At 47.2% G+C, this 60,948-nt stretch overlaps 2 protein-coding genes across 2 annotated transcripts in view; one reads left to right on the plus strand and one right to left on the minus strand.

The window, feature by feature from the left end:
• MIGA1 (mitoguardin 1) overlaps nt 1–75 on the minus strand; it is a 9,212-nt gene extending 9,137 nt beyond the window's left edge. Inside the window, exon 1 of the mRNA XM_044302224.1 lies at nt 33–75. The gene's annotated coding sequence lies outside the window, so the exon portion shown is untranslated. The remainder of the gene's footprint in view (nt 1–32) is intronic.
• A 12,505-nt stretch (nt 76–12,580) lies between these two features.
• USP33 (ubiquitin specific peptidase 33) lies at nt 12,581–51,666 on the plus strand. The gene is made up of 24 exons (XM_044300758.1): nt 12,581–12,679; nt 21,180–21,283; nt 23,009–23,062; nt 23,143–23,205; nt 26,258–26,395; nt 26,504–26,606; nt 28,882–28,951; nt 31,029–31,142; nt 31,369–31,447; nt 33,419–33,833; nt 33,915–34,043; nt 34,137–34,249; nt 36,296–36,468; nt 36,563–36,633; nt 37,969–38,002; nt 38,865–38,910; nt 39,665–39,845; nt 40,900–41,026; nt 42,274–42,443; nt 42,822–42,903; nt 45,721–45,829; nt 47,216–47,318; nt 48,383–48,451; nt 49,928–51,666. Exons 2-24 carry the CDS (start codon nt 21,203–21,205, stop codon nt 50,077–50,079), a joined length of 2,676 nt encoding a protein of 891 aa, XP_044156693.1. The 5' UTR covers nt 12,581–12,679; nt 21,180–21,202; the 3' UTR covers nt 50,080–51,666.
• The last annotated feature ends 9,282 nt before the right edge of the window (nt 51,667–60,948 follow it).

Here is a 60,948-nt window from a genome sequence, read left to right on the forward strand (position 1 = left end):
GTCTCTGGCTGCGCCCAGTATGGATCACTTACCTGTCTCACACTGGCTGCCTTCCCAGCACAGATGGATCCTGAGGAGGAGGAGGAGGAGGAGGAGGAGCGGGGACTGCTTCCGGGGAAGAGGCCGGTTACAATGTAGCAGAGAGGAGATGCTGAGATCCACGAGGGGACAATGGGGTGACTGGTGGTCAGTGAGGGGACAATGGGGTGACTGGTGGGCAGTAAGGGGACAATGGGGTGACTGGTGGGCAGTGAGGGGACAATGGGGTGACTGGTGGGCAGTGAGGGGACAATGGGGTGACTGGTGGACAGTGAGGGGACAATGGAGTGACTGGTGGGCAGTGAGGGACAATAGGGTGACTGGTGGATAGTGAAGGGACAATGGGGTGACTGGTGGATAGTGAAGGGACAATGGGGTGACTGGTGGGCAGTGAGGGACAATGGGTTGACTGGTGGGCAGTGAGGGACAATGGGGTGACTGGTGGTCAGTGAGGGGACAATGGTGTGACTGGTGGGCAGCGAGGGGACAATGTGGTGACTGGTGGGCAGAGAGGGTGCTATAGGGTGACTGGTGGGCAGCGAGGGTGCTATAGGGTGACTGGTGGGAAGTGAGGGGGCTGTAGGGTGACTGGTGGACAGCGAGGGGACAATGGGGTGACTGGTGGTCAGTGAGGGGACAATGGGGTGACTGGTGGTCAGTGAGGGGACAATGGGGTGACTGGTGGTCAGTGAGGGGACAATGGGGTGACTGGTGGGCAGTGAGGGGACAATGGGGTGACTGGTGGGCAGTGAGGGACAATGGGTTGACTGGTGGGCAGTGAGGGACAATGGGGTGACTGGTGGACAGCGAGGGGACAATGGGGTGACTGGTGGGCAGCGAGGGGATAATGTGGTGACTGGTGGGCAGTGAGGGGACAATGTGGTGACTGGTGGGCAGTGAGGGGACAATGTGGTGACTGGTGGGCAGTGAGGGGACAATGTGGTGACTGGTGGGCAGCGAGGATGCTATAGGGTGACTGGTGGGAAGTGAGGGGGCTGTAGGGTGACTGGTGGACAGCGAGGGGACAATGGGGTGACTGGTGGGCAGCGAGGGTGCGATAGGGTGACTGGTGGGAAGTGAGGGGGCTATACGGTGACTGGTGGGTGGCAAGAGGGCTACCTGGTGATTGGTGGGCAATGAAAAGCACTATGCCCTGTGGGGCGGACAGTGAGGAGAGCCGTGCCCTGGTATCGGGAGTCTCCATACAGGCCTATCTCCCTAGTATCCCTGTTTTGGAGGGACAGTCCCTGATTTTGACCCCAAACCCTCATCCCTCATTGTTCCCGAAGGTTGGTCTCAACCATTGCATTATTAGGAAAGACATATGGGGTCATTTATCAAACTGGTGTAAAGTAGAACTGGCCTAGTTGCCCATAACAACCAATCAGATTCCACCTTTCATTTTGGACAGCTCATTTGGAAAATGAAAGGTGGAATCTGATTGGTTGCTATGGGCAACTAGGCCAGTTCTACTTTACACCAGTTTGATAAATGACCCCATAGTATTTTGCAGTGTTTTTCCTGCATTTTGTTTTTACACTGCAGTCAGATATTGGCTGTAAGGGCCCATTCGCACGACCGTATGTACGGATCCGCACCTGTTTTGCGGAAGGTCTGCGGATCCATTCATTTCTATGGGCCTTCAAATGATGCGGACAGACACTGCGGCTCCACAAAAATAAACTTCAATGTTCAATACTTGTCCGCAGAAAACGTTCCGTGGACCCATACAAGTCTATGGGTCCACAAAAATGCGGATTACAACGGAAATGTTTTCCATATGTAATCCGCCTTTTTGTGGAAGAACGGTTCCACTTTTGTGCGGATCCGCAAAGCAGTACAGTCATGTGAATGGGCCCTAAGGCAGCAGGGAAATAGTAAATGTGCTGCAAACAGTGCAATTTTGTTAATTTCGTGTTTTTACATTATGCAGTAACGTGCTGTGTTTTCAGGAAATTTTTTTCAGAGATTTCTATAAAAATAAAGTAAAACACGTATAACCAAAAAAAAGACCGAAACAAAACTGTGATGGAAATCTTGGTGTCTGTTCATATGGCCGAAAATCCACGTCCGAAAAATCCAACCATGTGTTTTATGCGGAATGAATCTGTGGCAGAAATCTGTGGCGGACCTCAGCATTTCTACGTCGCGTAGCGTTTCTTAATGCCGACTGCAGCGGGTGAAATCCGCTGTGGAAATTGGCACAGTAGGTCAATTTTATGTTACGTTTTTTATTTCTTTTGCTGCTCCCAAATCCGCAGATCTTCTGTCCTGTCTGGCTGTTCCAGCTCCTTGGGTCCCTGGCTCCATTCTGCAATCTTTGGGTCCTAACCTGACGGATGGACGGGGTGGTCATGTGCGCCTCTGCAGCCAATGCTGCCCCCAACTGGCATGTCAGTACTTGATTGGCCGCAGCGGTGGACATGACTATGTCCATCTGGAGGTTTAGGTCTCATGTACGTCAAAGTGTGGTCAACAAGGCACGGGCACCCAGGGGCGGATTAAAGGGAGTCTGTCATCAACATTTCACCTTTGTAACCCTTCCCATAGCTTTCTAGCATCCTTACAGTTAATAAAAACGTTACCTTTCCAATCAATCCTGGACTTATAAAACCGGCAAAAAACATCTTTGTAGCATATGCAAATGCGGGCTCGCAAGTGCCCAGGGGCGGCGTTACCCTCGTAGGTGCCCTGCTAGCTCAGCCTTTTCTTTGCTTCCCCCCGCCCGCCCATCCCTTCCCTCTGTCCGCCTAACTACTAACTTCTTGTTTCGCTGACATCCCATGCCTGCGCACTCAGTCCGTCGGCCGGCACATGCGCACTGCGATGCCCATTCCTTGTACGGCATCACAGTAATTAATGCGCATGCGCTGGCTTCGCGCCGTTAGCCGGCGCATGTGCATTAATTACTGTGATGCCGTACAAGGAATGGGCATCGCAGTGCGCATGCGCCGGCCGACGGACTGAGTGCGCAGGCGCGGGCTGAGCTAGCAGGGCATCTACGAGGGTAACACCGCCCCTGGGCACTTGCGAGCCCGCATTTGCATATGCTACAAAGATGTTTTTTGCCGGTTTTATAAGTCCAGGATTGATCAGAAAGGTAACGTTTTTATTACCGTAACTGTAAGGATGCTAGAAAGCTATGGGAAGGGTTACAAAGGTTAAATGTTGATGACAGACCCCCTTTGGGTCCATTCACACGTCCGTTATTTATTTCCTGATCTGTTCCGCAAAAAAGGAAAAGATCAGGAAAGAAACAACGGACGTGTGAATGGACCCTTTAAGTGCATGATAGGCCCGGGGCTGTCTAGGTGCAGCTCTGTCCCATCTGAGTGATTGGGTCTGAGCTGCAGTACCAAGCACAGTGCTATCAAATGGACAGCGCTGTGTTTGGTAACGAGCAAAGAGTCTGCGGTGCTCGCTGGAACATCGCGGTCTCCTCAAACAGCTGATTGGCGGGGGGTGCCAGGAGTCGGACCCCCACCATCTCATAACTCTCTGAGTACAAATGTCATAGATGTTACCTGCAGTCCTATGTAACACCCCACATAACTCAGTGAACTATTGTGTTATGTGGGGTGTTACATAGGACTGCATGGAACATCTACTACATTATCTGCACACAGAAAGTTATCACTGTTATCTGGGCTGTTACATAGGACTGCAGGTGACAAATTAAAATTTTAGTCGCCAAATTTAAAATACATATGATTATGATAAAAAGAAGACTTGGAGGAGAGGATGAGACGCAGGTCACAGTACTGAGCCAGCTCTACATGTAGGGGAATACAGCACCACATACCTGTTACATCCAGTGACATCTCCTGTCATGTAGACCTTCTCTTTCCGCTTCTCCTCCGTTTGACCCGGACCGCCATGACAAATTCTTTCAGCCACATCTCGTCTCTTCAGAGTTTGTTACACAGACAAGTTAGATTTCTCATAATTGGGATCATTTATCAAACTGGTGTAAAGTAGAACTGGCTTAGGTGCCCATAGCAGCCAATCAGATTCCACCTTTCATTTTCCAATAGAGCTGTGAAAAATTAAAGGTGAAATCTGTTGCTATGGGTAACTAACCCAGTTCTACTTTACACCAGTTTGATAAATTACCCCAAAGGTCCCTATAGTGTCTACAGCAATTATAATGTCCCCTACAGTGCCCCCAGTAATAATAACACCCTATATTGTGCTCCAGGTAATAATCCCTGTATAGTGTCCCCAAAAATAATGTCCCCCTAATAGAAACGCCCCCACACTGCCCCATATAGTAATTTCCCCCACACTACCCCATATAGTAATTTCCCCCACACTGCCCCATATAGTAATTTCCCCCACACTGACCCATATAGTAATTTCCCCACACTGCCCCATATAGTAATTTCCCCCACACTGCCCCATATAGTAATTTCCCCCACACTGCCCCATACAGTAATTTCTCCCACACTGCCCCATATAGTAATTTCCCCACACTGCCCCATATAGTAATTTCTCCCACACTGCCCCATATAGTAATTTCCCCCACACTGCCCCATATAGTAATTTCCCCCACACTGCCCCATACAGTAATTTCCCCCACACTGCCCCATACAGTAATTTCCCCCACACTGCCCCATATAGTAATTTCCCCCACACTGCCCCATATAGTAATTTCCCCCACACTGCCCCATACAGTAATTTCCCCCACACTGCCCCATATAGTAATTTCCCCCACACTGCCCCATATAGTAATTTCCCCCACACTGCCCCATATAGTAATTTCCCCCACACTGCCCCATATAGTAATTTCCCCCACACTGCCCCATATAGTAATTTCCCCCACACTGCCCCATATAGTAATTTCCCCCACACTGCCCCATATAGTAATTTCCCCCACACTGCCCCATATAGTAATTTCCCCCACACTGCCCCATATAGTAATTTCCCCCACACTGCCCCATATAGTAATTTCCCCCACACTGCCCATATAGTAATTTCCCCCACACTGCCCCATATAGTAATTTCCCCACACTGCCCCATATAGTAATTTCCCCCACACTGCCCCATATAGTAATTTCCCCCACACTGCCCCATATAGTAATTTCCCCCACACTGCCCATATAGTAATTTCCCCCACACTGCCCCATATAGTAATTTCCCCCACACTGCCCCATATAGTAATTTCCCCCACACTGCCCCATATAGTAATTTCCCCCACACTGCCCCATATAGTAATTTCCCCCACACTGCCCCATATAGTAATTTCCCCCACACTGCCCCATATAGTAATTTCCCCCACACTGCCCCATATAGTAATTTCCCCCACACTGCCCCCATATAGTAATTTCCCCCACACTGCCCCATATAGTAATTTCCCCCACACTGCCCCATATAGTAATTTCCCCCACACTGCCCCCATATAGTAATTTCCCCCACACTGCCCCCATATAGTAATTTCCCCCCACACTTGCCCCATATAGTAATTTCCCCCACACTGCCCCATATAGTAATTTCCCCCACACTGCCCATATAGTAATTTCCCCCACACTGCCCCATATAGTAATTTCCCCCACACTGCCCCATATAGTAATTTCCCCCACACTGCCCCCATATAGTAATTTCCCCCACACTGCCCCATATAGTAATTTCCCCCACACTGCCCCATATAGTAATTTCCCCCACTACTGCCCCCTATAGTAATTTCCCCCACACTGCCCCCATATAGTAATTTCCCCCACACTGCCCCATATAGTAATTTCCCCCACACTGCCCCATATAGTAATTTCCCCCACACTGCCCCATATAGTAATTTCCCCCACACTGCCCCATATAGTAATTTCCCCCACACTGCCCCATATAGTAATTTCCCCCCACACCTGCTCCATATAGTAATTTCCCCCACACTGCCCCATATAGTAATTTCCCCACACTGCCCCCATATAGTAATTTCCCCCACACTGCCCCCATATTAGTAATTTCCCCCACACTGCCACATATAGTAATTCCCCCACACTGCCCCATATAGTAATTTCCCCCACACTGCCCCCATATAGTAATTTCCCCCACACTGCCCCATATAGTAATTTCCCCCCCCACTGCCCCCATATAGTAATTTCCCCCACACTGACACCATATAGTAATTTCCCCCACACTGCCCCATATAGTAATTTCCCCCCACACTGACCCATATAGTAATTTCCCCCACACTGCCCCAATATAGTAATTTCCCCCACACTGCCCCATATAGTAATTTCCCCCACACTGCCCTATATAGTAATTTCCCCCACACTGCCCCCCATATAGTAATTTCCCCCACACTGCCCCCATATAGTAATTTCCCCCACACTGCCCCATATAGTAATTTCCCCCACACTGCCCCATATAGTAATTTCCCCCACACTGCCCCCATCTAGTAATTTCCCCTCACCACCAGACCCCATCTCATAGTAATTTCCCCCACACTGCCCCATATAGTAATTTTCCCCCCCCACTGCCCCATATAGTAATTTCCCCCACACTGCCCCATATAGTAATTTCCCCCACACTGCCCCATATAGTAATTTCCCCCACACTGCCCCATATAGTAATTTCCCCCACACTGCCCCATATAGTAATTTCCCCCACACTGCCCCCATATAGTAATTTCCCCCACACTGCCCCATATAGTAATTTCCCCCACACTGCCCCATATAGTAATTTCCCCCACACTGCCCCATATAGTAATTTCCCCCACACTGCCCCCATATAGTAATTTCCCCCACACTGCCCCCATATAGTAATTTCCCCCACACTGCCCCCATATAGTAATTTCCCCCACACTGCCCCATATAGTAATTTCCCCCACACTGCCCCATATAGTAATTTCCCCCACACTGCCCCATATAGTAATTTCCCCCACACTGCCCCATATAGTAATTTCCCCACACTGCCCCATATAGTAATTTCCCCCACACTGCCCCATATAGTAATTTCCCCCACACTGCCCCATATAGTAATTTCCCCCACACTGCCCCATATAGTAATTTCCCCCACACTGCCCCCATATAGTAATTTCCCCCACACTGCCCCATATAGTAATTTCCCCCACACTGCCCCATATAGTAATTTCCCCCACACTGCCCCATATAGTAATTTCCCCCACACTGCCCCATATAGTAATTTCCCCCACACTGACTCTATATAGTAATTTCCCCCACACTGCCCCATATAGTAATTTCCCCACACTGCCCCATATAGTAATTTCCCCCCACACTGCCCCCATAGTAATTTCCCCCACACTGCCCCATATAGTAATTTCCCCCCACACTGCCCCCATATAGTAATTTCCCCCCACACTGCCCCATATAGTAATTTCCCCCACACTGCCCCATATAGTAATTTCCCCCACACTGCCCATATAGTAATTTCCCCACACTGCCCCCATATAGTAATTTCCCCACACTGCCCATATAGTAATTTCCCCCACACTGCCCCCATATAGTAATTTCCCCCACACTGCCCCCATATAGTAATTTCCCCCACACTGCCCCATATAGTAATTTCCCCCACACTGCCCCATATAGTAATTTTCCCCCACACTGCCCCATATAGTAATTTCCCCCACACTGCCCCATATAGTAATTTCCCCCACACTGCCCCATATAGTAATTTCCCCCACACTGCCCCATATAGTAATTTCCCCCACACTGCCCCATATAGTAATTTCCCCCACACTGCCCCATATAGTAATTTCCCCCCACACTGCCCCATATAGTAATTTCCCCCACACTGCCCCATATAGTAATTTCCCCCACACTGCCCCATATAGTAATTTCCCCCACACTGCCCCATATAGTAATTTCCCCCACACTGCCCCATATAGTAATTTCCCCCACACTGCCCCATATAGTAATTTCCCCCCACACTGCCCCATATAGTAATTTCCCCCACACTGCCCCATATAGTAATTTCCCCCACACTGCCCCATATAGTAATTTCCCCCACACTGCCCCATATAGTAATTTCCCCCACACTGCCCCATATAGTAATTTCCCCCACACTGCCCCATATAGTAATTTCCCCCACACTGCCCCATATAGTAATTTCCCCACACTGCCCCATATAGTAATTTCCCCCACACTGCCCCCATATAGTAATTTCCCCCACACACACTGCCCCATATAGTAATTCCCCCACACTGCCCCCATATAGTAATTTCCCCCACCACTGCCCCCATATAGTAATTTCCCCCACACTGCCCCCAATATAGTAATTTTCCCCCACACTGCCCCCATATAGTAATTTCCCCCACACTGCCCCATATAGTAATTTCCCCACACCTGCCCCATATAGTAATTTCCCCCACACTGCCTCCATATAGTAATTCCCCCACACTGCCCCCCATATAGTAATTTCCGCCCACACTGCCCCAATTAGTAATTTCCCCCACACTGCCCCCATATAGTAATTTTCCCCCACACTGCCCCCATATAGTAATTTCCCCCCACACTGCCCCCATATAGTAATTCCCCCACACTGCCCATATAGTAATTTCCCCCACACTGCCCCATAGAGTAATTTTCCCCCACACTGCCCCCATATAGTTAATTTCCCCCCACTGCCCCATATAGTAATTTCCCCCACACTGCCTCTATATAGTAATTTCCCCACACTGCCCCATATAGTAATTTCCCCCACACTGCCCCATATAGTAATTTCCCCCACACTGCCCCATATAGTAATTTCCCCCACACTGGCCCCATATAGTAATTTCCCCACACTGCCCCATATAGTAATTTCCCCCACACTGCTCCCATATAGTAATTTCCCCACACTGCCCCCATATAGTAATTTCCCCCACACTGCCCCATATAGTAATTTCCCCCACACTGCCCATATAGTAATTTCCCCCACACTGCCCCATATAGTAATTTCCCCCACACTGCCCCATATAGTAATTTCCCCACACTGCCCCCATATAGTAATTTTCCCCACACTGCCCCATATAGTAATTTCCCCCACACTGCCCCATATAGTAATTTCCCCCACACTGCCCCATATAGTAATTTCCCCCACACTGCCCCATATAGTAATTTCCCCCACACTGCCCCATATAGTAATTTCCCCCACACTGCCCCCATATAGTAATTTCCCCCACACTGCCCCTATAGTAATTTCCCCCACACTGCCCCCATATAGTAATTTCCCCCACACTGCCCCATATAGTAATTTCCCCCACACTGCCCCATATAGTAATTTCCCCCACACTGCCCCATATAGTAATTTCCCCCACCACTGCCCCATATAGTAATTTTCCCCCACACTGCCCCATATAGTAATTTCCCCCACACTGCCCCATATAGTAATTTCCCCCACACTGCCCCATTACATTAATTCTCCCTCACAATGCCCCATACTAGTCATTCTCCCCACACTTGCCCCCCATATAGTAATTTCCCACACACTGCCCAATCTAGTAATTTCCCCCACCACTGCCCCATATAGTAATTTCCCACCAACACTGTCCCCATACCTAGTAATTTTCCCCACACTGCCCCATACTAGTAATTTCCCCCACACTGCCCTCATCTAGTAATTCCCCCCACAATGCCCTCTCTCAGTAATTTCCCCACACTGACTCTACTATAGTAATTTCCCCCACACTGCCCCATATAGTAATTTCCCCCACAATGACCCTTATAGTAATTGCCCCCACACTGCCCTCTATATAGTAATTTCCCCCACACTGCCCCCCTATTAGTAATTTCCCCCACACTGCCCATATAGTAATTTCCCCCACATGACTCTATATAGTAATTTCCACCACACTGACTCTATATAGTAATTTCCCCCACACTGCCCCATATAGTAATTTCCCCCCACACTGCCCCATATAGTAATTTCCCCCACACTGCCCCATATAGTAATTTTCCCCCACACTGCCCCATATAGTAATTTCCCCCACACTGCCCCATATAGTAATTTCCCCCACACTGCCCCATATAGTAATTTCCTCCCACACTGCCCCATATAGTAATTTCCCCCCACACTGCCCCATATAGTAATTTCCTCCCACACTGCTCCATATAGTAATTCCCCCCACACTGCCCCATGTAGTAATTCCCCCCACAAAGTAATTTGCCCCCCACACTGCCCCATTAGATAATTTGCCCCCACACTGCCGTTCATTAAGTAATTTGCCCCCCCACACTGCCCCCATCAAGTAATAACCCCCCACACTGCCCCCATTAGATAATTTGCCCCGACACTGCCATCCATTAAGTAATTTGCCCCCCCCCCACTGCCCTCACAGTATTAATTCCCCCCATGGTAGTAATTTGCCCCCACAGTATTAATTTCTCCACACTGCCCTAACAGTATTAATTCCCCCCCTGGTAGTAATTTGCCCCCACAGTATTAATTTTCCCCACACTAGTCATTTGCCCCCACGTAGTAGTTTGCCCCCCACTGTCCCTTCAGTGATGTCCCCCAAAATTGGCAAACAAGAAATAAAAAAAATAAAAGCTAATACTTACCTGTGTCCCAGCCGGCGCTCACTCGCTGATGGTGCAGGCGCGCTGCGCACACACGTCAGTGTGCTGTGTCCGGGCACAGGCGCGGTGCGATGTCATCATGCCCGCCTGCGCCGGGATTTTACTACTGCATAGGCTTTAGGCCTACTAGACCTGAAGCCTATGGCGGTGGTCGGCGGCGGGGCAGGGAACTATGTGCTCCTGTGCCCTGCCGTAGTTTGTGGGCGTTTGGGTTGGCATTGGGCCCCCCAGCGATGCAGGGGCTACAAACCCAAACGCCCCAATTATAATCCGCCACTGCGGGCACTGACCGTAGGGCCGCTGTATGCGGACGCAGAATCCATTCACTTGAATGTTGTCTACGGTTTGCACCGCAAAAAAGTAGTGCATGCATGCAGAGTCACGGACAGAAAACCGTGGAAGCACCATGGTAGTGCTACCGTGCCTCCGTACAGCACCTTCCAGATTGCGGGCGCATTCAAGTGAAAGGGTCCGCGTCCGTGATACAGTGTGCACATGGCCGGTGCCTGTATATTGCGGAACCACTCTTTGCAAGCAACAATACGGGAATCAGCCGACAAAGATCGCGTGCATGAGCCTTTATACAGAGCCCGGGAGCAGGTAAGGCCAGGTTCACATGTCCGTTATTTCCATCCGGCTACATTCAAACAACAGAATTTCTGGGTCCACATCTGTTTCGCAATCTTGCGGAACGTGTCGGACCCATTCATTTCAATGGGGGCGGACAGCACACCGTGTGCTGTCCAAATCCGTAGTTCCGTTCTGCGGAAAAAAAATAGAACATGTCCTAGTCTTGTCCGCAATTGCAAACAAGAATAGGCATATTCTATGATAGCGGCGGTATGTACGGTCCGCAAATTGCGGAATGCAGATGGGCCGGTATCCGTGTTTTGCTGATCCGCAAAACACCACGGTCGTGTGAATGTAGCCTTAGGCCCCTTACAGATGAGCGTGTGCGGATGCGTTGCAAATGCTTTCAGTGAAAAATGCGCTGATCTATGTGAAGGCTTCACTACTAAGGTCCCATTCACGTGACGGTACGGTCACTGTGCCCGGGCTGCAAACAGCGTGTCCGCCATACACGGGCACCGACTGTGTGAAATCCGTGCCTTTGACTTGAATGGGTACGGCGGCCATACGTGTGAATGGGCCCTTGGGCTGGACAACCCCTTTAAAAGCCACACAGTTGGATTCTGCTGCATACTTCGGCACTGCTGTGGGTGAAATCCGCTGCGGCAATCCACACAACAGCGCAATTTTTGCTGCAAATCAGTTTGCTGCTTCAAACGTGCTGCGGACTTGATCCCATCCACTTAGGTTACATGCAGTTTGCAGTGCGCTTTACGTATATGTGCGATCCCTGCTCCTGACCTAAGGCTGAACATATACAGTAGTGAATGCAAGTAAGGCCTCATGCACACCAACGTTGTTGTGTTCCGTGATCCGTTTCCGTTTTCGTGTGTCTTCCTTTATTTTTGGAGGATCACCAGACATGAAGGAAAGTAAAAAAAGTGTAAGTCAAGTTTGCCATGCAAATGAAAGAAAAAAAGCGGACGCGGATGACAATCTTGTGTGCCTCCGAGTTTTTTCACGGACTCATTGACTTGAATGGGTCCACGAACCGTTTTCCGTAAAAAAAAAAATATAGGACAGGTTATATTTTTTTGACGGACTGGAACCATGGATCACGGACGCGGATGACAAACGATGCATTAGCCGAGTTTTCAACAGACCCATTGAAAGTCAATGGGTCTGCAGAAAATCACGAAAAAACAAAACAACGGTCGTGTGCATGGTGATATTTTTCACTGCGAGATGACGTTCCAGCCTTCCCTTTAGAGCAGTACTCTCCAACCTGCTGCAAAACTAAAACCACCAACATGCCCAATGCTGGGAGTTGTAGTTTTGCAGGAGCTGGAGGAGACCACAGCTGTAGGGATCCCTCCTGGAGCTGATGATGGCTCTAGCTGTAGTCCTGCCCAGTGCCCTGCAGTGCTGCAGCTGGCCGCCAGGTGGCGCTGTGTCGCGGCCCTGCCCCGGAAGCCGCCGCAGCGAGAAAGAGACTCCGGGAGAGGAAGACTGTGACTCGGGCCCAGGGGCCACAGACATCGGACACAGGCCCGGGGCAGGTGAGTGCACGGCCGGGGGCCACCGGGCTGTCCGGTCACTGCAGGGGGATGGTGTGTGCCATGGTAGCACGTATATATTGTATTACACGCCCACGTATAGCTGTAGGTGATAGATCTCAATGCAGACGTGCATGCAGGAATCATGTGCGGTATATAATACAGGGCACCCTCTATATACAGGTATAATGTGCGGTATATAATACAGTGCACCCTCTATATACAGGTATAATGTGCGGTATATAATACAGTGCACCCTCTATATACAGGTATAATGTGCGGTATATAATACAGGGCACCCTCTATATACAGGTATAATGTGCGGTATATAATACAGGGCACCCTCTATATACTGTATACAGGTATATGTGCGGTATATAATACAGGGCACCCTCTATATACAGGTATAATGTGCGGTATATAATACAGGGCACCCTCTATATACAGGTATAATGTGCGGTATATAATACAGGGCACCCTCTATATACAGGTATAATGTGCGGTATATAATACAGGGCACCCTCTATATACAGTATAATGTGCGGTATATAATACAGGGCACCCTCTATATACAGGTATAATGTGCGGTATATAATACAGGGCACCCTCTAATATACAATGTGGGTATACAGGGTAAATTATAATGTGCGGTATATAATACAGGGCACCCTCTATATACAGGTATAATGTGCGGTATATAATACAGGGCAACCTCTATATACAGGTATAATGTGCGGTATATAATACAGGGCACCCTCTATATACAGGTATAATGTGCGGTATATAATACAGGGCACCCTCTATATACTGTATACAGGTATAATGTGCGGTATATAATACAGGGCACCCTCTATATACAGGTATAATGTGCGGTATATAATACAGGGCACCCTCTATATACAGGTATAATGTGCGGTATATAATACAGGGCACCCTCTATATACTGTATACAGGTATAATGTGCGTTATATAATACAGGGCAACCTCTATATACAGGTATAATGTGCGGTATATAATACAGGGCACCCTCTATATACAGGTATAATGTGCGGTATATAATACAGTGCACCCTCTATATACAGGTATAATGTGCGGTATATAATACAGGGCACCCTCTATATACAGGTATAATGTGCGGTATATAATACAGGGCACCCTCTATATACTGTATACAGGTATAATGTGCGGTATATAATACAGGGCACCCTCTATATACAGGTATAATGTGCGGTATATAATACAGGGCACCCTCTATATACAGGTATAATGTGCGGTATATAATACAGGGCACCCTCTATATACAGGTATAATGTGCGGTATATAATACAGGGCACCCTCTATATACTGTATACAGGTATAATGTGCGGTATATAATACAGGGCACCCTCTATATACAGGTATAATGTGCGGTATATAATACAGGGCACCCTCTATATACAGGTATAATGTGCGGTATATAATACAGGGCAACCTCTATATACAGGTATAATGTGCGGTATATAATACAGGGCACCTCTATATACAGGTATAATGTGCTGGTATATAATACAGGGCACCCTCATATACGGTATAATGTGCGGTATATAATACAGGGCACCCTCTATATACTGTATACAGGTATAATGTGCGGTATATAATACAGGGCACCCTCTATATACAGGTATAATGTGCGGTATATAATACAGGGCACCCTCTATATACAGGTATAATGTGCGGTATATAATACAGGGCACCCTCTATATACTGTATACAGGTATAATGTGCGTTATATAATACAGGGCAACCTCTATATACAGGTATAATGTGCGGTATATAATACAGGGCACCCTCTATATACAGGTATAATGTGCGGTATATAATACAGTGCACCCTCTATATACAGGTATAATGTGCGGTATATAATACAGGGCACCCTCTATATACAGGTATAATGTGCGGTATATAATACAGGGCACCCTCTATATACTGTATACAGGTATAATGTGCGGTATATAATACAGGGCACCCTCTATATACAGGTATAATGTGCGGTATATAATACAGGGCACCCTCTATATACAGGTATAATGTGCGGTATATAATACAGGGCACCCTCTATATACAGGTATAATGTGCGGTATATAATACAGGGCACCCTCTATATACAGGTATAATGTGCGGTATATAATACAGTGCACCCTCTATATACAGGTATAATGTGCGGTATATAATACAGGGCACCCTCTATATACAGGTATAATGTGCGGTATATAATACAGGGCACCCTCTATATCAGTGTTTCCCAACCAGTGTGCCTCCAGCTGTTACAAAACTACAACTCCCAGCATGCCTGCACAGCCAAATGCTGTCCGGGCATGCTGGGAGTTGTAGTTTTGCAACAGCTGGAGGCACACTGGTTGGGAAACACTGCTCTATATACAGGCATAATGTGCGGTATATAATACAGGGCACCCTCTATATACAGGTATAATGTGTGGTATATAATACAGGGCACCCTCTATATACAGGTATAATGTGCGGTATATAATACAGGGCAACCTCTATATACAGGTATAATGTGCTGTATATAATACAGGGCACCCTCTATATACTGTATACAGGTATAATGTGCGGTATATAATACAGTGCACCCTCTATATACAGGTATAATGTGCGGTATATAATACAGGGCACCCTCTATATACAGGCATAATGTGCGGTATATAATACAGGGCACCCTCTATATACAGGCATAATGTGCGGTATATAATACAGGGCACCCTCTATATACAGGTATAATGTGCGGTATATAATACAGTGCACCCTCTATATACAGGTATAATGTGCGGTATATAATACAGGGCACCCTCTATATACAGGTATAATGTGTGGTATATAATACAGGGCACCCTCTATATACAGGTATAATGTGTGGTATATAATACAGTGCACCCTCTATATACAGGTATAATGTGCGGTATATAATACAGGGCACCCTCTATATACAGTATACAGGTATAATGTGCGGTATATAATACAGTGCACCCTCTATATACTGTATACAGGTTTAATGTGCGGTATATAATACAGTGCACCCTCTATATACTGTATACAGGAATAATGTGCGGTATATAATACAGTGCACCCTCTGTATAATGTGCGGTATATAATACAGTGCACCCTCTGTATACAGGTATAATGTGCGGTATATAATACAGTGCACCCTCTATATACTGTATATAGGTATAATGTGCGGTATATAATACAGTGCACCCTCTATATACTGTATACAGGTATAATGTGCGGTATATAATACAGTGCACCCTCTATATACTGTATACAGGTATAATGTGCGGTATATAATACAGGGCACCCTCTATATACTGTATACAGGAATAATGTGCGGTATATAATACAGTGCACCCTCTATATACTGTATACAGGTATAATGTGCGGTATATAATACAGGGCACCCTCTATATACTGTATACAGGTATAATGTGTGGTATATAATACAGTGCGATGATTGCCACAGGGTCCCCCCCCCCCAGTATTAATCATTGGTGGTAGTGGCCACAGGGTCCCCCTCCCCCTCCTATCATTGGTGGCAGTGGGCAGTTCCGATCGGAGTCCCAGCAGTGTAATGCTGGGGCTCTGATTGGTTACCATGGCAGCCAGGAGTCTACTGGCTGCCATGGTATGTTAGTGAGCAGCATTATACTCACGTGCGCCATGGCCGCCGGGCGCTCCTTCTTCTGTCTGTGCGGCGCATTGCTAATGCTATAAGCATTAGCAATGCGCCGCACAGACCTATCAGAAGAAGGAGCGCCCGGCGGCCACGGCGCACGTGAGTATAATGCTGCTCACTAACATACCATGGCAGCCAGGACTTCAGTAGACTCCTGGCTGCCATGGTAACCGATCAGAGCCCCAGCATTACACTGCTGGGACTCCGATCGGAACTGCCCACTGCCACCAATGATGGGGGGATGACCCTGTGGCCTCCAATGATTAATACTGGGGAGGGAGGGGGGTGCACTGCCCACTGCAGAGACTGAAGAACATTCCCGGCACCTGCCCTCTGAGAGGACGCTGTGATCCGCCCAATTAACACCTCAGGTGGCACACCTGAGGGGTTAATTGCGCGGATCACAGCGTCCTCTCAGGTCAGGTGCCGGGAATGCGAGTCACGGAATTCTTTACCCCATGCCGGCCGAACTGCTAAGAGCGCCGCTGCAAGCGGCCAGCAGGTATCGGGGACATTTGCACGAGTACAAGTACTCTGCAAATGTCCAGTATCGGTTCCTGCTGGGGCGGGCGGCCGCGGACGCAGATTTAGAAGTGGCCATATCACTGTTTTTTTTTAATACTATGGTATATCGTGATACCGGTATATCGCCCAACCCTAGTGCACATGAAAGTTTTGCTAATTTATTGAAAAAATAAATAAAAAAATCTTGCATTGACATAAGTATTCACACCCTTTATCCAGGATTTAGCTGGAGCCCTTTTGGCAGTGATCCCAGTCTTCTTGGGGATGATGTTTACCTTGATTTGGGGATTTTCTGCTGGTTTTCTCTGCATCTCTGTCAGGTTGGGAGGGGGGCCGTCGGTGGACCGCCATCTTTAGGTCTCTCCAGAGAGGTTTGATTAGGTTCAGGGCTCTGGCTGGGCCACTTAAGGAGTTGTCCCTAAGCCTCTCCTGTGTTGTCGTGGCTGTGTGCTAATGGGCCATTGTCTTGTTGGAAGGTGAACCTTCAGCCCAGTCTGATGTCCAGAGCTCTGGTTCAGGTTCTTCTTTAATAAGAATATCTCTGTACTTTGCTCCATGCAGTTTTCCCTCAACCCTGACCGGTCTCCCTGTCCTCCACAGCATGATGCTGCCACCACCATGCTTCACCGTAGGGATGGTATTGGGCAGGTGATGAGCAGGGCCTGGTCAAAAAGTTTAATCTTGGTTTCATTAGACCAGAGAATCTTGTTTCTCAGAGTTTTTTTGTAAATTTTCATGTGTCTTTTACTGGCGTCTCTGCCATGAAGCTCAGATTGGTGGAGGCTGCAGTGAGGCTTGACCTTCTGGAAGGTTCTCTCATCTGCACACAGGATCCTTAGAGGTCAGCCAGAGTGACCTGTTGGTTCTTCTTGATCACCCATCTTACAAGGCCATTTTCCCCCGATCACTTAGATTGGTGGGGCGACAGTACTAGAAAGTGTCCTGGTGGTTCCAAACTTCCTCCTTTTAAGATTTATGGAGGCCACTGTGATCTTGGGAACTTTCAATGGAGCAGAAATGTTTTTGTCCCCTTCTCCAGACCCGTGCCTCCACACAATCTTGTGTCTGAGCTCAACAGGCAGTTCTTCTACTTCTACTTCTCATGGCTTGGTTTTTTTCTCTGATATGCATTGTCAGCTGTGAGACATTATATACACAGGGGGTGTCTTTCCAAATCCTGTCCAATCCACAGAATTTACCACAGGTGAGTGACTCCAATCAAGGTGTAGAAACATCTCAGAGATGATCAAGAGAAATGGAAGGCCCCAGAGCTAAATGTCAAGTGTCATAGCCAAGGTCTAAATATTTACGTCTGTGCAAATTTTTAGTTTTTCCTTTTTAATAAATTTGCCAAAAATTCTATTGTCCTTTTTTTTCATTATGGGGTATTGACTGCCGGTTGACGGGGGAAAATTAGAATTTATTTTTATTTTGATGATGCCAGGTACTTCTCTGAGAAGACTTTACTAGTATAAGTAATGATTTTTCTCGTGGATGATACCATTTAGAACTTTCTGTATTTTTCATTACGTACTGGCCACTGGGTGGCAGTGTTGTGTACTTTGCGGTTCTTGACACTGTTATGTTATGATCTGGGAACAGGAACATGGAGCCTATTCTGATATATTGCCCACCATGTTAGGCCCCTTTCACACGAGCGAGTTTTCCGAGCGGGTGGAATGCGTGACGTGAACACATTGCACCCGCACTGAATCCGGACCCCTTCATTTCTATGGGGCTGTGCACATGAGCGGTGATTTTCCTGCATCACTTGTGCGTTGCGTGAAAATCGCAGCATGCTCTATATTCTGCGTTTTTTCACGCAACGCAGGCCCCATAGAAGTGAATGGGGCTGCGTGAAAATCGCAAGCAAGTGCAGATGCGGTGTGATTTTCACGCACGGTTGCTAGGAGACGATCGGGATGGGGACCCGATCATTATTATTTTCCCTTATAACATGGTTATAAGGGAAAATAATAGCATTCTTAATACAGAATGAATAGTACAAAAGCGCTGGAGGGGTTAAAAATAAAATAAAAAATAATCTAACTCATTTTAATCCACTTGATCGCGCAGCCGGCATCTCTTCTGTCTTCTTCTTTGCTGTGCACAGGAAAAGGACCTTTGATGACGTCACTGCGCTCATCACATGGTCCGTCACATGATCCATCACCATGGTAAAAGACCATGTGATGAGCGCAGTGATGTCATCAAAGGTCCTATTCCTGTGCACAGCAAAGAAAAAGACAGAAGAGAAGCCGGGCTGCGCGAACAAGTGGATTAAGGTGAGTTATATTATTTAACCCCTCCAGCGCTATTGTACTATGCATTTTGTATTAAGAATGCTATTATTTTCCCTTATAACCATGTTATAAGGGAAAATAATACTATCTACACAACACCTAACCCATTCCCGAGCTTCTGTGAAGAAGTCCGGGTTCGGGTCTGGGTACCAAACATGCCGATTTTTCTCACGCCCGTGCAAAATGCATTACATTGTTTTGCACCCGCTCGGAAAAAAAAACGCAATCGCAGTGAAAACTGACTTGTTTTAGTGTCAAAATCGCACCATTTTTCCTGAACGCATCCGCAACGCCCGTGTGAAAGGGGCCTAATACCAATTAGGTACTGATGGCCTATCCTGAAGATAGGCCATCAGAACTGAACTCGCGGAAAACCCCTTTATAAAATTCCATCATCAACCACTAGGGGGAGCTCATTGGTGCCTAAGGGTATAGTCACACGTTGCTGTTGAGTTGCAGATTTTTGCTAAATTGTGGCTAAAACTGAAACTCAGTTGCAGATTTTTTTTAAAAAATTTTTGTGGATTAAATTTTGTATAGTGCTGTGAAAAATCTGCAACATATTCGCTACATGTGAGAACATCGCCTCATGGTAACTGGACTGAGCAGCGCAGAGAATACGTAATATTCTATAAATCCAGGTATAGGGGTCTCATGCTGTCTGCAGGCCGGGCTTTTGTGGTAATGCTTGTGTGTGGTAGTTGCGTACAGTACATGCATCAGTATGGCGGTCGATGCATTATCTCGATCTGCCCTATGCATTATTTATCGCGCCTTGGTAGGTGCTGACGGAGGATGTCCGTCCTGTGGTCAGCAGCTTCCAAGCAGTGCATGTGATTAAACTCTCGAGCCTTCGAAGCATCGGGCAGGTTATGTTCTCACTTTGAATGTGCATTATACACCGCCATATAGGTTTTGGCATGGAGCCAAAAAAAACAGCACAAAAAAATGTTCTGGTAGACCTATAGCAAAAATGGTTTATCCCCATTGGAGCTAAACAGTGAATGGACAGCGGCTGTGGCGTCATTTTATCCCCATGTTGTTTTTAGGTAAAGCTACATTTTCTACCTATATCTTTATAGCGGCTAAAAGTCTTTTTTTTTTATTTATTTTTTAATGAATTTCTGTTGCCTGCAGCCTCCACTAGAGGGAGCTCCCTGCATGCTGTTTATACATTGCGCTCAATGATAAGACAGTATGCAGTGTGCTCCCTGTAGTGGCGGTTGCTGGAATTTCAGCCTTTAAAAGGGTACTCCAACTCTATCAAGTTATCCCCTATTAAATCGGTGGGGGTCTGAATATATGGAACCGCACTGATCACGAGAACGGGGACCCCTGAAATGAATGGAGTGGTTCTTCGTCCTAATCCGTATACTTTCATTTACACTTTGCCAGGTGGCCACTTACCTGAGCAGCACGGTAATGATCAGGTCATAAAGGCTGGTATTTCGGAGGCGGGGGAGGTCAAAGGTAGAGACTGTTGATGTGAATAGGGTTAAATATTAAAGCTGCGGCCTGCTGTGCTGTCACTTCTCTCTGCAATTCTGGTGCATCTCGTCTTAGAATTTTGCTGTGTGTCGTCCCTCTATCATTCCTCCTGGAAGTATATGAATAAATTGACATGCCCCGATAGTGTCCAGTAAGTTCTGACGGAGTCTGTGTATGAGCGCACCCCCAAGAGAAGTGGTAACACCCAGTGTCAATTTATTTACCTATTTCCAGGAGGAATAACAGAGGAACAGCACAATGCAGAATCGTCGGCTTTATATTTGCTGAGATATTACAGGGATAATCCCATGAAAAAGCAGGATGGGTGATAAATGGATGATCACTGGAACCCTCCACAATCACTCCATAGGAGGCCCCCGAATTCGTCCTCAGTCTGTGACCACCCATAGTCTCAAACCTCCTTGATTTATCCTTTTTTTTTTTTCTTTTCTTCCTGCAGAACAAGAGGCCGTGGACTTTACAATGTCCTCCTTGGCATGTGGTTGCCCCCATCTTGAGTCTCTGGGCGAGGTGACCAAAGAAGAGCTCATTCAGAAATCTCACGTGAGTAGCCATCTTCTTTAGACCTATTGGCAAGACATAGAGAAATGCAGGCCTGCATCCGACGGGCGCCATACGCGCTTCCGCAGCACGCCGGACAAACCCTGCTTTTCCGGTGTGTATTGATGGCAGTGCTCTACCTACTAAGCCAGGCTGTGTGGCCCCCTGGATATGGCTGTGACCACCCCTCAGGCCACTGTATGAGCAGCGGCTGGGCTGCTAGGCGGCCATGGCTTTGGTGGGCACTGCTGGAGCGGAGGTCTCTGTAGGGGCATTGCAAGACTTTGTAGAGTATTTTCATACACGGTGGACGCGCTGCAGAGTTGCACGTGCAAAATCCACATCAGATTTTACAGCACCGGAAAAACGGATGCAATTTTAGCAAATGTCATCCATGCACTTAGGAAAACGATCCGCGGTGTAAATTGACCTGCGGTGCAGAATTAAAGGCTATGGGCACCTTCAGGGGCAATTTCTTTTTTTATTATTGCACTCTACTTATTTTGGGCTAAAAATTATTTTTTCAATTAGTCTTTATTACGAATTTTCAGCCACTTTCCCAGTGTAAGGGTATTTTCACACTTGGGTTGTTGGATTCCGGCAGGCAGTTCCATGGCCGGAACTGCCTGCCGGATCCGGCAATCTGTATGCAAACAGACACCATTTGTAGACGGACCCGGATGCATTAGGATAAAACTGATCAGTTTTTTTCCGGTATTGAGCCCCTAGGACGGAACTCAATACCGGAAAAGTTTAACGCAAGTGTGAAAGTACCCTAACGGTGTAAATTGTGTATTTCTAGAGCAGCAGGTTCTATGTTTACATTCAATCCCATCATCTGACTGCTCATGTGAATCCCTTATCTGTGATCTCCTGACCTCAGAAACACTTATTTAAAAGGGTTTTCCCATCTCAGACAATTGGGGTATATCGCTAGTATATGCCCCCATTGTCTTATAGGGTGCAGACCCCTCACCTACACCGATAATGCCCTCTATTCATTTCTATGGGGCTGCCAAAAATAGCTGAGCGCTCCCATTCACTACTACGGGGGAAAGCACTTGGTGGTGGCCGGACTCGGGGGAAACCCAGCGTCCTCTGGCCAGCACCTTCCCTGCTCCATTCTCAGTGTAGGTGCTGGGACCTGCACCTATCCTACAATGGGGGCATATCCTAGCAATATGCCCCCATTGTCTCGGATGGGAATACCCCTTTAAGCCGTATTCTTATCAATACGACAAGTTCCGAAAACAGGGCTACAGACTGAGCTGACAGTCTGCAGCAGACACGCTCTCAATTAACCCCTGTAGTGCAAGAACTGCTGGAAATTTTTTAATAAAGACCAATTGAAAAAAAAAAAAAATAATTATACTTTTTTTTTTTTTTTTTTTTTTTTTGGAGGTATTAGGCAACTGTGTGTCTCGGGGGTATCACCAGATATGCAGCTGCCGTCACCCTGTGCCCAGCTGGTGCAAGTGGTGCATTTCAAAATCCAGCCGCCCGCATTGCCTGCTCAGGAATCTTCATTAAGTCCCATCAATGTTTAATAGTCGTCTCTATCCTTAACTGGAAGCGGCGAGATGCGTATCTTTGATCTTGGCACTTCTTCGGCTGAGAGCTGGGTTGTGCTCGGGCCCCGGGTGCAGCGGATCCTTTCAGCTTTAGGGGGTTATTACATGTCAGGAATATCCCGCCTGTTACGATCTGTTCCCTTGTTTTCCCATGCAGGGCAGCTGCCAAGACTGCAAAGTCAGGGGACCAAACCTTTGGGCTTGTTTGGAGGTAAGACCGGTTCTTCTGCTGTTCTTTTGCTGATCCGATCTCTGCAGTCTCGTAAAACTCTCGCTCTCTTCTTTGGCTAGAATGGCTGTTCCTACGTTGGCTGCGGAGAGTCGTACGTGGACCATAGCACTACTCATTCTCAGGTCAGTCTTCCCGTGCACTGAATGCCAGTAGAAGGCCCCGAGATTCGGCTTGCTGTTAATCATTCTTACAAATTTGGCGCGGGGTCGACTACTTCAGCATCCTAGCCTGCGGGATAATCCACCTTCACTCTGCACCTGCAGGCCTGACTCTTGGCAGAGCACATGAAAAAGCATGGGCTCCTGAGGATTGGGGTGTAGGCAGACGTTGGCACCGTCACACGGGCACATGCTGTACTTCCACCTACTGGATGCGTTCCCGGATATTTATCGGGTTATTCGTTCAACATTTGGATTTCAGTCGTGTGTTTCTGGTGGATTGAAATGATAAAGGATTATAATATTGATAGCTTATCCATAGGATAGTCCATCAGTATATGATCGCTGGCGGCCTGACTTCTGGTATCCTCCCTGATCCGCTAAGTGAAGGTTCTGTGGTGTTCATTTTTACACATCCACAGTGCCCTTCATATGGTAGTGGCTTTCCCTGGTACTGCAGCTCAGACCCGCTGCAGTACCAGACACAGCCTCCACCAAATGCATGGCGCTGTACCTGAGTGAGCAGTAAAGGGTGCAAGAGCTGTAAGCCCTTCATTCAGCTGATCGGAGGGGAGCAGGAGTCGGGCCCGCAGCAGTCAGATTGGCAACCAATTTTACAGTTAGGCCCCATTTACACAACCGTGGAACCGCCATGCCCATGTTGCGAACCACAAACCACGGACACCGGCTGTGTACGCTCTATATCGCGGTGCAAACCCTTCAATGGGCCAGCAATCCTCAGGATGCGGCAAAAGGTAGGACATGTTCTATCTTTTGCGGCACGGAGGTACAGACCTGGAAGGGCTTCCGTGTGTTTCCGGGTCCGTGCCTCCATGCCGCACAAAAATAGAACATGCCAAAGCCCCAGCTGCAGAGTCCATATTAAATGGCTTGGCTTCTCATGGCAGCCCTTTTCTGCTCTAGTGGTCCGGCGGTCATCTGATGGTACATGTAGAAATCCCCCCATGTCCTGCAAAAAATAATTCGCCATACTTCTACTTCTCTATGGCCCTTAAAGGGTTGGGACACCATTAAATGCTATTTTAATAGAATTCAGCATGAAAAACAAGTTACTTTTGTAATTTACGGTCTGTTGCAAAAACGCTCCAGTTGTGAAATATTCCATTTACTTCATTATAATGGCTCCCCCTGGAGTATAGTAATGTGCACGTCCATCCACTGAGGGGGGTCGCACATGCCCAGTTCCATCCTTCAGCTGTCCACCGGCCTTATCTACCGTTTAAAGTCATGACAATTGCAGGGAGAGAGCAGCAGCAGAAAGGACATGCCCCCTGAGCTGTGACAGGGAGAGATTTGTAGCAGAGAGGACCTGCTTACTGAGAAAAGACACACCCCCTAGGCTGTGCTAGGGAGAGAGCTGCAGCAGAAAGGACATGCCCCCTACAAAGGACCCCCCGCCCACATGAGCAGAGAAATAGGAAAAATGAATGAGGAGATCTCTGGGGGCATGTGAGGTACAGGGCTGGTTTTAGATTGTCATGTAGTATATGATGTCTGATTTGCATTAGTTACGTTGGAGGTTCTGCTCTACGTCTGTCATGGCGATCGTCTGTTCCTAGAATCGGTAGCTGTTCTCTGTACCATAAATTGCTGGAAATGAGGAGCTGGTGCTTGCGGCGCGAGATCAGTAAACAGAGGAGTACAAGGAGCAGCGGGCGGGTGGCGCGCCGTCGTCTGCTGTAGCGCTGACATTTTTCCTGTGCTGATGCAATCCGTTCTCCAGGGCGCTGTGTGTGTGATGGCTTATTAGGCAGAAGGAGCCGCTGTGTGACAGATCGCTGCCTTCTGTTCTCCTCTGTGTGTGTGTATATAATACATATTCCTTTAATCCGACATCTGATAATCCAGGGCCCGGCGGGGTTCTGTAGTTCCTGGCTGCATGCTGCTCTCCTGACGGACTCGCAGACAGAGGCTCCCGAACACCCAACGGCTTGAGAAGATGCTATAAGTGTCTGACAGATGCAGGTCCCACCTCAAGGAGACCCACACCTGTCTCCAAGTCCGGTCCCGCCAGGCGACTGCCACCTCCCGGCGGAGAATGAGTGCATGCGCCCTCGGCGGTGAATGGAGAGGGCAGCGCGTGACCATGTCTCTCTTCACTCTCTACAGTAGAGGGGTCAGGGAGTCCTGTTCTGAAGACAAGTGAGGTTCTCAGAGGTGGGACCCATGCCCAGACATTTATGGCATCTCCTGTAGGAATACCCATTGTATCACCTGGTAAATCCCCCGCGTGGATGCTCTGGGGGGGTCCTCCTGCCTGTCTTTGTTTGCATCCCAGCAAAGTTGACGTGCCACATCAGCATGAGGACCACTGTAGTCGGTCGCTGTCAGTAAGTATGGGATGTGACTTCTGAAGCCAGTGATTGGCTGCAGTGGCCACTTGCCACTTATTTGAATACATTTTCAGCTGTCATGTATATTCTCTGACCTGTTAGAAAGGTACTAGATGTAAACTGTAGTGAAGGTAATTTTCTTACCAGTGACTGTATTTGTGAGTTATAACCTCCCTTTCTGATCCTCAGCTGTGTCATGTGACCAACACTCTGATTTTCCAAATAACACAGCATCTTGTGTGGTCAGGAAGACAGTTTCTCTGTGTATTCCTATAGGAATAAATAGAGAAGTAACTGACTTTCTGTCCTGTGTCAGTTGGAAATCAGTGTTGGTCACATGACACAGCTGAGGATCAGAAGGGAGGTTGTAACACCCAAATACAGTCAATGGTAAGAAGATTTCATCATATCCATTTCTAACAGGCCAGAGTATAACATTTCTTTGTGGGAACGCTACTTTATTGCAAAATTCTGGCTTGGGATACATTATTTTCTGTTTCAAAATTTTCCCAGAAACGGCGCTACTTTTGTCCCATGGCTGTGTTTGGTATTGCAGCAGTCACTAAAATAGGGCTGAGGCCATACCAGACCGGGCCCATAAACCTAAAACGCCTTGAATGAGTCGACGTGCCAGTAATTCACTGTACGACTCCTTTCTGTAGGACACCAAACATTGCCTCACTGTGAACCTCACCACGCTGCGAGTCTGGTGCTACACCTGCAGTAAAGAAGTGTTCCTGGATCGGAAGCTGAACGCGCAGTCTCCGAGCGCCAAACCTCAGGATAACAACCCCGTGCAGGTACCCAGCGCCATATCTGCTCTACCCCCGTATTAGTCCACTGATTAGCAAAACCCATGGGGTGTAATCAAGATGTATATTAAAAAATCTGTCTTGTTCCCTCCAAAGGAATCAAGGATGACATCAAACCTGACTCTAAAAACACCCCCCGCAGTGATTTACGAGAACCTGGACATAGAACTGGAAGAAGAAGACGAGCTCAAGACCCGAGGTGAATGTACTTGACACTTGTAAGACTGAGGTCATATATATAGATATTCGAGACATATATTTTGGTATAGAGTAGGTTCTGTATACGGAGCCATTGTTATACCACAGAGCTGTTCTTGGTTTTATCATTTTTGACCACTAGGGGGCACTCTAGCTTAGCGATCCATTGTGTTTCATGGGATTCAGTGTGGACCACCCAAAGTCTTTTTGGGCTGGTTCGCAACTGTGCCGAAACTTTACTGCAACTGCTGGACATTTGAGAAGAGAAGGCCGAGACCATTCAATACCATATCTGTCTTCCAATAGACCTATCTGGGAGCCATAATCGGTGACTGATGCCCTCACAGCCTCCATTTAACTCTTTCCCGACATCTACCTGGATGTGGGGTCTTTAAAGATGGCTCCCGATCCAGAGCGCAGTAAGTGCCTAGCTAGTTGGTTTCTGCCATTTCACACAGCAGACTCCCAAGGCTAATGTCTGCGATTGGCGATACTGCCAATCGTAGACATTTAACCCTTCAGATGCCATGGTAATTTGTCGCCATGGTAACTGAGGCGGCTTCCCCTTTGGAGAGCTGTGTTTTCGGGGCCCAAACTGCTCCCCCACGCTGCGATAGAGAAAACCCTTCGTTCTCTGTAGTAGCTTCAGTCTCTCCCAGGTGGCAGGGCTCCATAGGAACAGAACACAGCTCCCATAGGCTGCAGTGGTAGTTCATTGCAGTCTATGGGACAAACGATCTAACAGTCTCTTATGAAAGTCCCTTAAGGGGGCTTAAAATATGTTTAAAAAAAAAAAAGTTTTCAAAAATATAAAAAGAGCTATAAAAATCCAAATCGCTGCCCTTTCCCCATAATAAAAGTAAACAATAAAAAAAAATAAAGCTCATTTGCACTGCTGTCCCAAAACGCCCATACTATTAAAATATAAGTGTATTTATTTCATATAGTGAATGCGTAACGAAAAAAAAAATCTAAATGGCCGATTCGCTGTCTTTTTGTCGCTTCACCCTCCAAAAAAAAAAATGCATAAAAAATTATCGAAAAGGCTTACACACTTCGAAATGGTATCACTGAAAACGACAGATCGCCCCTGAAAAAAAAGAGCCCCCTGGTGTTCAATCTGTATAGTAATATGCAAGTCCACCTACAGAGCTGGGTGAATATGGTCGCACATGCTCAGTTCCATCTGTCAACTGCCACCGGCCATATCTACTGTTAGAAGCTGTGACAGTTACAGGGAGAGAGTTGAAGCAGAAAGGACACGCCTTTTAAGCAGTGATAGGGAAAAAGCTGCAGCAGAAAGGACGCGCTTCCTGAGCTGTGATAGGGAGAGAGCTGCAGCAGAAAGGACAACCCCCTAAATTGTCATAGGGAGAGAGCTGCAGCAGAAAGGACACGCTGCCTGAGTTGCCATCTTGAAATCTAGCAGAGAAATTAGAAGAAATGAATGGGGAAATCTCTGGATCCATTTTTTTACATCGATCATGACACAACCCCCAGATTTTATGGAAAACTATGTATATTTACCCACAAAACACCCCAAGTAGTCTAAACCACAGCTTGTAGCCCAAAGCTGCACATCCATTACTGGGACCCGCACCTACATCGAGAAGGGATCCCTGAAGGTTGCGGAGGGTGTACTGCGCATGCGCAGCCGCCATCCATTCATTTCTAGAAATGAATGGGAGCGGTGGCCGCGCAAGCACTGCGCACTCCCATTAACTTCTATAGGGAGAGCGCTTGGGGCGGGGGGCGGACCCCGGAAAAACCCAGGCTCCTCCGGCCACCACCTTCCCTGCTCCCTTCTTGGTGTAGGTGTGGTTCCCAGAGGTAGACAATGGGGGCATATCCTAGCGTTATGCACCCATTGTCTGAGATTGGAATACTCCTTTAAAAAAATTAAACGGCAAAATTTGCTTCTTTTTAACTTTTCTCTTAAATTTGACCAAAACGAAAAATACCAATATGAAAATGGAATAAAAAAGCTTTATGTATAACGGAAGAAAAAAGCCACCAATAAACTGTAAACGCGTTCTAGCGGTCAGAGCTGCACGTACAGATCTGTGCCTGGATGGTGCGGACTGGAGCCGATAAGTGGAAACTGTAAGAAATATGGGAGACGTCTTGTCTTTGGCGCTCTTTTTGTTTTCTGGCTGAGTGACGCAGGATGTCCCCGTGTGCCCGGACTGCAGTGACAACCGTTTAGCTCTTCTATTAATCAGCTCTGGTGCCTGTCATCCTATTGATCGGATGATTGAATTATTCATGCCCTCTAGGTCTCACTGGACTGAAGAACATCGGAAACACTTGTTATATGAACGCCGCCCTGCAGGCTCTGTCCAACTGGTGAGTATGCCGATATGATAATGGGTGTACTGGGCAGGGCTCGCACCACCAGCCGCCTCCTTAGGATCTAAGACCCCAGAAGTACATTACATCTTTGCTTTTTGTGTCTCCTAAGGGCACTTTCACACTAGCGTTTTTGTTTTCCGGTATTGAGTTCCGTCACAGGGGCTCAATACCGGGGGAAAAAACGGATCAGTTTTATCCTAATGCATTCTGAATGGAGAGCAATCCGTTCAGGGTGAATCAGGATGCATCAGTTCAGTCCCTCTTACGTTTTTGGACAGAGAAAATACCGCAGCATGCAGCAGTTTTCTCTCCGGCCAAAAATCCTGAACACTTGCTGGATTCCGGCATTAATTTCCATTGAAATGTATTAATGCCGGATCCGGACCCAAGTGTTCTGGCAAAATGGATCCGGTTTTGCGGTCTGTGCATGCGCAGAACTTTAAAAATGAGGAAAAAAAATAATACCAGATCAGTTTTTCCAGAAAAACAGATCCAGGTATTGCAATGCATTTGTGAGATGGATCCGTCTGACAAATGCCATCCGTTTGCGTCCGGATTGCCGGATCCAGCAGGCAGTTCCGACGACGGAACTGCCTGCCGGAATCCTCTGCCGCAAGTGTGAAAGTGCCCTAATTCTTGCCTAGCTTGCTGCTGATTTCCTTGAGGTGTATGTAAATCATTATATCTGTAGGAGGCCGATATCTCAACAATGGCGCCTGGCCACCCGCAGATTGTTTTTATGCGCCAGCTTCTCCCCTATTGCGTCTTCATTTTTATTATCTGGGTGACTCCTGTCTCCAGGCGGCGTCTGATGTGCCTCCAGTTTTCACGTGTGGTCAGATGAGGCTGCTTTCTTCTACCCTGCCTCCTGCACACGACCATATCCATTTTTGCGGTCCGCAAATCGCGGATACTGGCCGTGTGTGTTTCACATTTTGCTAATCGGTAAGGCCACTTTGACACTGGCGTTTCTGGGTCCGCTTGTGAGATCCAAAACGGATCAGTTCAGCCCCAATGCATTCTGAATGGATAAGGATCCGTTCAGAATGCATCAGTTTGCCTCTGTTCCGCCTCCATTCCGCTCTGGATGCTTGCAGTGTTTTGGTATCCGTCTGGCGATGCGGAGCCAAACGGATCCGTCCTGACTTACAATGTAAATCAATGGGGACGGGTCCGTTTTCACTGACACAATATGGTGCAGTTGAAAACGGATCCGTCCCCATTGACTTTCAATGTAAGTCAGGACGGATCCGTTTTGACTTAGACTTTTTTTTTTAAAGAATAATGCAAACGGATCCGTTATTAATGGATACAAGCGCTTGCATTATCGGTGCGGGTCCGTCTGTGCAGATACAAGACGGATCCGCACAAAACGCGAGTGTAAAAGTAGCCTAAGTCCTGCCCTCTGTTAAAAATGCTTATTCTTGTCTGCAACTCAGACAAGAAGAGGACATGTTCTATCTTTTTTCCAGTACTGTAGGAATACGGATGCGGACAGCACACGTTGTGCTGTCCACATCTTTTGCGGCCCCATCGAAATTAAGGGGTCCGCATCCAGTTCCGCAAAAAATGCAGACCAAAGCTACGTTCCTGTGCATGAGGCCTAAAAATGAGTCTCTTAAGGCCCCCATATACATTAGTGTATTGTCTGATGGACCCTCCAAGAACGGCAGGTTTGACCGACACTAATATGTATGGGGAGCTCCCGACCCTTTCCCCAACAGATCATATCGGGACAGAGGAGGATCAGGGAAATTCATATTTTTGCCCGGTCCTTTTGGTCTCCCTGGAGGTACGCCATGGCCAGAGCTGTCTGACAGCGGCTTTCTCCATTCTCCCCATTGAATACACGTTGGTTGAGCTGAATGTGTATGGTGGAGTCAGGAGACAATGGTTACCATGCCCAGCTTTGTGGTGGCTTTACACGCAGCCGTGCCCCAGACTGACATTGTAGATATCAGAATCATAGGTATCCTAGTATAGCATAACGCCACCCATAGACTCCTACACAGCACTAGAAAAGTGTGGCCAAGTTGTATGAATCTTGCAGATTTTGACTTTCTTTTTGCAGCCCCCCCCTCACACACTTCTTCCTGGACTGCGGTGGATTGGCGCGCACCGACAAAAAGCCAGCGCTCTGTAAAAGCTACCAGAAGCTGATGTCTGAAATCTGGCACAGAAACCGGTAGGTCCAGTTCAGCACTAGTACATTTCCAAACAGCCGCCTCGTACTCGCTCACCTCCCCCCTCCCTCCCTCCCCGTTTGACTCGGCATTGACTATAACCCCCATTTTCTGTCGGATTGTATCATTCAAAAAGATCTCAAATGTGAACTTGTTTCCTCGTGTATCTGGTTAATCATCTAACAGAACCCTTTCCCGTTTTCTTGTACTTCTCCCCGTTCTCCCCAGGCCTGGCTCTGTCATTCCTACTAATCTGTTCCAAGGCATAAAAACAGTAAACCCAACTTTCCGTGGCTATTCCCAGCAGGTAAGAGTCCTCTGCTCCTGGTGCCTCTAGAGACCAGTGGTTTTTCTTGTGGTGTATCAGGTGGGAAGGTCCTAGGGGACAATAAAACCTCCGCTGACTATCCCTGGACAGTAAATTGATGCATGACTTTTTTCTTTTAAATAGCTTGTAATTAGCGGGCGCCACTGGAAAAGTTGACTGCAAGTGTCGTACTTCTAAGAGCGGACACATCTGTGCATTCAGGGCGAGAAAGAAGTCAAAAGTGGATTAGAAAGGAATCAAAAATATAAAGGAAGAATTTATACTTCTTCTTCCTGGTGGACCCACTTCTGGCTATGGGTGAAAATCCCGAAAATCCTTGTCCGAAAAACTCTGTGTGGGCGTACCCTTAGTATAAATCCACTTGCAGTTTGTACACAGTCACCACTAGGGGGAGCTCAGTGCATACAGATTTATACAACTTCCATTCAATGCTAGCTGTATAAATCCTCTTGCAGTTTGAATGCTTCACCACTAGGTGGAGCTCAATGCACACAGATTTATACAGCTTCTGTTCAATACTAGCTGTATAAATCCTCTTGCAGTTTGAATGCTTCACCACTAGGGGGAGCTCAGTGCATACAGATTTACACAGCTTCCATTCAACACTAGCTGTATAAATCCTCTTGCAGTTTGAATGCTTCACCACTAGGGGGAGCTCAGTGCATACAGATTTACACAGCTTCCTTCAACACTAGCTGTATAAATCCTCCTTCAGTTTGAATGCTTAACCACTAGGGGGAGCTTGGTGCGTACAGATGTACGCAGCTCCCATTGAGTTCAACACTTACTATAAGCCCACTTGCAGTTTGCATTCAGACACCACTAGGGGGAGCTCAATGCAAACAGATTTATACAGCTTCCTTTCAATACTAGCTGTATAAATCCTCTTGCAGTTTGAATGCCTCACCACTAGGGGGAGCTCAGTGCATACAGACATTTGCACCTCCCCTTATGTTCAACACTTACATTAAGCCCACTTTCAGTTTGCATGCAGCCACCACTAGGGGGAGCTCAATGCACACAGATTTATATAGCTTTCATTCAACACCAGCTGTATATGCTGTCACCACTAGGGAGAGTTTGCTGCTTACAGATTTATACTGTTCCCATTGCATTCAATGGTGGCTGCATAAACCAATTTACAATAGGCTTTCCTCCATTATTTATCAATTCAGAAAAACACTTTTGACCATGCTAAACGGCCTACAGTGCTAGGTAGGTGCTGGAGAAAGTAGGACAAACACATAACTTTTGTTGAGTTTTTATTATCAGGAGCAGTGATAATATAAAGTTTTATTCTGTCATATTCTGCACCCTCAAGTGCCCAGGAGGCGGAGCTTTACTGTCAAGTGCCCTCAGAATTAAGATGTCTCAGAGCAGGGGGCTCAATGCACAGAGCACTTCACAGTGAAGCTCCGCCTCCTGGACACTTGACAGAGCAGAATAAAATTTCATGTGCTCCTTATGACAAAAGCACAACAAAAATGTTACCTAGTGCTATGAGCAGTTTAGCATGTTCAGAACTGCTGACAGACTCCCTTTAAACGGGTTCTTCCCTCTGGACAATCCCTACGTGTTAGAAGGGTCCCTTTAAAATAAGCTTATCACAAAATGTCTGTCTGCTGCATCAACTGTAATCTGTGGGGAAATCTGGCAGTGTTTTATTTTGCTGCAGTGCCCCCACAGGGAAAATGAAGCATTACAGTGTCCATTTAAATCAATGGGTTGTTTGTGTAATGCAGGGCAGGTCCTCCAGAGCCAGAGATGCTCTTTATGACCCCCCCTGACCAAGTGATGAGGATTCTCTGTTAATTAAGGAAAGGTTTTTTATTTCACAATTTTCCATTGAGGCCAATGGGATGAAACCGCAGCTAATTTTTAATGCATAAGGGATGCTGTGATTTAAATAAAAGTGAAAAAAATAACTTGGATCTTCACTTAACCTTGTAGGATGCCCAAGAATTCCTTCGCTGTTTGATGGACGTATTACACGAAGAACTCAAGGAGCAAATGTTTGAGGCAGAAGAGGATCCTCAGCCCGGCATCTTGGAGGAGATCATGGAAGAGGAGAAGAACCAGTCGGACAACGACTTTCAGTCCTGCGAGTCCGGTTCCAGCAGTGACCACAACGAGAACGAAAGTCGGAAGTTATCGGAGGAACTTTCAGAATCTGCCATGTTAATCCAGGAGGACCAAAAGGAGCAGGAACCGGTGAAATCCTGGCAGAAAGAAAAGAAGAACTTCAACAACCTAAGTCAGAACAACTGCCTGCAAGATCTGGAGAAGAACCTCGAGAGCTTAGTGGAGGACAATGAGTATTCCTCTCAAGGAACAGTCAAGGTCCAGATCCAGAGTCGAATATCAGGTAAGTGGTGGGCAGTGTGTCAGAGCCATGACCTCTAGAGGGTCCTAGAGTGGAACTAAGTGTCAGTGTCTTGTCTTGTAGACTACGCTACAGAAGTCATCATGAATGACCTGTCTGCCTCTCAGACGCCCTTACTCAGTGAAGGCTCAGCTCCTCACTTGTCAAGCAGTCCTCCAAAATCCAGATCTCTTTGGACAAGCCATAAAAAAGGTATCCATGGTTCTACACCTCAGCGGGGCTGAAAGACGTGGATATGTATGGATGGTATACAGGTAGTCGGAGCTGTTCTCTTCTTTCTTGCAGCTCCTACAGTTTGCCTTCCTAAGAAGAAGAGGCAGAAGAAGTATCGCAGTGTGATCTCCGATGTCTTTGACGGGACCATTGTGAGCTCAGTGCAGTGTCTGACGTGTGATAGGGTGAGTTCTGCTCCTAAACGGTCACAGATTTATTACACCATACCTGGCCATATCACGTATCAAAGCAGTGGATGCAGCTGTGTGACCCCAGTCTTCACCCCTCAATGATCAAGCCTGTTTGGCTACCGGACAGTAGTAAAAGAAAAGAGGCCGCCGTTATTCCCCATCTCAGCCTGCAGTAGTAGTCAGATTTTTTTTCCTGAATTTTAGAGGAAAATTTCTTTGTCTTTTTAACATATTTTTGGCCCATGTCCGATATTGATGGCATATTGCTAAGATGCCATGAATGTCAGATACGGTAGGTGCGGGCCCCATCTCTGGCACCCACTCCAGAATGGGGCCCCCGAAGTGAAAGAGTACACCGTGCATGCGTGACATGCTCTCCCTTAATCACTATGGGAGTCCTGAAAATAGCTATGTGAGCGGGCCCATAGCAGAGAATGAAGAGCACACTGTGCAAGCTTGGCGGCTTCTCCGTTCTCCGTCCACCACTATAGGAATGCTGGAAAAAGAAGGTATTGAATCCAGCGTGCAATAAAATCTTCATAATTTATTTCCACATATTAAAATCCAGGTACAAACGCACTCCTGCCAGTGCTCTAGAGCCTAAAGGTTTCAGCCGCACTGTGCGCTCTTGATATTTTAATATATACAAATTGGTCTATAGGAGCAACGGGGGCCTTACTGTTACATTTAGAGGCTCCACTTTCTCTGCAACTGCCGCGCCCTCTGCACTTGACTGATTGACATCATCACACCTGGCCCTGTCAAAGTGGAGAGGATGGGACAGTTGCAGAGAGAGCTGAGCCTCTAGGTGTAATGGTGACGCCCCCGTTGCTCCTAGAGGCTCATTTGCATGTGTTAAAACATAATTTTTCTCAGTAATGCGGGCACATATGAACATGGGACCAACACAGATGCCTTCAGCTGCCAAGTACACATGTAACAGGTCAGCCAGTGTCATAGGTACAAAACTGCTGACAGATGCCCTCTAATGGTTGCCTTAAAAAGGCAGGCACCTGAACTTACAGGTATACAATGTCTAGAGCAGTGTTTCCCAACCAGTGTGCCTCCAGCTGTTGCAAAACTACAACTCCCAGCATGCCTGGACAGCCTTTGGCTGTGCGGGCATGCTGGGAGTTGTAGTTTTGTAACAGCTGGAGGCACACTGGTTGGGAAACACTGATCTAGAGAATGCCTGGTCACGGAAAGCCAGAAGACTGCGTCATGTCACTCCACACCATGTTAAGTCTGTGGGTTGCTGCAGAACAGGACTCCTCTATGGGTCATACCATACCAGTGTGCCACCCTCATAAAGCTGCTATGTTGGCCTTGGGCACGGTTTCTAATCAAAGTATATTATGACCTGTTGGAGTTAGTCGGTTTAAGGCCTCATGCACGCGGCCGTGGCCGTATTGCGGCCTGCAAATGGCGGGTTGGCAATCCACGGCCGCCGGCAGTGTGCATCACGGATGCGGACCCCTTCACTTGAATAGGTCCGGAGATGCGGAACGTAGTCGCGGAACGGAACACCGGAAGCCCTACGGAGTGCTTCTGGGGTGTTTCTTTCCATTGTTCCGCACCGCAAATAAATATGACATGCCATATTTTTTTTGCGGTGCGGACCGACCACGGACCCATTCAAGTTGAATGGTTCCGGCCCGCTGCACGGATGTTGCCCGTGCATTGGGGACCGCAATTGCGTGTGCGTGAGGCCTCAGTCCACACTAGCTCACTTGCCCCTTTTTTGTCTTCACTTCAATGCTAGCCCTGCCTTCAGCTGAAGACCTGAGGAATCGGTCTGTGTCAGATCACTAGGCACCTTCTGTCTGACAACCTTATTGAAAAGGTTTATCACTAGCAACTTGGTTGTCAGACATACCTGTACAGCCCAAGCTGGATTGAAACCGGACAGTAGTAAAAGAAAAGAGGCGCCGTCATTCCCCATCTCAGCCTGCAGTAGTAATCAGAATTTTTCCAGAATTTTAGCAGAGAATTTCTTTGTCTTTTTTTTAACATATTTTTCCCGATTTGTGTTCTTCCCAGATCTCTGTAACACTGGAAACATTTCAGGACCTTTCCCTCCCGATCCCGGGGAAGGAAGATCTGGCTAAGTTGCATTCATCAAGCCATCAGACCTCTTTAGTTAAAGCGGGCTCATGTGGGGAGGCGTATGCACCTCAAGGATGGATAGCTTTCTTCTTGGAATATTTTAAGAGGTACGTCTTGTGTGCTGAGGTTTTCCTTGTAGGAATTCAGTTTTCTATGTGTGTCCTATTTTATCTAGTCCTTTTTTTGATGTCCTCTTCTCAGCTGGTTCTGGGGTCCCACGGTTACACTACAAGATTGCCTCGCAGCTTTCTTTGCCAGAGACGAACTTAAAGGTAAGTTACTCCACTGATCCATCAGCTGCTGGTTTCATGCTTCCAGTACACTTGTATGCACCCTAACTGGGTTTATTTGTGACCTGCCTTTCTTTTCTTGCCGCCTTTATAATTGAAATTTTAAAAATAAAGTACTCGGGCCTGTAGAGCAGGCAATAATCTGGAGATGTATGTGGATGAATGATCGTTACTATGATCATTCGTCCCCATAGTTTCCTTGTTTGTCAGTTGCAGATTCCCGCTTACGCAGAGTGATGGGGCTTCGGATGAACGAGGATATTAGATGTGTAGCCTTAGTCTTAAAAAGTTTTCCTGGGAGTACAATACTGATGACCTGTCCTTAGTATCAGATGTGTGGGGGCCTGACACCTGGGACCCCCAACGATCAGCTATTTCAGCCTCCTCACAGAATACCATCCATTATATAGTAGTTGTGCTTGGTATTGCAGCTCAGCCCTGTTCACTTAAAGGGGTTGTCCAGGTTCAGAGCTGAACTCAGACATACCCATAATTTCTCCCAGGCAGCCCCCCAGACTTGTGCATCGGAGCAGTTCATGCTCCGATGCTCTCCTTTTCCCTGCGCTAAATCGCGCAGGGCAAGGGCTCTTTTTTTCTTTACAATCACGCACTGCCGGGCGGAAGCTTCTGCTCGGCAGTGTGTTCGGTGACATCATCGGCTCTGATGGGCGGGCTTTAGCGCTGCCCTAGCTGTTTTACTGGCTAAATCCTGCCCATCAGTGCCAGTGACGTCACCGGGGTTCCTGGCAGCCCCATGGAGAGCCCTGGTACGTCACTGGATCTCCAAAAAATACCTTTGCCCTGCGTGATTTAGCGCAGGGCAAAGGAGAGCATCGGAGCATGAACTGCTCCGATGCACAAGTCAGGGGGGCTTCCGGGGTGAAAACGGAAGTATGTCCGGGTTCAGCTCCCTTTAAGTGGAACTAAGCTACAAACAGCCACGTGACCGATGAAGGTGACGACTAGCCTAGAAAGAGGCTGCAGCTCTCACTGGAACGCCACAACTTCTTCAAACAGCGGATCGTCAGGGGGTCCCGGGAGTTTGCCCCCCCCCCCCCCCCCCCAATCTGATTCTGAGGATAGATCATCGATATTGAACTCCAGGAAAACCACTCTAATCATTCATATTTCATCACTGTCAGTGGATCAGATGGTGTTTATGATGACGCTCCTTCCTGATTTCTACTGTTTGGGGGGGGGGGGGGGGACTGATCCCCTCCAAATCTTTGGTGGTACTAGGTATGCATGGTAACCACGTATTCCTTTCCCCATGGCAGTAAACATGCACGCTGATCTGATTTCATTCATCTTGTGCAGGTGACAACATGTACAGCTGTGAGAAATGCAAAAAGTAAGTCTTATCTTGTGCCAAAAATATTCTTCATGCAAATCTTAGTCTGATTTATTTAAAGGGATTTTCTTCCCAAGTCTGGCCTTTTTCATATACATCATTAGGGGGCATGGACGGCACACAGAGGGGTTCAGCACTCAAAACTCTGCTGTATGAGCTGGAACAGAGAGAGCTCCTATCGCTCTGCTTTACATGGTCAGTCAGCCATTCATTTAGATCAGGCATGCTCAACCTGTGGCCCTCCAGCTGTTGTAAAACTACAACTCCCACCATGCCCTGCTGTAGGCTGTCCAAGCATGCTGGGAGTTGTAGTTTTGCAACAGCTGGAGGGTCGCAGGTTGGGCATCCCTGATTTAGATTGCCATTTTCTAATGCAGCCTTTCCCCTGCAGGGGGCGCGTCAGTCAGCAGTCATTTAGTATCCTGCAGTACCTCTGATGCCTTCCTCTTTGACACTACACATGATGCACACAGGTCTAATCCCGCACAGACGCACTCCAGCACCACGTGTACTCGTACAATCCAAGATTATTCCATTAAACTATTACAGTAACCACTTTACGCATTGTGCTATGCAATTGCAAAGCTGGGAGTTAGGGCTCTGGAAGATTGAAACGCGTGATTGCATTTACGATATCTCGTTTTCATTTAGATTAATAACTCCTGGTTGCCGTAGACACTATTTGGCTCTAATCGAAAATAGCAGATGCTAAATAAATGGATGGATAATTTTTTGCCTTTTGCCTATAGATGTAGAGAAACTTCAGGAAGAAATCCCAAAATTAGACTTTTTTTGCTGAAAATTTAGAGAACGGTTTTCTTTATTTTAATATTTGCACCTTTTCATCTCCATTTTTTTGCAGGTTAAGAAATGGCGTCAAATTTTGCAAAGTGCAGAAATTTCCTGAGGTTCGTTTTCCAGTTTTTACAATAAAGCGGTTGTCTACCTTTAGGAGGGGCCTTTCAGCCAGACCCCCCTTTTCTCCCATATTGCTGGACCGGCAGAGGGAAGCATACTTACTGGCTCCCTGCCACCGGGTTCCAGCTCCTTTGGTCCCTCGCTGCCGCATTCTGGTCCTGCTCATCAATATCCGGGTTGACGGGAGTCGCATGTCCCGCTGCAGCCAGTGACTGGTCACAGTGGTGACGTGTCCCATTGATAAGACACCTAGTACACTGTGGACAGTCAATGGCTGCAGCAGCACACGTGACCCCCTGTTGATGAGTGAGGAGCAGGTAAGTGTTCCTCCCTCCGCAGGTCCCGCAACATGGTGGGGGGGGGGGGGGGTTTAGCTGAAAGTGTACTTCTCCTTTAAAGGATTCTACCAAGATTGACACTTATCACCTATATTTTGTTTGCTCTGGATCGCGCCTCCATTCAAATGGTGGAGATGGGACCCTCATTCTTGTGATTGAACAATCAAGAAAACGGGGATCTGTCTTCCACATAGAATGGTGAAAACAGCCAGTCTTGATACAACCCATTTAATTGTGCATGCTCTTTTACAAGTCGTTACCTACAACTCCCAGCATGCACTGCCAAAAGCCGGCAGGACATGCTGGGATTAGCAGGACTCAATCTCCCAAATAAACACCCTCACTGTCATTATGTAGGTTGTTAAATTCTTTACTTGCTGGTTATTAATAATATCTGTTCTTGTAGATATTGAGCATACATCTCAAGAGGTTCCGACACGAGCTCATGTTCTCCACCAAAATCGGGACCCATGTATCTTTCCCATTGGAAGGTCTCGACCTGCAGCCGTTCCTTGCAAAGGACAGCCCAAGTCAGATAGTCACCTATGACCTTTTGTCTGTCATCTGCCACCATGGCACTGCCAGCAGTGAGTATCTGTGCTTCATCTGCACTCACTATTCTGCTGGTGCAGTCACTGTGTACATACATTACTTCTCCTGTACTGATCCTGAGTTACATCCTGTATTATACTCCAGAGCTGCACTCACTATTCTGCTGGTGCAGTCACTGTGCACATACATTACTTATCCTGTACTGATCCTGAGTTACATCCTGTATTATACTCCAGAGCTGCACTCACTATTCTGCTGGTGGAGTCACTGTGTACATACATTACTTCTCCTGTACTGATCCTGAGTTACATCCTGTATTATACTCCAGAGCTGTACTCACTATTCTGCTGGTGCAGTCACTGTGTACATACATTACTTATCCTGTACTGATCCTGAGTTACATCCTGTATTATACTCCAGAGCTGTACTCACTATTCTGCTGGTGCAGTCACTGTGTACATACATTACTTATCCTGTACTGATCCTGAGTTACATCCTGTATTATACTCCAGAGCTGCACTCACTATTCTGCTGGTGCAGTCACTGTGTACATACAAATTACTTATCCTGTACTGATCCTGAGTTACATCCTGTATTATACTCCAGAGCTGCACTCACTATTCTGCTGGTGCAGTCACTGTGTACATACATTACTTATCCTGTACTGATCCTGAGTTACATCCTGTATTATACTCCAGAGCTGCACTCACTGTGTACATACATTACATTACTTATCCTGTACTGATCCTGAGTTACATCCTGTATTATACTCCAGAGCTGCACTCACTATTCTGCTGGTGCAGTCACTGTGCACATACATTACATTACTTGTGCTGATGCTGAGTTACATCCTGTATTATACTCCAGAGCTGCACTCACTATTCTGCTGGTGCAGTCACTGTGTACATACATTACATTACTTGTGCTGATGCTGATGTCTCATGCACTCTATAAATGATTATACAGATTGGTTACATTGATGATTTCATACGTGTTGCATATTAATGTCCTCGCCCTCTGTGGCGCACCATCGTATAGAATGTAATCTTATGAGATTTTGGTTGACCTTTTAACCATTGAATGTTTCAGGCGGCCATTACATCGCCTATTGTCGCAACAACCTGAACAATCTTTGGTATGAATTTGACGACCAGAGCGTCACAGAAGTGTCTGAGGCCACCGTGCAGAACGCTGAGGCTTACGTCCTCTTCTACAGGTAACTCGCTCTCTCACGAGGACATTTTGTGAATTGTCTGAATTATGTTCACATTACAAAAATGCAAACCTAATATTTCATGATTTATTTATTTTTTGCGTCCTGAATTGTTATCACTCACTCGGCTGAGCTTTTTCTGGTGCTTAAATTGTCCAGACAGTATCGCAGTAAGGGATTGGCGGGCCAGACTTCCTGGCGGGGAAACTCCCAGAACAAAATTATTATTCCCTCTGGGGATGACAGGGCACTGGGGGTCAGCGACGAATGAAAGACACGGCCAGGATGTAGAAGAGCAATCACTAGACGTGTAGAATCGCCATCTGCCATAAGGAGAGCGGGGGTGATTGCGACAAACATCACAGTTGTACCGGAGACAGGTTTAAATGGTTTCTATGAATAAAATGTCAACTTTTTTCTATGAACAGCACCACATATTTTTTTTTTTTTGTTCCCTAAATGCAGAAATAAGAAACGTTCTAAATATTTTGTATTTGAAAAAAAAATCCTACAGTTTTGCTTCTGCAAAGTGTGCAAAAATCCTTCACCTGGTGAATCTGATATAAATCCATCTCCTGTTTTTGATGACCTACCTTCTCTCAGTGTTGGGTATAGCAGCAGGGAGGGGGAGGAGGTTGTACATATCAGATATGGGGAGAGGATCCAGGAAGGGCACCTCTCATGTACTGTAGATAGGGAGGAAATTGCGCACACAGCGGTCGGCAGGGGGAAGGCAGCAGCATCCTGGACACACAGATCCAGCATGTATTACTGGGAGGTAAATGTCCACATGAAACTGAATATCAGTGGGTCTGAATAGGAATGAAGGCATGTAGAAGGTCTGAAATGGTGTAAATTATTTTTTTTTTTTTTACTCAAGGTAACCACTAACCTATGTACATTGTGGTCCTCAGCAAAGTTGTCTCATTTGCAGAAAATATGGACGTGCAGACTGCTACTATGTTATTACCCCCTTAGTGTAACTGTAAGGTCTGGTATGGAAGGTTTACAAGTCGATCATATCCATAGGGTGACATTAGCCAGATGGAGGCCACAAGAGTGTCCTGTCTTGCTGGGGAGCTATAGTTAGGAGTCTTGGAAAGTTATAACCTGTGGCTCTTCAACTGTAGCAGAACTACAGCCTACCACCTCCGCCACACTGGGAGTTGTAGTATTGCAACAGTTTGAGAACCACAGGCTGGAGAAGAAACTCCAGTGTGAAGAAACGTTTTTGCTTTGTTATCACCCAGAAAGTCAAGTGAAGATGCCCAGAAGGAGCGGAGACGCGTGACAAGTCTGCTGAACCTGACAGAACCCAGCCTCCTGCAGTTCTACATCTCACGCCAGTGGCTCAATAAGTTTAAGACGTTTGCAGAACCTGGGCCCATATCAAATAATGACTTCCTCTGCGTGCATGGCGGTACGATCAAAGCGATATTTGTACCCTTGGAATATCTCATTTCTCTAGTTTCCCTGTGTTGTCATAGAGTATAAGGATGGTGGGGATCTTCTGGTCACTGGTCCAGCAGATACTGAAGGAGGAAGATCCATGTGGCCACTGAAATATAGTATCGCCTGGTACCCGTTCTACTGTATGGGTGACCGCCTGATACATGGTCAGCAGGAGCAGCTCTCCACTCTGTCCCGATAGGTGTCGGGGATCCTCCATCAATACCTTCCGTATGCCCAATACTTACACCCTGCTGACATGTTGCTGTTTTCCCTCAATCTTTCCATAACTCTTGTAGATTTGAATTACGAGTCCCAATTAACATGAGCGCCTTTGTGTGATTTCCAGGTCTTCCACCACGTAAGGCTGGCCTGATTGAAGACCTTGTGGTGATGCTGCCACAGAACATATGGGATTATTTATATGGCAGGTATGTCGTGTGTCTGCCATCTGGACTTAAAGGGGTTGTCGGGGCGGAAAAAATATCGATGACCTATCCTCTGGACCCCCAAGACCCCCGCCGATCAGCTGTTCGAAGAGACCGGGCACTCTGTGAGCGCGCCATGGCTTCTTCCTAGGCCAGTGACGTTGCGTTCATCGAGTACATGGCCTTTGCGCAGCTAAGGCCCATTAAAGTCAATGTACGTCGCTGTGTTTGGAACGCTCACCAGATGTCCGGTGAGCGCGGTTGGTCGTGGAGGTGCTGGGACTCTGACCCCGCCGATATGATAATGACCTACCCTGAGGACAGGGCCCAAACAATTTTGTACAAAATGTATTTGTCAAGAATCTCAAATTTGCAGAATAAGCGCAGCATTAGCACCAGAATGTTTTCTATTACTGTGGCATTATTTTACTTTATTTGGTTTGCAGAGCGCTGTTGCATTGTGTTTGTTTCTTTGTCTATCCTGAGGACAGGTCATCATTAGCTTCTCTAGGATAACCCCTTTAAGGCAGTCATTCTGTGTGTCGTCACTAGAGAGCGCCCCTCTTACTTTTAAGAGCATTACCATAGTGTTATGTGCAGTAATTCAATGTTCAGTGCTCCTTTAAGGGGGTTTTCCAGAAGTTCAGTATTGATGGCCTGTCTTCAGAATAGGGTAGCAGTATCTGACCGTCCGATCAGCTGTTCGTAGCACTACTGCCTCCTCCCAGCTAGGCAAGCACAGTGCTGTACATTGTGTAGTGGCCGCGCTTGGTATTGCAGCCCCTGGCTCATTCACTTGAATTGGACTGTGCCACAAATAGGCAATGTGACCGATAGATGTGATGTCGCTGCCCCGGGAAGAGGCCAAGGCACTTACAAGCCTTTTCAAACAGCTGGCCGTCGGTGCTGGGAGTTGGACCCCCACAGAGCAGATACTGATAACCTATCCTGATGATAGGTCATCAGTAATGAACTCCCAGAAAACCCCTTTAATTTCCCTTGTTATACTGCAGTATAAAGCATGGTGTTGGGTGCATTTGTGTGTTACATGTATTTTGTGTTGTAGGCGTTGCAGTTCTCTGAGAGGCGTGCGGCTTATGCCTTTGTTCTGACTTGAATGAATTGTCTGGAACGGATTAGAAGCGATTATGTTGCCTACAGTTTCCAGCTCCTCATTGCTCTCAGGTTACATGCCGAGGATAAGGGTGCAGATTGTGTGTAGAGCTGGAAGCATTTGTGTGCATTAGTCTATATAACCGATTCTGAATGGGCTCTGACCCAGCTTTCCCAGACTCCAGAATGAGACGTTTGCCTGCTCGGGGATACAATTCCCCTCCTGCTCCAGGATTGCTGCTAGCTTGTGCTGGATTTAGACGGTCTGAACTGGCAGGCAATTATCAGGAAGGAACCGTTCCTTCCCTACAATGGCCTTCTCATCAGTGGAGGTGAGAACTTAGTTAAAGGGGGGCATACCGCTGGGACCCGCACCTATATCGAGAACGGAGCCCCGAAAGTTAAGGAGAGCGCACTGCGCATGCGCAGCCGCCCTCTTTTCATTTCTATGGGGCCGCCGAAAATAGCAGAGTGCTGGCTCAGCTATTGCCGTCTGCCCCATAGAAATGAATGGGAGCATGGCCCGCGCATGTGCGGCACGATCCTATTCACTTCTATGGGAGAGGCGGGGATTAGCGCTTGGTGGTGGACGAACCCCGGGAAATCTGGAGTCCTCCAGCCACAGCGCTCCCCGCTCTCAATACAGGTGTGGGACCCGCACCTATCGGACAATGGGGGCATATCCTAGCGATATGGCCCCATTGTCTAAGATGGGAATACCCCTTTAACACGCAGACATCACCTCCACTGTACGGGGACAAACCATCGCTCGTCCTCGTACAAATTCATTGTTTCTGGGCAGCAGATCCCTGTTCACACAGCTCGAGCTGCCGCCCAGAAACGATCATTTAATGTGTTGCACAAAAGATCATTTCACCCAATAAATGAGCCTTTCACACAGGCCTAATCATTGGGAACGAGCGTTCGTAGAAACGTTCATCCTCAACCCAAAAATTGGGTTGTGTAAATCCAGCCTTAGGCAGATCTGCCTTTACATTGTTGGGTGAGAGCTCCCAAAGCACAGGAACTAGTCAGGAGAGGCTCTGAAGGGGTATCCTCAGCTTATAAAGTGATGGCAGATCACTAGGCTATGCTGTCTCTTTGGTCGGGGTCTGACCTCTGGAACCGCCACTGATCCTGGGGACGATGGGGCAGCCCTTCTAAGTGTTCCCTGCATGGTGACGTTCCTGGCCGTCCAGCAGTAGTACTGCCCCAGTTCCCTGCCCGTCGGGTGTGCAAGGAAAACTCTGCATGAGACGCATTGCTTCACCAGTGCTGCTGCCCCTTCATTCTCAGTGTTGGAGATGGGTCCGACCTCTAACAATATAACATCACTTTATATGATGTGAATACTCCTTTTAAAGTGAATGTTAGCATTTGAACACCATTCAGGTTTTTTTCATATATTTATTTGAATAGGTTCCAATTCTGTGCTGATTGCTGTGTCTGTTTTATTTTATTTTGCAGAACTGTATATCCTCTGGTAAATTTCTAGGCGACTGCAGCCACCACTAGGGGGAGCTCTTAGTTATTCTGTTCACGGCTCCTTGTAGCTGCAGAATTGTATCACTTACTTCTATGCAGGGTATTCAGAGCTTTGTATCAGAAAAGCAGATTTCCACCCGCTATTAACCTTCTACTGAGAAATGACACCGAATATTGGACCTAAAAACGGCACAATGTCCACTTCTGTTTTTACACTTGTAGATTTGGAGGGGGCCCAGCTGTGAACCACCTCTATGTGTGTCACACCTGTCAGAATGAACTGGAGAAGATCGAAAAAAGGCGGAAAATGGAACTGGAGACGTTTATTCGGGTAAATATTAATTATAACATTTGGGGGGGAAAGTCTGTGTGCATGAAAGAGCATATCCTATCTGATTGGTAAGGCAGTGTGATAGCATGAAGAAAAGCTCCTGTATGCCCGGGGTCAGTGGAGGCTGCACAGGGGCAGAGATGACGGCAGCATGCTGTGACTGGTAAGAGGGTGATAGCATGAAGAACAGTTCTTGCTTTGCTCCTGCGGTCCCTGGTGGCTGCACAGGGGGAGAGATGTCCTATCCTCCTGCGACCACTTGCATTTGGCTCATGTTCAGTGTGCAAACAAAAAGGCGAGTGCTTCATCGCATTGAAAGTCTGGACCTCTTTCCTAACTTCTCTTACAGGACTATAGATCACTCGATACCCAGCTCAAGCAGGCTGCGGCAGAGTGATCGGAACTGCCTGCCGGATCCGGCAATCTGCATGCAAACCGACAGCATTTGTAGACGATGCGTCTTACAAATGCATTGCAAGAACGGATCCGTCTCTCCGGATGTCATCTGGAGAAACGGATCCGTTATATATTTTTTTCACATTCCACGCGCAGACTGGAAGGACGGATCCGGCATTGTGGTATTTTTAACGGCACTAATACATTTTCTCCGTCCAAAAACCATACATTGACTGAACTGAAGACATCCTGATGCATCCTGAACGGATTTCTCTTCATTCTGAATGCATGGGGATGAAACCGATCAATTCTTTTTTGGTATTGAGCCCCTATGACACGTTTTGGCTTTCCGTTTGCGATATCCATTCAGGGCTCTCACACGCGGTCCAAAACGGATCAGTTTTGCCCTAATGCATCCTGAATGGATAAGGATCCGCTCAGAACGCATCAGTTTGCCTCCGATCAGTCACCATTCCGCTCTGGGGGCCGTCTGCAGCGTTTTGCTGTCCGCCTGATGAAGCGGAGCCAAACGGATCCGTCCCGGCACACAATGTAAGTCAATGGGGACAGATCCGTTTTCTCTGGCACAATAGAAAACTGATCCGTCCCCCATTGACGTTCAATGGTGTTCAAGACGGATCCGTCATGGCTATAAAAGAAATAATACGACCGGATCCATTCATGACGGATGCATGCAGTGGTATTATTGTAACGGAAGCGTTTTTGCAGATCCATGACAGATCCTCAAAAAACGCTAGTGTGAAAGTAGCCTTAGAAGGGTTGACTGAAGCGCGGCTTCTTTCCTGTATGCCGTGCCCATTAGTAGAGCGTTTGATGTGCTTTATTAGAGCTGGAGGAGATGAGGGCATTTCTGTAGCCGCCCGTACAGAGTGCGATCAGTGCTGCCCTGTGATTACTCTTCTGACAATGCGCAGAGCACGTTCGTGGCCTCCGCGACCTGTTAAGAGCTTAATATCTGTGTTTCCACAGCTAAATAAAGCTTTCCAAGAAGAGGACTCTCTGGCTGTTATTTACTGCATCAGCATGCACTGGTTCCGGGAGTGGGAAGGGTTCGTAAAGGGCAAGGACGTCGGTAAGTGGCGTTTTCATGTGTTTCTGCTGTGACCGCATATTTCATTTACAGAGAGAATGATCCCAAACGTGTGCAGCTTGAAGGAATGGGGAAGAACGAATTAGATTAACATTTCCATGATCATAACTTATCCTTATCCACAGGATAACGTGTCTGATCGGCGGGGGTCTGACGGCGGGGGCCTCTGACGATCACCAGGACAACGGCCCCTGTTCCCTCGTCTGTATGGGGCAGCAGACGCACATGCTTGTACGCCGCGCCTTTAAATGCTATGCTTGTACTGGGCTATCTCTGGTAGCCCCATAGAGCTGGATGGAGTGGCTGGCACGCGTCTGCCAAACCATTCAAACGGGGGGGGGGGAACATGGGCTTCAGTTCTAGTGTTGGCAGGGGCCCCCAGAAGTCCAACGTTATCCCCTGTCCTCGGGGATAAGCTTAAAAGGGTTTTTCGAGAATGAATTGATGAAGTAGAATAGGTCAATGTCTGATCATAGAGGGTCTGGAACCCCCTCAGGGACCAGAGTGTTCAGATGAGCACTGCTCGTGTCCACCATGCAATCCAGCAGCGGTGGTCGTGCTTGTACACTATAGGAAAAGGTGCAGGCCTCTCTGGTGGTCGAGATTGTGGGAGCGCACATAGGCACGCATGCGCAGCATCATCCGTCACAGCCACTTCATATCTGCACTGCAGCAGCGGCCGTAACGCCTGGATACAAGCAGTGTATAATGTGATTGAAAAATGGATCAAGCCAGCAAAGGAGGCAATATGGCCAATCACAATACATTAGTAAGTGCCTCGTATTAACTTTCTGTACATTATAAAATGCCATTCGCTTTAGTGAGACAACCCCTTTAATGTATAAATTGCAAAATATCACTTTATTTCATTATTGGTTGTCACATGAAGCAATTGAGGAGGATAATAGAGGTTGCTGTAGAGCCCTACAAGCGGGGGTATAGCTGGGCCCAGGTGGCAGGGGTTAACGGGCTCTGCTTTGATCAAGGTTATACGTGATCAGATGAAATATTTGCTGAATCTTCCTTTTTGTGTCTGTTTTGTGCAGATCCTCCTGGAGCAATAGATAATTCAAAAATAGCCGTCGCAAAGTGCGGGCATATAACTCTGAAGCAAGGTGAGTGACCGCTTAGGTTTTGACTTGGTTTAGTTTTTGCGGATCAAAAGGAATAACATAAAATGTGTCTAAGGGCACTTTCACGCCAGCGTTATTCTTTTCCGGCACTGAGTTCCGTCCTAGGGGCTCAATACCGGAAAAGAACTGATCAGTTTTATCCCCCTGCATTCTGAATGGAGAGCAATCCGTTCAGTACGTCTTCAGTTCAGTCTTTTTGACTGATCAGGACGGAGATAATACCGCAGCATGCTACGGTTTTATCTCCATCCCAAAAAACGAAACACTTGCCTGAATGCCGGATCCAAATTTTTTTTCCATAGGGATGTATTAGTGCCGGATATGGCATTCAAATTGCCGCATTGACGGAACCGGTATTCCAGTCTGCGCATGCGCAGACCTTTAAAAATGTGAAAAAAATAAATACCGGATCCATTTTGCCTGATGACACCGGAAAAACTAATCCGGTATTGCAATGCATTTTTCTGATTGATCAGGATCCCGATAAGTCTGAAAAATGCCTGATCAGTCGGAAAAATGACATGCGTTTGCATACAGTTTGCCTGATCGCGCAACGGAACTGCGTGCCGGAATCAAACAACGCAAGTGTGAAAGTACCTTAAGTCCAAAACTCTGTGCTGATAAATTTCTTAATATATCTCTTTATGAAGACCAGCGCACAGTTTTTCTGATACAGAGCTCCAAATCCTCTGCATAGACATAGTTAAATAATACAAGTCTTACTACCTAAAGCCACCACTAGAGGGAGCTGAGATCACTGCACCTTGTGTCATTATTGAGTTCAATGTATAACTAGTATGCGATAAGCTCCTGATCTCCCCCTAGTGGTGACCACCGGGAGAAAGAGGTTTAATATTTAACCCTTTCAGCAGCGGATTTGGAGCCCAGAATAAAAAAAATAAAGCTGCCCCTACTATAAAAATATAGTGAGAAATTAGAACACACAAAAAAAAAAAACATGTTCAAGGTTGTATGCAATCATTAAAGAGGTTTTGCAGGAGTTCAATATTGACGACTCTCCAGATCGGTCAAACCCCACCAATCTGATATTGATGACCTATCAGTGACATCATGCACAGTTTCAAACTCCTGGAAAACCCCTTTAAAATTCACAATTAAAGAGGCTCTTAAAGAATATTTGCATTTTTCCGTCTTGAATTCCTTTTTAAGTCAGAACGGATCCAAAAGTGTGGAGAAAGAAAAATCTTTCCAGTAGGAATATTCTTAGTTTATTTTTTTGGACCAGGTTGCAGTACCAGACTCAGCCTGTGGTCCACAGTGGCGCTGTTTCTTGGAAGAACAAAAAAAGTTTATTATATAAATATTTTTCCTATATATTGTTGTTGGGGTTCTTTTCTGTATTAGATCTACATCACTAATATGGCTTTTGGGTACGTTCGCCCCATTTAACACCGGTTGATTTTCTCTAAATCAAACGTTTCATTTTGTGGCCTACAGGAGCGGATTCTGGGCAGATATCAGAAGAAACTTGGCATTTCCTCCACTCCATCTACGGCGGTGGTCCCGAGATCACCCTAAGACAAACTGTCCCTGTCGCCGAAGCCGGCCAGTCGGAGGAGAAGATTGACGTAGAGACGCGGAATGTATAACCTGCTTTCTTGGCGCTGGCGTCCTGTCCCTGGAGTCGCTAATCTGTGGCGGGTTCTTGATTTTGACCTCTGACATTCCTTCACTATACATTTAGAAGCGTTTATCGTTCTTTTCGGCTGTGATTTTAAGTGTCCTATTTATGTTTTCTATGAGAGCGAGGGGAGAACATGGAGTCTTTTTTTTTTTTTTTCTTTTTCATTTCGGACGACCTATGGAAACGTTTAATTCTTTTTAATCTTCCTTTTAATCCTGCCGACTTGTAAATAATATCCGAACCGCGTCCTTGGCTGCGGAGAGCTGCAGAGGCCACGCATGAAACCGACTCCTCCATGCCTTGTGCTCTCTCCCTTTGGGCGTTCCCCGGTCCTATCCCATGTTGTCAGGACGTTTTGAGGACATGCCCCCCCCCCCCCTTATATTTGATTTTTTTAATATATATTATTTAAGTCACTGCACCTTTTCTTGGGGTGTGCCGTGCAGACAAGAGAAGCACTTTTTTTCGATTAACTACAGGTAAAGTCTATGCCTCTGTCCTTCCCCGTGTACCCGATCAAATAGTATTTTTCTATAGAGTTATGAATTGGTGCCAGGATTGACGATGGGGCTCCACGTACTCGTCAGGTTTGAGGGGCCCCTGTGGTCCCGAGGAGCAGATGAAGGATTCGCTGGTTACCTGGCAGCTGTTTTTTATTTTGTATGTTCTGGCGCATGGCATGCTCCGACGTGACGAAATGCTTTTATTTTGGTAATGATCTTAGTCGACGCTCCAGGAAGCGCTGTCCGTATATTTATAGAATTCAGGTTGTTTTTACTGGTTTCCCAATGGCGTTCTCCGTAAGCTGAGATCTGCTTAGCCCCGAAGAGCACAGGTTCATAAAGGAGTGACTCCCCACCCCCACAAAATGGACCAGTTTAGAATAAGGGTACCTGGACACGGTTGAACGCGGAGAAAGTCCACCCCAATTTCCGTGCGTTTCTGCACCCAAAAAATCCCAAACCTGCTATTTCTAATTGCATTTTTTTGGTGCAGATCTCACCCTTCGTTTGAAAAAAGGGTGAAAACCGCAAACCTAAATCGACATGCTGCAGATTTGAAAATCCGCACCGCAGGTCAATTTCAGCGTAGATAAGAATTGTCTTTCTGCATGGGAATCCGCAGCGTGTGCAGGTACCCTTAGGCTAAATGCATACGATCAGGATTGTGTGCGGAGAATCGGCGCCGTAGGTTATGCACATTGTATTCTATGAGAATTTAAAATTCTCATGCACACGATGCAGATTTTAAAATCCCCAACATGTCAAATTATTTAATTTTTTTTCCATTCACTTAAATGGGGGAGAGGAAAATCCGCACTAATTGATTGTCCGCACATGAATCCTGAACGTGTGCATTTACCCTAAGGAAGCACAAGCAGAACCAGTCTGAAGTCCACCCGAAAGCACAAACGATCGTTTATGGTCGCTAAATAAAAACCATTTGTACAAAGGTTGGTGATTGTCGCTGATGTAGAGTAGTTTGCATTTGTCTAGTTGCAGCATTTAGAATAATACATTTTGCTGAGACCGCCAGTAAAGTCAGTGGAGCATTATTTACTCCCTCCCCTTTTAGTTTTTTGTTTTTGCACCACCACCTCCATCATAGCTGTCTGGGATCCATTCTCATTTCAGGAATATACGTGATACACGTAGGTACTAGTGGTGTGTACTGTTAACCTGTCCATAGCCGGAAACCCTTAACCAATGCTGGGCTAGGATTAAATGGTCGTGTCCTGAATTACCAGCTTTTCCCTCTGGAGAGTCATTTAAAGGGAACCTGTCACCATGAAAATGCAGTGTAATCTGCAGGCAACAAGTTATAGAGCAGGAGGAGCGGAGCAGATTGATATATAGTTATATAGGAAAGAATTCAGTAAAACCTGTATTTTATTCATCTATATCTCTGCTCATTCTGGGCTTTAAAGTCCAGGAGGCGGTCCTATCAGTGATTGACAGCAGTCTCTGAAGTCAGGGAGGAGGTCCTATCAGTGATTGACAGCAGTCTCTGAAGTCAGGGAGGAGGTCCTATCAGTGATTGACAGCAGTCTCTGAAGTCAGGGAGGCGGTCCTATCAGTGATTGACAGCAGTCTCTGAAGTCAGGGAGGAGGTCCTATCAGTGATTGACAGCAGTCTCTGAAGTCAGGGAGGAGGTCCTATCAGTGATTGACAGCCTTCCCTCTGACTCTATACAGAGATAGCTGTCAATCACTGATAGGACCGCCTCCCTGACTTCAGAGACTGCTGTCAATCACTGATAGGACCTCCTCCCTGACTTCAGAGACTGCTGTCAATCAGTGATCGACAGCAGTCTCTGAAGTCAGGGAGGCGGTCCTATCAGTGATTGACAGCAGTCTCTGAAGTCAGGGAGGCGGTCCTATCAGTGATTGACAGCAGTCTCTGAAGTCAGGGAGGAGGTCCTATCAGTGATTGACAGCAGTCTCTGAAGTCAGGGAGGCGGTCCTATCAGTGATTGACAGCAGTCTCTGAAGTCAGGGAGGAGGTCCTATCAGTGATTGACAGCAGTCTCTGAAGTCAGGGAGGCGGTCCTATCAGTGATTGACAGCAGTCTCTGAAGTCAGGGAGGAGGTCCTATCAGTGATTGACAGCAGTCTCTGAAGTCAGGGAGGCGGTCCTATCAGTGATTGACAGCAGTCTCTGAAGTCAGGGAGGAGGTCCTATCAGTGATTGACAGCAGTCTCTGAAGTCAGGGAGGAGGTCCTATCAGTGATTGACAGCCTTCCCTCTGACTCTATACAGAGATAGCTGTCAATCACTGATAGGACCGCCTCCCTGACTTCAGAGACTGCTGTCAATCACTGATAGGACCTCCTCCCTGACTTCAGAGACTGCTGTCAATCAGTGATCGACAGCAGTCTCTGAAGTCAGGGAGGAGGTCCTATCAGTGATTGACAGCAGTCTCTGAAGTCAGGGAGGCGGTCCTATCAGTGATTGACAGCAGTCTCTGAAGTCAGGGAGGAGGTCCTATCAGTGATTGACAGCAGTCTCTGAAGTCAGGGAGGCGGTCCTATCAGTGATTGACAGCCTTCCCTCTGACTCTATACAGAGATAGCTGTCAATCACTGATAGGACCGCCTCCCTGACGTCAGAGTCTGCTGTCAATCACTGAAAGGACCGCCTAGGGGACTTCAGAGACTGCTGTCAATCACTGATAGGACCTCCTCCCTGACTTCAGAGACTGCTGTCAATCACTGATAGGACCTCCTCCCTGACTTCAGAGACTGCTGTCAATCACTGATAGGACCTCCTCCCTGACTTCAGAGACTGCTGTCAATCACTGATAGGACCTCCTCCCTGACTTCAGAGACTGCTGTCAATCACTGATAGGACCTCCTCCCTGACTTCAGAGACTGCTGTCAATCACTGATAGGACCTCCTCCCTGACTTAAGAGATAGCTGTCAATCACTGATAGGACCGCCTCCTGGACTACAAAGCCCAGAATGAGCAGGAATATAAATGAATAAAATACAGGTTTTACAGAACTTTTTCCTATATGATTATATATCAATCTGCTCAGCTCCTCCTGCTCTATAACATGCTGCCTGCAGATTACACTGCATTTTCAGTGACTGGTTCACTTTAAAGGGCATCTGTCAGCAAATCTGTACCTATGACACTGGCTGACCTGGTACATGTGCACTTGGCAGCTGACGGCCTCTGTGTTGGTCCCATGTTAATATGTGTCTGCATTGCTGAGAAAAATTATGTTTTAATATATGCAAAAAAACCTCTGGGAGCAACGGGGGCGTTACCGTTACACCTAGAGGCTCCGCTCTCTGCACTTTGATTGACAGGATTAGGTGTGATGAAGTTTTCACTGCCTGGCCCTATCAATTAAAGTGCAGTGAGCTTTGCCTCTAGGTGTAATGGTAACGCCCCTGTTGCTCCTAGAGGCTCACTTCCATAGGTACACATCTGCCGACAGATGCCCTTTTTAAAAGGGTTTTCTGAGATTTAGGATAGATTATCAGTATCTGATAGGTGGGGCTCCAACTCCCGCCGATCAGCTTTTTGAGAAGACAGTGGTGCTTGCAGTAGCGCCGTGGCCTTCTCTCTCTTTGCCTAGGCCAGTGATGTCCACGTTCATTGGCCACATGCTAGTTGCAGCTCGGCCCCATTGAAGTGAATGGGGCTGAGCTGTGTGATACCAAGCACAACAGCTGTACGTTGTGCAGAGAGTAGGCTGCAGCTCCAGTGCCTTCACAGCTGATCGGGCGTCGGACCCGCACCGATCAGATACTGGTGACCTATACAGAGGTTAGCTCCTCCGTATAAAACTCTTGGAAAACCCCTTTAAGGGCGGATTCGCACTTGCGTCAGGGTATTCTGTTATAGTTTCCGTTTATAACTGAATTCTCAGACAGAATGTCAACAGGACTTTGTTTTCGTCCTGCATAACGGTAACCAGAAGGATCCGTTATGCTGCCCATAAACTTCTATTATGACGGATCAAAACGGAATGTCTCTTCAAGGCTTCCATTTTGCATTCTGTCCGGGAATTCCATTATAAATGGATGGAAGCTATAACGGAATACCCTAACGCAAGGGCGAACCGCTGCTAACAGGTTGACTGCTTTGTACAATCTATGTTCTCGGACCACCAGCGATCAGCTATAATCTGTGGGGGGAACCTGGCAGCAAGTGTTGAGTTTCTCTACAGTGCCACCGCAGGAGAAGCTCAGCATTACACAGTCCTCATATGGCCATGGATAGGCCGAGTCCTCCAGAGAGGAGGAGACACTCTTTGTAGCCTTTCTGAGCAATAGATGGGGGTGTCTAAACTGCCTGAGGTTATGGCTCTTCCAAGTCTCATGACTCTCAATGGTGGACGGGAGTTTCAGGAGGGTTGCAGACCTGGCATTATGCCTTGGGTATAAAACATGCACTAATGATGTCCTCTTCTAAGCGCCCATAGTCCATAAGTGACCTGCTATGTACAGTACATGAAATTCTCTGTTTTCCAGTTCTGCGGGGGGAGCATTGGGAGCAGGGACTCTGCTTCCTGAGCATGACCACTATCATAGACCTGACACCCCAGGTTACCAGCTCTTCTTCATTGTAAGATCTGCTGAAAGACCTGGATGAAGGGTCCTCCCGAAAAATGTATCCCCCTGCCTAGCTTGTCCTTTCTTTTGCACAGATGCAAGTCGTTGGATGGCTAGATGTGATTGTTCGCATGTTGTGAATGTTCCTTTTTAATTATTTAATTGCTCATTGTAAATCTTCAATAAAGAAGGACAAGTATAACTGCAGGTCTGCGCCATTTCTGTGTCCTGCCTTTCTGCACACGTGCATTGGGGTTCCAGGTAGCTGGAATAATCCTGGGAACACCTCATCTACTGAAATGGATACATTTTTATTCTAATCTTACATTTCTGTATTGGGAACTTCCGCCTTGTAATCCATTATAAACTGTGGGCATGCGATACATTGCACCAATGTGCTGCACATGCACAGTATAGAGCGGATGTAACAGAAGTGCATGCACAGAGGCTATGGAGATAGATTGAAGATTCCTGCGCATTCACCACCACCATAATGTATTTCCAGGGGTGAAGGCAACTGAACTGATAAGAGCATAGAAGGTACTGAATCGTTCTGCATCTCCATGGAGAATCATGCATTTGTTCATGCCATAGCGAAGGTCCACACGCAGGGCCGTTTGAAGGAATTTGGGGGCCCCAAGCAATTGCTTGTTTTGCCTGTCTGTCAGCGACGGGCCTGCACACGCAGTGGAAAAATCCACCACAAATCTGTAGCAAACACGTGGTGTTCAGCCCTTTGGGTGGCGCTCACACGGCAGATTTAGGTACAGGAATTTGCACGATTGAACATCAGTTCCATTCACCTGAATGATGGAAAGAGAAAAATCAAAGCGAGCTGCTCCATGGTGATGTACGGCATCTAAAGGAGACCAAGGACAACAGGTAAGGCCTCATGCACACGACCGTATTTTGCGGTCCGCAAAAAATATGGATACCGGCCATGTGCATTCAGTATTTTGTGGAACGGAACAGCTAGCCCCTAATAGAACAGTCCTATCCTTGTCCGTAAAGCAGACAATAAAAGGGAGTTCTATTTTTATTTTATTTTTTTCAGAACTGAAATTAGTGGCGTCGCTAGAGGGGGGCGAGGGGGGGGCAATTGCCCCCCCTATGTTGTTCCTTGCCCCCCAGGTGCCCCCCCGCTGATTCCCCCGAGTGAATACTAATGAGCGCTTCCATTAAGGAAGCGCTCATTAGTACAGAAGGACCAGGAAGTGGTGAACGCTCTGTACTCACCACTTCCTGGTCCTCGGCTGTCGGCTGTGCAGGGCTGCGCACAGCGTGAGGTCGCTCTTTGACCTCACGCTGTGCGCGCCAGTTTAGAGCACGCACAGTCGACTGAGGAGGGAGAAAATGGCAGGCGGCGTCCGTCCAGGAGCAGGAGAGGTAAGTGTTTTTTTTTTTAATTTTATAAAAAATGTGGCTGCTGGGGGCATTATGGGGGCTAATAGGAGGCATATGCGGCTAATAGGAGGCATATGGGGCTAATTGGAAGCATATTTGGGGGCTAATTGGAGGCATATTTGGGGGCTAATTGGAGATGTATGGGGGCATTTGGAGGCATATTTGGGGGCTAATTGGAGGCATATTTGGGGGCTAATAGGAGGCATATGGGGCTAATAGGAGGCATATGGGGCTAATAGGAGGCATATGGGGGCTAATAGGAGGCATATGGGGGCTAATTGGAGGCATATGGGGGCTAATTGGAGGCATATAGGGGCTAATTGGAGGCATATAGGGGCTAATTGGGGGCTAATAGGAGGCATATGGGGGCTAATTGGAGGCATATGGGGGCTAATTGGAGGCATATGGGGGCTAATTGGAGGCATATGGGGGCTAATTGGAGGCATATGGGGTCTATGGGGCTTATTGGTGGCATATGGGGGCTATTTGGGGGCTAATTGGAGGCATATGGGGGCTAATTGGAGGCATATGGGGGCTAATTGGAGGCATATGGGGGCTAATTGGAGGCATATGGGGCTATGGGGCTAATTGGAGGCATATGGGGTTAATTGAGGCATATGGGGGCTAATTGGGGCTATGGAGGCATATGGGGGCTAATTGGAGGCATATGGGGGCTAATTGGAGGCATATGGGGGCTAATTGGAGGCATATGGGGGCTAATTGGAGGCATATGGGGCTATGGGGCTAATAGGAGGCATATGGGGGCTAATAGGAGGCATATGGGGGCTAATTGGAGGCATATGGGGCTAATTGGAGGCATATAGGGGCTAATTGGGGGCTAATAGGAGGCATATGGGGGCTAATTGGGGCTAATTGGAGGCATATGGGGCTAATTGGAGGCATATGGGGGCTAATTGGAGGCATATGGGGTCTATGGGCTAATTGGAGGCATATGGGGTTAATTGGAGGCATATGGGGGCTAATTGGGGCTAATAGGAGGCATATGGGGGCTATAGGAGGCATATGGGGGCTAATAGGAGGCATATGGGGGCTAATTGAGGCATATGGGGGCTAATTGGAGGCATATGGAGCTAATTGGAGGCATATGGGGGCTAATAAGAGGCATAATGGGGGCTAATTAGAGGCATAATGTGGGCTAATGAGGCATAATGGGGGCCAATGGGGCTAATAAGAAGAATAATGGGGGCTAATGAGGCATAAGGGCTTATATGGGGGCTGATATGGGAGTGATGAGAGGCATAATGAGGGCTAATGAGAGGCATAATGTGTCATCCACAGATCCCCTATAACAGTGTGTCTTCCACAGATCCACCATAACAGTGCGCCTGTGCACTGACGAGAGACAGAAAGAAGGGGAAAGAATCCGTGGAAGCAAGCAGAGGACAGCACAGCAGACGACTGAATAGCTTCTTTTGTAAGTAAATTGTTTTATTATAACTGTATCCCTGCAGACCGCAACTCTCTCGTATTTTGTAATCTTATTTTGTTTTTGCCCCCCCATTTTTGACTGTGGTATCTTTGTGCCCCCCCTATATATTGTTCCTAGAGTCGCCACTGACTGAAATACAGAAACGGAATGCACGCGGAGTAACTTCAGTTTTTTTTGCGGACCCGTTAAAATGAATGGTTCCGCATACGGTCCGAAAAAAAAAAAAATGGGACGGACATGGAAAGAAAATACGATTGTGTGCATGAGCCCTAAGGCTGATTTCACATCACAGTTAAAAAGGATCCTGTGTATCAATTCTGCACATTCGACATCCGTTTGGGCCATTTCCGTCAGAGATCCGTTATTTTAATCCTTCTTTATCAGGCACAATTTAAGCACACGTAATTTATAAATGACAGCACGCCTTTGAAACGCGTTACATGTGCAAAAAAAGAAATGCTGTTGGCATCCTGGGCTCCTCGGCCTGCTTCTTTTAGATAGTCACCTGAATGGGGCATGCAGAAATCCATGGGCTTCCGCCCCATTCAAGTAAACGGAAGTCATTTTCAGTCAGATTTCTGCAGCGTGAGAGTGCGTCTTCATAAAGAGGTGAAGATTTGACAAGCTGCAGCTTTAGAAATAAGAAGAATAGTAAGAACGAAGATGCCGCCTGATTTGTAACAAAAGTGGAGGGGCAACGAGTGAACTGGTGACTGAATCATGGCCGCCTGAGGCTCAATGATGGATAGTGAAGTCCAGCCCGAATGGTTCGATTTCACAGAAGAACTGAGAGAGTTACTGCTGGTGATGATAAAAAGAGGCGAGATCACACAGGACATTGCAGCTTGTAGTATATGGGGTCAATCAGAGTGCCCATTCTCTAAAAAAAACATCACCCCTTCTTGTTCTGTTATAAGGTGACCCTCCTATAACCCATCACCCCCTATTATATTACACTGTGCACCCCTATAACCCATCTTCTTTCACACTGTGCACCCCTATAACCCATCACCCCTCTTCTTTCACACATCACCCCCTCTTCTATCACACAGTGCTCCTCTATAACACATCACCCCCTCTTCTTTCACACAGTGCTCCTTTATAAAACATCACCCCCTCTTCTATCACACAGTGCTCCCCTATAACACATCACCCCCTCTTCTATCACACAGTGCTCCTCTATAACACATCACCCCCTCCTCTATCACACAGTGCTCCCCTATAACACATCACCCCCTCCTCTATCACACAGTGCTCCCCTATAACACATCACCCCCTCTTCTATCACACAGTGCTCCCCTATAACCCATCTTCTTTCACACTGTGCACCCCTATAACCCATCACCCCTCTTCTTTCACACAGTGCTCCTTTATAAAACATCACCCCCTCTTCTATCACACAGTGCTCCCCTATAACACATCACCCCCTCTTCTATCACACAGTGCTCCCCTATAACACATCACCCCCTCCTCTATCACACAGTGCTCCCCTATAACACATCACCCCCTCTTCTATCACACAGTGCTCCCCTATAACACATCACCCCCTCTTCTATCACACAGTGCTCCCCTATAACCCATCTTCTTTCACACTGTGCACCCCTATAACCCATCACCCCTCTTCTTTCACACAGTGCTCCTTTATAAAACATCACCCCCTCTTCTATCACACAGTGCTCCCCTATAACACATCACCCCCTCTTCTATCACACAGTGCTCCTCTATAACACATCACCCCCTCCTCTATCACACAGTGCTCCCCTATAACACATCACCCCCTCCTCTATCACACAGTGCTCCCCTATAACACATCACCCCCTCTTCTATCACACAGTGCTCCCCTATAACCCATCTTCTTTCACACTGTGCACCCCTATAACCCATCACCCCTCTTCTTTCACACAGTGCTCCTTTATAAAACATCACCCCCTCTTCTATCACACAGTGCTCCCCTATAACACATCACCCCCTCTTCTATCACACAGTGCTCCCCTATAACACATCACCCCCTCCTCTATCACACAGTGCTCCCCTATAACACATCACCCCCTCTTCTATCACACAGTGCTCCCCTATAACACATCACCCCCTCTTCTATCACACAGTGCTCCCCTATAACCCATCACCCCTCTTCTTTCACACAGTGCTCCTTTATAAAACATCACCCCCTCTTCTATCACACAGTGCTCCCCTATAACACATCACCCCCTCCTCTATCACACAGTGCTCCCCTATAACACATCACCCCCTCTTCTATCACACAGTGCTCCCCTATAACACATCACCCCCTCTTCTATCACACAGTGCTCCCCTATAACACATCACCCCCTCTTCTATCACACAGTGCTCCCCTATAACACATCACCCCCTCTTCTATCACACAGTGCTCCCCTATAACACATCACCCCCTCTTCTACCACACAGTGCTCCCATATAACACATCACCCCCTTTTCTATCACACAGTGCTCCCCTATAACACATCACCCCCTCTTCTATCACACAGTGCTCGCCTATAACACATCACCCCCTCTTCAATCACACAGTGCTCGCCTATAACACATCACCCCTCTTCTATCACACAGTGCTCCCATATAACACATCACCCCCTCTTCAATCACACAGTGCTCCCCTATAACACATCACCCCCTATTCTATCACACGGTGCTCCCCTATAACACATCACCCCCTATTCTATCGCACCGTGCTCCCCTATGACCCATCACCCCCTCTTCTACCGCACCGTGCTCCCCTATGACCCATCACCCCCTTTTCTACCGCACCATGCTCCCCTACGACCCATCACCCCCTCTTCTATCGCACAGTGCTCCCCTACGACACATGACCCCCTCTTCTACCGCACCGTGCTCCTCTATAACACATCACCCCCTCTTCTATCGCACAGTGCTCCCCTA

The sequence above is a fragment of the Bufo gargarizans genome, chromosome 7, assembly GCF_014858855.1.
Source record: "Bufo gargarizans isolate SCDJY-AF-19 chromosome 7, ASM1485885v1, whole genome shotgun sequence".
NCBI classification, from domain to species: Eukaryota; Metazoa; Chordata; class Amphibia; order Anura; family Bufonidae; genus Bufo; species Bufo gargarizans.

What these genes read in the sequence shown, in the direction of transcription:
- USP33 (XM_044300758.1), top strand. Translation starts at nt 21,203, where the DNA reads ATGTCCTCCTTGGCATGTGGTTGCCCCCATCTTGAGTCTCTGGGCGAG. An exon ending in CTGCAGGCTCTGTCCAACTG is followed by an intron (nt 28,952 to 31,028) that starts GTGAGTATGCCG and finishes TTCTTTTTGCAG; the next exon opens with CCCCCCCCTCACACACTTCT. An exon ending in AGTGTCTGACGTGTGATAGG is followed by an intron (nt 34,250 to 36,295) that starts GTGAGTTCTGCT and finishes TGTTCTTCCCAG; the next exon opens with ATCTCTGTAACACTGGAAAC.